This window comes from Oncorhynchus gorbuscha, linkage group LG04, assembly GCF_021184085.1.
Source record: "Oncorhynchus gorbuscha isolate QuinsamMale2020 ecotype Even-year linkage group LG04, OgorEven_v1.0, whole genome shotgun sequence".
Classification (NCBI taxonomy): domain Eukaryota; kingdom Metazoa; phylum Chordata; class Actinopteri; order Salmoniformes; family Salmonidae; genus Oncorhynchus; species Oncorhynchus gorbuscha.
Genome location: NC_060176.1, coordinates 65,792,302 through 65,863,877, shown reverse-complemented (window position 1 = coordinate 65,863,877; position 71,576 = coordinate 65,792,302). Strand labels below are relative to the sequence as shown.

The 71,576-nt window shown below is 46.0% G+C and overlaps 2 protein-coding genes across 4 annotated transcripts; both read right to left on the bottom strand.

The window, feature by feature from the left end:
* Positions 1-21,469: 21,469 nt before the first annotated feature.
* Positions 21,470-59,793, bottom strand: LOC124034520 (tetraspanin-17). 3 transcript variants are annotated; one of them, XR_006838580.1, is made up of 9 exons: positions 59,067-59,793; positions 44,779-44,829; positions 38,519-38,665; positions 36,856-37,026; positions 36,328-36,453; positions 36,141-36,188; positions 26,053-26,169; positions 23,334-23,479; positions 21,470-23,286 (listed from the first exon to the last, which is right to left on the bottom strand). XR_006838580.1 is itself a non-coding variant. In XM_046347828.1 (8 exons), exons 1-8 carry the CDS (start codon positions 59,163-59,165, stop codon positions 23,414-23,416), a joined length of 825 nt encoding a protein of 274 aa, XP_046203784.1. In that variant the 5' UTR covers positions 59,166-59,792; the 3' UTR covers positions 21,470-23,413. The 3 variants fall into 3 exon arrangements, 2 of the variants coding, with proteins under 2 accessions (XP_046203784.1, XP_046203786.1); XM_046347828.1 differs by having other exon boundaries at positions 21,470-23,479; positions 59,067-59,792; XM_046347830.1 differs by having other exon boundaries at positions 21,470-23,479; positions 59,592-59,791.
* An 8,213-nt stretch (positions 59,794-68,006) lies between these two features.
* LOC124033384 (extensin-like) lies at positions 68,007-69,791 on the bottom strand. The gene is made up of 2 exons (XM_046345411.1): positions 68,763-69,791; positions 68,007-68,721 (listed from the first exon to the last, which is right to left on the bottom strand). The coding sequence occupies exon 1, from the start codon at positions 69,761-69,763 to the stop codon at positions 68,882-68,884; it is 882 nt and encodes a 293-aa protein (XP_046201367.1). The 5' UTR covers positions 69,764-69,791; the 3' UTR covers positions 68,007-68,721; positions 68,763-68,881.
* Between the last annotated feature and the right edge of the window lie 1,785 nt (positions 69,792-71,576).

Sequence of the window (71,576 nt, the reverse complement as noted above, 5' to 3'; positions counted from 1 at the left end):
AACGCTTGGCATGCCTTATCCACCCCTGACAGTCTTCAGCTGATGTCTCTGCACCTCGGATAGAAACGCTTGGCATGCCTTATCCACCCCTGACAGTCTTCAGCTGATGTCTCTGCACCTCGGATAGAAACGCTTGGCATGCCTTATCCACCCCTGACAGTCTTCAGCTGATGTCTCTGCACCTCGGATAGAAACGCTTGGCATGCCTTATCCACCCCTGACAGTCTTCAGCTGATGTCTCTGCACCTCGGATAGAAACGCTTGGCCTGCCTTATCCACCTGTCATGTTTTGTCATTTATTATCTTGTCTTGTCCCTGTGCTTCCCATTCTATTCGTTTCCCTCTGCTGGTCTTATTAGGTTCTTTCCCTCTTTCTATCCCTCTCTCTCCCCCTCCCTCTCTCACTCTCTCGCTCTCTCTTCTCTCTATCGTTCCGTTCCTGCTCCCAGCTGTTCCTATTCCCCTAATCAATCATTTAGTCTTCCCACACCTGTTCCCGATCCTTTCCCCTGATTAGAGTCCCTATTTCTTCCTTTGTGTTCCGTTCCTGTCCTGTCGGTTCCTTGTCTAGAATTCACCGTGCTGTGTTTGTGTATCGCCCTGTCGTGTCGTGTTTTCCTCAGATGCTGCGTGGTGAGCAGGTGTCTGAGTCTGTCTGGTTCAAGTGCCTTCCCGAGGCAACCTGCTGTTCACCTGCTGTTCAAGATCGAGTCTCCAGTTTGTCCTCGTCATTTCGAGTGAAAGTTGTGTTTTTTGTTTGTATTTACTTTACTGGATTAAAGACTCTGTTTTCGCCAAGTCGCTTTTGGGTCCTCTTTCACCTGCATGACAGAAGGAACCGACCAAGGAATGGACCCAGCGACTTCAGACGCTCGTTACACTGCCGTCGAGATCCAAGGAGCCATGCTCGGCAGACACGAGCAGGAATTGTCTGCTGCTCGCCATGCCGTGGAGAACCTGGCCGCTCAGGTTTCCGACCTCTCTGGACAGTTCCAGAGTCTACGTCTCGTGCCACCTGTTACTTCCTGGCCTGCCGAGCCTCCAGAACCTAGGGTTAATAACCCACCTTGCTACTCCGGGCAGCCCACTGAGTGCCGCTCCTTTCTCACGCAGTGTGAGATTGTGTTCTCTCTCCAACCCAACACATACTCTAGAGAGAGAGCTCGGGTTGCTTACGTCATTTCACTCCTTACTGGCCGGGCTCGAGAATGGGGCACAGCTATCTGGGAGGCAAGGGCTGATTGCTCTAACAAGTTCCAGAACTTTAAAGAGGAGATGATTCGGGTTTTTGACCGTTCAGTTTTTGGTGGGGAGGCTTCTAGGGCCCTGGCTTCCTTATGCCAAGGTGAACGGTCCATAACGGATTATTCTATTGAGTTTCGCACTCTTGCTGCCTCTAGTGAGTGGAACGAGCCGGCGCTGCTCGCTCGTTTTCTGGAGGGACTCCACGCAGTGGTTAAGGATGAGATTCTCTCCCGGGAGGTTCCTTCAGATGTGGACTCTTTGATTGCTCTCGCCATCCGCATAGAACGACGGGTAGATCTTCGTCACCGGGCTCGTGGAAGAGAGCTCGCATCAACGGTGTTTCCCTGCTCCGCATCGCAACCATCTCCCTCCTCTGGCTCAGAGTCTGAGCCCATGCAGCTGGGAGGGATTCGCATCTCGACTAAGGAGAGGGAACGGAGGATCACCAACCGCCTGTGCCTCTATTGCGGAGTTGCTGGACATTTTGTTAATTCATGTCCAGTAAAAGCCAGAGCTCATCTGTAAGCGGAGGGCTACAGGTGAGCGCAACTACTCAAGTCTCTCCATCAAGATCCTGTACTACTTTGTCGGTCCATCTACGCTGGACCGGTTCGGGTGCTACATGTAGTGCCTTGATAGACTCTGGGGCTGAGGGTTGTTTCATGGACGAAGCATGGGTTCGGAAACATGACATTCCTTTCAGAGAGTTAGAGAAGCCTACGCCCATGTTCGCCTTAGATGGTAGTCATCTTCCCAGTATCAGATTTGAGACACTACCTTTAACCCTCACAGTATCTGGTAACCACAGTGAGACTATTTCTTTTTTGATTTTTCGTTCACCGTTTACACCTGTTGTTTTGGGTCATCCCTGGCTAGTATGTCATAATCCTTCTATTAATTGGTCTAGTAATTCTATCCTATCCTGGAACGTTTCTTGTCATGTGAAGTGTTTAATGTCTGCCATCCCTCCCGTTTCTTCTGTCCCTACTTCTCAGGAGGAACCTGGCGATTTGACAGGAGTGCCGGAGGAATATCATGATCTGCGCACGGTCTTCAGTCGGTCCCGAGCCAACTCCCTTCCTCCTCACCGGTCGTATGATTGTAGTATTGATCTCCTTCCGGGGACCACTCCTCCTCGGGGTAGACTATACTCTCTGTCGGCTCCCGAACGTAAGGCTCTCGAGGATTATTTGTCTGTGTCTCTTGACGCCGGTACCATAGTGCCTTCTTCCTCTCCGGCCGGGGCGGGGTTCTTTTTGTTAAGAAGAAGGACGGTACTCTGCGCCCCTGCGTGGATTATCGAGGGCTGAATGACATAACGGTTAAGAATCGTTATCCGCTTCCCCTTATGTCATCAGCCTTCGAGATTCTGCAGGGAGCCAGGTGCTTTACTAAGTTGGACCTTCGTAACGCTTACCATCTCGTGCGCATCAGAGAGGGGGACGAGTGGAAAACGGCGTTTAACACTCCGTTAGGGCATTTTGAGTACCGGGTTCTGCCGTTTGGTCTCGCCAATGCGCCAGCTGTTTTTCAGGCATTAGTTAATGATGTTCTGAGAGACATGCTGAACATCTTTGTTTTTGTCTATCTTGACGATATCCTGATTTTTTCTCCGTCACTCGAGATTCATGTTCAGCACGTTCGACGTGTTCTACAGCGCCTTTTAGAGAATTGTCTCTACGTAAAGTCTGAGAAGTGCTCTTTTCATGTCTCCTCCGTTACTTTTCTCGGTTCCGTTATTTCCGCTGAAGGCATTCAGATGGATTCCGCTAAGGTCCAAGCTGTCAGTGATTGGCCCGTTCCAAGGTCACGTGTCGAGTTGCAGCGCTTTTTAGGTTTCGCTAATTTCTATCGGCGTTTCATTCGTAATTTCGGTCAAGTTGCTGCCCCTCTCACAGCTCTTACTTCTGTCAAGACGTGTTTTAAGTGGTCCGGTTCCGCCCAGGGAGCTTTTGATCTTCTAAAAGAACGTTTTACGTCCGCTCCTATCCTCGTTACTCCTGACGTCACTAGACAATTCATTGTCGAGGTTGACGCTTCAGAGGTAGGCGTGGGAGCCATTCTATCCCAGCGCTTCCAGTCTGACGATAAGGTTCATCCTTGCGCTTATTTTTCTCATCGCCTGTCGCCATCTGAGCGCAACTATGATGTGGGTAACCGTGAACTGCTCGCCATCCGCTTAGCCCTAGGCGAATGGCGACAGTGGTTGGAGGGGGCGACCGTTCCTTTTGTCGTTTGGACAGACCATAAGAACCTTGAGTACATCCGTTCTGCCAAACGACTTAATGCCCGTCAAGCTCGTTGGGCGTTGTTTTTCGCTCGTTTCGAGTTTGTGATTTCTTACCGTCCGGGTAGCAAGAACACCAAGCCTGATGCCTTATCCCGTCTGTTTAGTTCTTCTGTGGCTTCTACTGATCCCGAGGGGATTCTTCCTTATGGGCGTGTTGTCGGGTTAACAGTCTGGGGAATTGAAAGACAGGTTAAGCAAGCACTCACGCACACTGCGTCGCCGCGCGCTTGTCCTAGTAACCTCCTTTTCGTTCCTGTTTCCACTCGTCTGGCTGTTCTTCAGTGGGCTCACTCTGCCAAGTTAGCTGGTCATCCCGGTGTTCGAGGCACTCTTGCGTCTATTCGCCAGCGCTTTTGGTGGCCGACTCAGGAGCGTGACACGCGCCGTTTCGTGGCTGCTTGTTCGGACTGCGCGCAGACTAAGTCGGGTAACTCTCCTCCTGCCGGTCGTCTCAGACCGCTCCCCATTCCTTCTCGACCATGGTCTCACATCGCCCTAGACTTCATTACCGGTCTGCCTTTGTCTGCGGGGAAGACTGTGATTCTTACGGTTGTCGATAGGTTCTCTAAGGCGGCACATTTCATTCCCCTCGCTAAACTTCCTTCCGCTAAGGAGACGGCACAAATCATTATCGAGAATGTATTCAGAATTCATGGCCTCCCGTTAGACGCCGTTTCAGACAGAGGCCCGCAATTCACGTCACAGTTTTGGAGGGAGTTCTGTCGTTTGATTGGTGCGTCCGTCAGTCTCTCTTCCGGGTTTCATCCCCAGTCTAACGGTCAAGCAGAGAGGGCCAATCAGACGATTGGTCGCATACTACGCAGCCTTTCTTTCAGAAACCCTGCGTCTTGGGCAGAACAGCTCCCCTGGGCAGAATACGCTCACAATTCGCTTCCTTCGTCTGCTACCGGGTTATCTCCGTTTCAGAGTAGTCTGGGTTACCAGCCTCCTCTGTTCTCATCCCAGCTTGCCGAGTCCAGCGTTCCCTCCGCTCAAGCGTTTGTCCAACGTTGTGAGCGCACCTGGAGGAGGGTGAGGTCTGCACTTTGCCGTTACAGGGCACAGACTGTGAGAGCCGCCAATAAACGCAGGATTAAGAGTCCAAGGTATTGTTGCGGCCAGAGAGTGTGGCTTTCCATTCGCAACCTTCCTCTTACGACAGCTTCTCGTAAGTTGACTCCGCGGTTCATTGGTCCGTTCCGTGTCTCCCAGGTCGTCAATCCTGTCGCTGTGCGACTGCTTCTTCCGCGACATCTTCGTCGCGTCCATCCTGTCTTCCATGTCTCCTGTGTTAAGCCCTTTCTTCGCACCCCCGTTCGTCTTCCCTCCCCCCTCCCGTCCTTGTCGAGAGCGCACCTATTTACAAGGTACATAAGATCATGGACATGCGTTCTCGGGACGGGGTCACCAATACTTAGTGGATTGGGAGGGTTACGGTCCTGAGGAGAGGAGTTGGGTTCCGTCTCGGGACGTGCTGGACCGTTCACTCATTGATGATTTCCTCCGTTGCCGCCAGGATTCCTCCTCGAGTGCGCCAGGAGGCGCTCGGTGAGTGGGGGGTACTGTCATGTTTTGTCATTTATTATCTTGTCTTGTCCCTGTGCTTCCCATTCTATTCGTTTCCCTCTGCTGGTCTTATTAGGTTCTTTCCCTCTTTCTATCCCTCTCTCTCCCCCTCCCTCTCTCACTCTCTCGCTCTCTCTTCTCTCTATCGTTCCGTTCCTGCTCCCAGCTGTTCCTATTCCCCTAATCAATCATTTAGTCTTCCCACACCTGTTCCCGATCCTTTCCCCTGATTAGAGTCCCTATTTCTTCCTTTGTGTTCCGTTCCTGTCCTGTCGGTTCCTTGTCTAGAATTCACCGTGCTGTGTTTGTGTATCGCCCTGTCGTGTCGTGTTTTCCTCAGATGCTGCGTGGTGAGCAGGTGTCTGAGTCTGTCTGGTTCAAGTGCCTTCCCGAGGCAACCTGCTGTTCACCTGCTGTTCAAGATCGAGTCTCCAGTTTGTCCTCGTCATTTCGAGTGAAAGTTGTGTTTTTTGTTTGTATTTACTTTACTGGATTAAAGACTCTGTTTTCGCCAAGTCGCTTTTGGGTCCTCTTTCACCTGCATGACACCACCCCTGACAGTCTTCAGCTGATGTCTCTGCACCTCGGATAGAAACGCTTGGCCTGCCTTATCCACCCCTGACAGTCTTCAGCTGATGTCTCTGCACCTCGGATAGAAACGCTTGGCCTGCCTTATCCACCCCTGACAGTCTTCAGCTGATGTCTCTGCACCTCGGATAGAAACGCTTGGCCTGCCTTATCCACCCCTGGTAGTCTTCAGCTGATGTCTCTGCACCTCGGATAGAAACGCTTGGCATGCCTTATCCACCCCTGACAGTCTTCAGCTGATGTCTCTGCACCTCGGATAGAAACGCTTGGCCTGCCTTATCCACCCCTGACAGTCTTCAGCTGATGTCTCTGCACCTCGGATAGAAACGCTTGGCCTGCCTTATCCACCCCTGGTAGTCTTCAGCTGAGATGTCTCTGCAGACATCATCCATTGCATCCAGGAGGGACATTTGGTCATGTGACCGATAATCATAAACTTTCCACCTACAGGCAGAAAATAATTCCTCAATGGGGTTGAGGAAAGGCAAGTAGGGAGGGAAGAAAAGGAGAAACCATTCTTGGACGGGCTGCAAACCAGTTTGTGATTCCATGTGATTGGTGGAATGCTACATTGTCCCAGGCAATCAGAAATGTCCTCATGTTTCGTCCCAGCTGTTCTCTTTCTGCTTCTGGCAACGGTTGTTGGTGGAGGTCATCTAAACACCAAAGAAGATGCTCAGAGTTGTAGAGACCAATCTGGCATTTCTGCAGGACCAAACCAGCACTCCAGATTGCAGCACATTGGGATATTTGCTCTTCTCTGATCCGGCACATCAATGGTGGCCCCTTTTCCCGATGACTTCAGAGTGTTTTCTATCCAATGCTACACATTATCTGCATATCCCAGCTTCTGGGCCTGAGTAACAGGCAGTTTACTTTGGGCACGTCATTTATCTGAACTTCCAAACACTGCCCCTCAAATATACAACATATATTTGCATTGGGACTGGTGGCCTACAGTTACTGTGGGACATAGCAACAGTTATGATGGAAGAGGCTGTTGTGAAATGCATTACTTAACTATTGGTTTGCTGAAAATTCCGGATAATGGAAGCCAAGGTTGACAGTCTGAGATTAGGCTAGACTCTTTCACCAGTCTCTTTCAGTGATAGACCATGGTATTAGGCTGGACTCTCTCGGTGATAGACCATGATTTTAGGGGGTACTCTTTCACCAGCCTCTCAGTGATAGACCATGGTATTAGGGGGGACTCTTTCACCAGTCTCTCTCAGTGATAGACCATGGTATTAGGCTAGACTCTTTCACCAGACTCTCTCAGTGATAGTCCATGGTATTAGGGGGGACTCTTTCACCAGCCTCTCAGTGATAGACCATAGTATTAGGCTGTGTTAATGGTGTGGTCAACAACAAATGGATGTTGTGCTAATTGTGTTTAGAGCTTTGAAAATGTGAGTACAGATTGGACAAAGGGATGTTAGAGATCGTTAAAAAAAACTGTAATCATGCGTTGATTTGGGTGTATACAGTGTCCTCTACAGTGTCCTCTACAGTGTCCTCTACAGTGCCCTCTACAGTGTCTTATACAGTGTCTTATACAGTGTCCTCTACAGTGTCCTCTACAGTGTCTTATACAGTGTCCTCTACAGTGTCCTCTACAGTGTCTTATACAGTGTCCTCTACAGTGTCCTCTACAGTGTCCTCTACAGTGTCCTATACAGTGTCCTCTACAGTGTCCTATACAGTGTCCTCTACAGTGTCCTATACAGTGTCCTCTACAGTGTCCTATACAGTGTGCTCTACAGTGTCCTATACAGTGTCCTCTACAGTGTCCTCTACAGTGTCCTCTACAGTGTCCTATACAGTGTCTTAAGTTAAAGGCATAGTGCGACATTTTGGCAATTAAGCCCTTTTTTCTACTTGACCAGAGTCAGGTCAACCCATGGATACCATTTTAATGTCTTAAATGAGTCATACTGTATTTCAAAAGTTTTCCTAATATTTATGGGAGATGCATTACTTTATTTTTGGACTACATGTCTAAACCCAGAGGAACACAGAAGCCTTTATACTTCCTGTCTAAACCCAGAAGAACACGCCGTTCCATAGAAGCCTTTATACTTCCTGTCTACACCCAGATGAACACGCCGTTCCATAGAAGCCTTTATACTTCCTGTCTAAACCCAGATGAACACGGCATTCCATAGAAGCCTTTATACTTCCTGTCTAAACCCAGAGGAACACAGCATTCCATAGAAGCCTTTATACTTCCTGTCTACACCCAGATGAACACGCCGTTCCATAGAAGCCTTTATACTTCCTGTCAACACCCAGAGGAACACGGCATTCCATAGAAGCCTTTAGAAGCCAGACACTTCCAAATGAGAATAGGGAATTCCATTTGGAACATAATTGAAGTAGATATGTGTGGATGGAAGCAGCTGAGCTGGAGACCGTCTGTATTATAGATCCACCAGCCTTCAGAGGAAGAATAAAACATTTAATGTGATGGATTAACTGGTGGGGAATCAGTATTCTTTCTCTTGAATGAAAGATGGAACACAGCACTTTCCTGTTCATGTCAGTTGTGATTTATCTTTGGAATCAGATCTGTAATACAACGCCGATCTAGAATCAAGACCAACACAGGACACTAGCTTTCTCTCCCTCCCGCACAGATGGTCAGGAATGCATTCCAAACAGGTCCATATTCCCTATTTAGGGCACCGGTTTGTGTCAAGAATTACAAAGCTGCTGGGTTTTTCCACACTTAAGTTTTTTTGTGTGTATCAATGGTCCACCACCCAAAGGACATCCAGCCAACTTGGCACAACTGTGGGAAGCATTGGAGTCAACATGGGCCATGATCCCTGTGGAACGCTTCGACACATTGTCGAGTCCATATTAGTAGAACTAAATATGAGGAAGGTGTTCTTAATGTTTTGTACACTCAGTGTATATATGACTTATAGCAGTGCGTGAATACATTTTCCTATGGGTGGCCCTAGCAGAATTTAAACCATCATAGTCGCCTTCTGATTTGATTGCGGATCTGTTCTGGACTGGTTGGCCTACAGGAAATGATCTGCTCTGGACTGGTAGCCCTACAAGAAATGATCTGCTCTGGACTGGTTGGCCTACATGAAATGATCTGCTCTGGACTGGTATCCCTACAGGAAATGATCTGCTCTGGACTGGTAGCCCTACAGGAAATGATCTGCTCTGGACTGGTTAGCCTACAGGAAATGATCTGCTCTGGACTGGTTGGCCTACATGAAATGATCTGCTCTGGACTGGTAGCCCTACAGGAAATGATCTGCTCTGGACTGGTTGGCCTACAGGAAATGATCTGCTCTGGACTGGTAGCCATACAGGAAACTATTTGCTCTGGACTGGTAGCCCTACAGGCAATGATCTGCTCTGGACTGGTAGCCCTACAGGCAATGATCTGCTCTGGACTGGTAGCCCTACAGGAAATGATCTGCTCTGGACTGGTAGCCCTACAGGAAATGATCTGCTCTGGACTGGTAGCCCTACAGGAAATTATCTGCTCTGGACTGGTAGCCCTACAGGAAATGGTCAACTCTGGACTGGTAGCCCTACAGGAAATGATCTACTCTGGATTGGTTAGCCAATAGGATATTATATGTTTTGGACTGATTGGCCAACAGGAAATTATATGTTTTGGACTGGTTGGCCAATAGGAAATGATCTGTACTGGCTGGCCTATAAGAAATGATCTGTTCTGGACTGGTTGGCCTATAGGAAATTATATGTTCTGGACTGGTTGGCCAATAGGAAATGATCTGTTCTGGCTGGCCTATAGGAAGTGTTCTGTTCTGGACTGGTTGGCCTATAGGAAATTATATGTTCTGGACTGGTTGGCCTATAGGAAATGATCTGTTCTGGCTGGCCTATAGGAAGTGTTCTGTTCTGGACTGGTTGGCCTATAGGAAATTATATGTTCTGGACTGGTTGGCCTATAGGAAATGATCTGTTCTGGACTGGTTGGCCAATAGGAAATGATCTGTTCTGGCTGGCCTATAGGAAGTGTTCTGTTCTGGACTGGTTGGCCTATAGGAAATTATATGTTCTGGATTGGTTGGCCTATAGGAAATTATATGTTCTGGACTGGTTGGCCTATAGGAAATGAATGTGTATCTCGCGAATAATATCAATCTGGTCTTTCCAATTCTGAAATTATCTCATGTTGATGCAAGATATAATTGTTGCAGTGCCTCCCGCCTGTATACTTTAGTCAAAGAATTCAGAGATTTCCATACCCAACTATAACATCTTCCGTCTACTGCAGAGATAGCCTGCAAAGTAATGTCATACTTTCCAGGTCCATACCCAAACAGTTCGAACTACTAATTCTGAAAATCACTCTCTCCAGAAATAAGTCTCTCACTGTTGCCACCTGCTACCGACCCCCCTCAGCTCCCATCTGTGCCCTGGACACCATTTGTGAATTGATTGCCCCCCATCTAGCTTCAGAGTTTGTTCTGCTAGGTGACCTAAACTGGGATATGCTTAACACCCCGGCAGTCCTACAATCTAAGCTAGATGCCCTCAATCTCACACAAATCATCAAAGAACCCACCAGGTACAACCCTAACTCTGTAAGCAAGGGCACCCTCATAGACGTCATCCTGACCAACTGGCCCTCCAAATACACCTCCGCTGTCTTCAACCAGGATCTCAGCGACCACTGCCTCATTGCCTGTATCCGCTACGGTGCCGCAGTCAAACGACCACCCCTCATCACTGTCAAACGCTCCCTAAAACACTTCTGTGAGCAGGCCTTTCTAATCGACCTGGCCCGGGTATCCTGGAAGGACATTGACCTCATCCCGTCAGTTGAGGATGCCTGGTCATTCTTTAAGAGTAACTTCCTCACCATTTTAGATAAGCATGCTCCGTTCAAAAAATGCAGAACTAAGAACAGATACAGCCCTTGGTTCACTCCAGACCTGACTGCCCTCGACCAGCACAAAAACATCCTGTGGCGGACTGCAATAGCATCGAACAGTCCCCGCAATATGCAACTGTTCAGGGAAGTCAGGAACCAATACACGCAGTCAGTCAGGAAAGCTAAGGCCAGCTTCTTCAGGCAGAAGTTTGCATCCTGTAGCTCCAACTCCAAAAAGGTCTGGGACACTGTGAAGTCCATGGAGAACAAGAGCACCTCCTCCCAGCTGCCCACTGCACTGAGGCTAGGGAACACGGTCACCACCGACAAATCCATGATTATCGAAAACTTCAACATGCATTTCTCAACGGCTGGCCATGCCTTCCGCCTGGCTTTTCCTACCTCGGCCAACCGCCCCGGCCCCCCTGCAGCTCCTCACCCAAGCCTCTCCAGGTTCACTTTTACCCAAATCCAGATAGCAGATGTTCTGAAAGAGCTGCAAAACCTGGACCCGTATAAATCAGCTGGGCTTGACAATCTGGACCCTCTATTTCTGAAACTATCCGCCGCCATTGTCGCAACCCCTATTACCAGCCTGTTCAACCTCGCTTTCATATCGTCTGAGATCCCCAAGGACTGGAAAGCTTCCGCAGTCATCCCCCTCTTCAAAGGGGGTGACACCCTGGACACAAACTGTTACAGACCTATATCCATCCTGCCCTGCCTATCTAAGGTCTTCGAAAGCCAAGTCAACAAACAGGTGACTGACCATCTCGAATCCCACCGTACCTTCTCCGCTATGCAATCCGGTTTCCGAGCCGGTCACGGGTGCACCTCAGCAACACTCAATATATATGCCATTTAGCAGACGCTTTTATCCAAAGCGACTTACAGTCATGTGTGCATACATTCTACATATGGGTGGTCCCGGGGATCGAATCCACTACCCTGGCGTTACAAGCGCCATGCTCTACCAACTGAGCTACAGAAGGACCACACACTCAAGGTACTAAACGATATCATAACCACCATCGATAAAAGACAGTACTGTGCAGCCGTCTTCATCGACCTTGCCAAGGCTTTCGACTCTGTCAATCACCATATTCTTATCGGCAGACTCAGTAGCCTCGGTTTTTCGGATGACTGCCTTGCCTGATTCACCAATTACTTTGCAGACAGAGTTCAGTGTGTCAAATCGGAGGGCATGTTGTCCGGTCCTCTGGCAGTCTCTATGGGGGTGCCACAGGGTTCAATTCTCGGGCCGACTCTTTTCTCTGTATATATCAATGATGTTGCTCTTGCTGCGGGCAATTCCCTGATCCACCTCAACGCAGACGACACCATTGTATACACTTTCGGCCCGTCATTGGACACTGTGCTATCTAACCTCCAATCGAGCTTCAATGCCATACAACACTCCTTCCGTGGCCTCCAACTGCTCTTAAACGCTAGTAAAACCAAATGCATGCTTTTCAACCGATCGCTGCCTGCACCCGCATGCCTGACTAGCATCACCACACTGGATGGCTCCGACCTTGAATATGTGGACACCTATAAGTACCTAGGTGTCTGGCTAGACTGCAAACTCTCCTTCCAGACCCATATCAAACATCTCCAATCGAAAATCAAATCAAGAATCGGCTTTCTATTCCGCAACAAAGCCTCCTTCACTCACGCTGCCAAGCTTACCCTAGTAAAACTGACTAACCTACCGATCCTCGACTTCGGCGACGTCATCTACAAAATTGCTTCCAACACTCTACTCAGCAAACTGGATGCAGTTTATCACAGTGCCATCCGTTTTGTCACTAAAGCACCTTATACTACCCACCACTGCGACTTGTATGCTCTAGTCGGCTGGCCCTCGCTACATATTCGTCGCCAGACCCACTGGCTTCAGGTCATCTACAAGGCCATGCTAGGCAAAGCTCCGCCTTATCTCAGCTCACTGGTCACGATGGCAACATCCATCCGTAGCACGCGCTCCAGCAGGTGTATCTCATTGATCATCCCTAAAGCCAACACCTCATTCGACCGCCTTTCGTTCCAGTACTCTGCTGCCTGTGACTGGAACGAATTGCAAAATTCGCTGAAGTTGGAGACTTTTATCTCCCTCACCAACTTCAAACATCAGCTAGCTGAGCAGCTAACCGATCGCTGCAGCTGTACATAATCTATTGGTAAATAGCACACCCATTTTCACCTACCTCATCCCACAGTTTTTATTTATTTACTTTTCTGCTCTTTTGCACACCAATATCTCTACCTGTACATGATCATTTATCACTCCAGTGTTAATCTGCAATATTGTAATTATTCGCCTACCTCCTCATGCCTTTTGCACACATTGTATATAGACTCCCCTTTTTTTCTCTGTGTTATTGACTTGTTAATTGTTTACTCCATGTGTAACTCTGTGTTGTCTGTTCACACTGCTATGCTTTATCTTGGCCAGGTCGCAGTTGCAAATGAGAACCTGTTCTCAACTAGCCTACCTGGTTAAATAAAGGTGAAATAAAAAATAAATTAAAAAAGGGCAGGACATCTTGTACGTAAACCGTAATAATACTGTGGATGTGTTTGTTAAAGAGAGGCATATCACATAGGGGTATCTACAGTATGTAACAGGTTAGGTTATGATACCACTTGCCTCTGCAGACAAATGTATTTCCATTGCTTTGTTTATTTACATGACATGAATTAATGCCATTGGCCACGCTTGCAGCAAGGAGATCGCGAATGATATTTCTGGTACCTGTAAGATTATTGGGGGGGAAAAAAAAGATTGTCTCACAGTTAACAATATGAATACCTATTTCTGAATTGGCAAGTGGAAGCATAACTAACCCTGTTACACCTAGGAACAAACAATAACCGTCATCTACTAAAATACATTTAAAACATTTAAAAAATATCAACTCTTGAGCCGAGCCAGAGGGAGAGAAGGGAGAAAACGATGCAGGAATGCATGGTGTAGAGGTCAGGTCAGACATGTTAGGTGGGTATCCTCCAGCATGTTCATTTTTCCTCACTTACATTTACATTTAAGTCATTTAGCAGACGCTCTTATCCAGAGCGACTTACAAATTGGAGTACAATCCTTTGAGCCTGCCACACTTACAAATGGTGTTCTTTCTGGTTCAGATCTGTAATGGCGCCGGAGAGAATGCCGTTTCATTTGGCTCTTAACTTAACCAACCGCGTCGTACTTTTGTTTGTTTTTTTCCCCCGCATTTTTTGTAACTTATTTTGTACAGAATGTTTCTGCTTACCGTTTCGTTTGACTGAAAAGAGCTTCGGGACAACAGAACAGCTATTACTCGCCTTGAATTGGACAAATCATTTTTCTTTAATGAGTCGGACGAGAGGGACTTACTCCAGACACCAGAACAGGAGTTCATCCCCGTCATTTGCAGGAGAAAGAGACGTGAAGAGATATCACGGGAGGAGATCGGGGTGACAAGTGAGGATCCACCGACGAGTGGCTAATCTGCCTTTTCCATCGGTCCTATTGGCCAACGTACAATTGCTGGATAATAAAGTTGGACGAACTAAAATCACGTATATCCTATCAACAGGAAATTAGAAACTGTAACATCTTATGTTTCACCGAGTCGTGGCTGAATGACGACATGAATAACATACAGCTGGTGGGTTACACACTGCCTCGGCAGGATAGAACAGCAGCCTCTGGTAAGACAAGGGGTGGCAGTCTATGTATATTTGTAAAACAGCTGGTGCACGATATCTAAGGAAGTCTCAAGGTTTTGCTCACCTGAGGTAGAGTATCTAATGATCAGCTCTAGACCACACTATCTAACTAGAGAGTTTTCATCTGTATTTTTCGTAGCTGTCTACATACCACCACAGACCAATGCTGGCACTAAAATCGCACTCAATGAGCTGCATACCGCCATAAGCAAACAGGAAAATGCTCATCCAGAGGTGGCGCTCCTAGTGTCCGGGGACTTTAATGCAGAGAAACTTACAGTTGAAGTTGTAAGATCACATACATTTAGGTTGGAGACATTAAAACTCATTTTTCAACCACGCCACAAATGTCTTGTTAACAAACTATAGTTTTGGCAAGTCGGTTAGGACATCTACTGTGCATCTACTTGTGCATGACACAAGTCATTTTACCAACAATTGTTTATAGACAGATTATTTCACTTATCTGTATCACAAATCCAGTGGGTCAGAAGTTTACATACACTAAGTTGACTGTGCTTTTAAACAGCTTGGAAAATTCTAGAAAATTATGTCATGGCTTTAGAAGCTTCTGATAGGCTAATTGACATAATTTGAGTCAATTGACGGTGTACCTGTTGATGTATTTCAAGACCTACCTTCAAACTCAGTGCCTCTTTGCTTGACATCATGGGAAAATCAAAAGAAATCAGCCAAGACCTCAGAAAAACAATTGTAGACCTCTAAAAGTCTGGTTCATCCTTGGGAGCAATTTCCAAACGCCTGAAGGTACCACGTGCATCTGTACAAACAATAGTATGCAAGTATAAACACCATGGGACCAAGTAGCCGTCATACTGCTCAGGAAAGAGACGCGTTCTGTCCCCTAGAGATCAAAGTGCTTTGGTGCGAAAAGTGCAAATCAATCCCAGAACAACAGCAAAGGACCTTGTGAAGATGCTGGAGGAAACAGGTACAAAATAATCTACAACCACAGTAAAATGAGTCCTATATCGACATACATCCGAAAGGCCACTCAGCAAGGAAAAAGCCACTGCTCCAAAACCGACATAAAAAAGCCAGACTACGGTTTACAACTGCATATGGGGACAAAGATCGTACTTTTTGGAGAAATGTCCTCTGGCCTGATGAAACAAAAATAGATCTGTTTGGCCATAATGACCATCGTTATGTTCTGAGGAAAAAGGGGGACCCTAGACCCACTCCAATTTGCATACCGACTCAACAGATCCACAGACGATGCAATCTCTATTGCACTCCACACTGCCCTTTCACACCACCGGGACAAAAGGAACACCTATATGAGAACGTTATTCATTGACTACAGTTCAACGTTCAACACCATAGAGCCCTCAAAGCTCATCACTAAGCTAAGGACCCTGGGACTAAACACCTCCCTCTGCAACTGGATCCTGGACTTCCTGACGGGCCGCCCCCAGGTGGTAAGGGTAGGTAACAATACATCCGCCAAGCTGATCCTCAACATGGGGGCCGCTAAGGGGTGAGTGCTCAGTCCCCTCCTGTAGTCCCTGTTCACCCATGACCACATGGCCAATCACGACTCCAACACCATCATTAAGTTTGCCGATGACCCAACAGTTGTAGGCCTGATCACCGACAAAGATGAGACAGCCTATAGGGAGGTCAGAAACCTGACCGTGGGGTGCAAGGACAACAACCTCTCCCTCAACGTGATCAAGATGATTGTGGACAACAGGAAAAGGAGGACCGAGCACACCCCAATTCTCATCGATGGGGCTGTAGTGGAGCAAGTTGAGAGCTTCAAGTTCCTTGGCGTTCACATCACCAACAAACTAACATGGTCCAAACACACCAAGACAGTCATCAAGAGAGCATGACAAAACCTATTCCCCCTCCGGAGACTGAAAAGATTTGGCATGGTTCTACAGCTGCACCATCAAGAGCATCCTGACGGGTTGCGTCACTGCCTCGTAAGGCAACTGCTCGGCCTCCGACCACAGGGCACTACAGAGTGTGGTGCGTACAGCCCAGTACATCAGTGGGGCCAAGCTTCATGCCATCCAGGAACTATTTTTTGGTATTTTTCTTAAAACTGCATTGTTGGTTTAGGGCTTTATGTAAGCATTTCACTGTAAGCTCTACACCGGTCGTATTCGGCGTATGTGACATTTACATTTTACATTTAAGTCATTTAGCAGACGCTCTTACAAATACAATTTGATTTGCTTTGAATACATGATTGAAAAGACGGGCCAGTAGGAGGCACTCTTTCCTCTGGTCTAAAAAAATATCCCAATCTTTCGGATGGGACGTTAAAACGGGTGTCCTGACTCTCTGAGGTCATTAAAGAACCCATGGCACTTATCGTAAGAGTAGGGTTGTTAACCCCGGTGTCCTGGCTAAATTCCCAATCTGGTCACCTAATAATCCCCAGTTTACAATTGGCTCATTCATCCCCCTCCTCTCCCCTGTAACTATTCCCCAGGTCGTTGCTGCAAATGAGAACGTGTTCTCAGTCAACTTACCTGGTAAAATAACGGATACATTTATTTTTTATTTTTTTTATAAATAAATCTCTGTAGTTGTTATTTTCTCTTTAACCTCAAACTCAAAGTCCTCTTTAATAAAGCATTTTCACACCTACGTGACCAAACAAAGACCGTGTCTGTCAAAAACATTGTTTATATTTCCGCCCTGGCTTCATTTAAAGATCCCTTAGAAACAAACAGTGATCGGACTCTTCTCTATAGAGGCTTTTCTGTTGGATGTGTGCAAAACACAATGAAACCTCCAAAGACAACCACCCCACAGGTTTCTATTGGGTAGACTTTGAAGGTCCTATTCGGTAGTCTTTGGAGGTCCTATTGGGTAGTCTTTGGAGGTTCTATTTGGTAGTATTTGGAGGTCCTAGTTGGTAGTATTTGGAGGTCCTAGTTGGTAGTATTTGGAGGTTCTATTTGGTAGTATTTGGAGGTTCTATTTGCAAGTATTTGGAGGTCCTAGTTGGTAGTCTTTAGAGGTTCTATTTGGTAGTCTTTAGAGGTTCTATTCGGTAGTCTTTAGAGGTTCTATTTTGTAGTCTTTGGAGGTTCTATTTGCTAGTATTTGGAGGTCCTAGTTGGTAGTCTTTAGAGGTTCTATTTGGTAGTCTTTAGAGGTTCTATTCGGTAGTCTTTGGAGGTTCTATTTGGTAGTCTTTGGAGGTCCTAGTTGGTAGTCTTTAGAGGTTCTATTTGGTAGTATTTGGAGGTCCTATTTGGTAGTCTTTAGAGGTTCTATTTGGTAGTATTTGGAGGTCCTAGTTGGTAGTCTTTGGAGGTCCTATTTGGAAACAGCTAAACACACCCTGTCACAGAATGTAATACATCAACCTGGTCATTTCACCAAGTGTCATCTTTTCACAGTTTCACCTTATAAAACCCTTTATTAACATCAGCCTCCACATCCTGATTCAGGAACACTTTCACCTGATCAGATTACATGACTGGGGAAAGGAGGACATGGTCCTAGATCAGCACTCCTACTCAAGAGACCTGACACATACAGTACAACAGATGAGTAGAGATATTCTTTACGAGTGTCACCCTCTAGTGGCACAGCTATGACATTTCATTTCAAATAAACCAACCGTCTGGTCAAGACCACCTGGCCTTTCTCTCTTCAAACCAATAAACAGAGAGACAGACAGACAAATTGTACATGCATACAGACAGACATCATTTTGTTGTCGCATCCAAACTAGCAATTGGAGGCCTGATGTTTTTCATAAGTCCTTTTTATTTAATCTGAAAAATAAGTATATTTGTAACACAATGGTACAGTGTAACAGACCACGTTCCCCATTATCGAAAGGCATCTAACTCGTTTTCAGCATCTCTGTTCAGCAATACTATCCTTTAAGACGTTAACGTAATGACAATCAAAACATTGCTAAAATAAAATGAATACATTTTAGAGGTTTGTAAGGACTAATATCATGTTTATTTTTATTTATTTACATTCCAGCTGTATTAATAACAAAATGGAATTCAAGAAATTGAGAGAAATAACATTTTTAAAATTTAAAAAAAAAAACAACAAAAAAAAAACGAATGCTACAATAAGAATGTTACATCTTCAAAATAATAATAATAATAATAAGAGAAATATAATTTGGAATCATCATTAAAAGGGGAATGGCTATGACAGGCATGGTACTGTCACTGTGGTGGTACATATAACACAACACCATTTCAGTATGAGGACAAACTTAAAATCACCATACTGTAGTGTAGCTTGTCATCAGAATAGAAACTATGCTACGTCCTCAGGAAGTAGAAATAACCCTAGAAAATCACCTGTATGTTGTAACATAAGGACCTACTGTCTTCCTGTCGTGACTCTCTTGTAGGTTTTAACAAACAGTTAAGATTCTCTACACCTCTCAGCGTCTTTCTGACGGGCCATGGAACAAATCCAACCACTAGCTTTTTAAAAAGGACACCTCTCTAAAAATGAGGTAGACTCTGGAAATGTACAAGCTATGTGGGGAACGTAAAGAAAATATCTTAAAAGGCTTTGAGATAAAATACAAATAAACTTTATTTTTTTAAACCCTCACCGAACAGGTTAGTTAATAACAGTAAGCAACCACAGACATACTTTTCATTTTATAAAACAGAGAAATACTTCAGTCATGTTCTGTGAAACACCAGACACTAAGTATGTATTAGAAATCATTGATAAATGCACATGTATGTATGTATGTGAACCTAAAACACTGAGCCAATGTTGTCTCTCTATAATAGATCAGTATTATGAATGAGAGGATTGCAGCTTACAGCAGGAACTTGGGTAGACCTATAGTACAGCCCCACCTAGGTACAGACGTGCTTTGAAATATAGCAAATCATTCATGAAGCGATGTGTCAAGGTAAAACATATATATATATATATATATATATTTAGCAGATTCCTGAGATGACAATGCGCATACACAGGAAGTAACAAAAGAAGTACACTGGAAGTAAAACAGGAACAGGAAGTAAAAGGAAGGAAACCAAAACACCTGAAAATGGAATGGACCCATTTGATTTCAAATACAAAATAATGCTAAAGTTTGTAATGATGTAACATAACAGATCTTAGGTTGATTTGTCCCACATCAGATTTGTGTTCATTGCACTGCTAAAGGGTAGTGATGACATGTTAGGGTGAAATGCATTAGATTAGGTCTAAGTAACAGATGATGACAGACAGGGTGAATCTCAATCTTCCCCTTTGGAACTCATCCTTCAATGTGTTTTGACTGGAGGAGGAGGCAAGGAGAGCGTACGGAAGGAATCAAAGAAATACAATTGAGATTCATCCATAGGTATACATTCATGATATGCAGGAGGCTCTGGAATGATGCTCTGGAATGATGCAATCTATCTTAGGGAGGGAAGGGTGTGCCCGAAATAGCACCCTATTCCCTATATAGTGCACTAGTTTTGACTGGAGGCTCCACATGGCTCCAGCCAGATGCCAAGGCCCACTAAGGTTTCTTCTCCACCAAGAGTCTGGATTTTCCTCCTCGATGACTTATTAAACGCAAACACATTCAAACCATTCTGATTGGACCAAGAAACCGATGGGTTGGACCAGAGTTGGCCTACACGAATAATAAATCACTGAATTGTTGACATCAGTACAAACGACTCGTGCAAGTTCACACTGTTGCGTGGAGCGATCGATAGAGCAGCGGAATTCAATTAAGGAGGAGTGGTCAGGCAAACTGTAATATTGAATAGTGTGATTCTGGAACACAAACCTAGGAGAAAATATGAAACATCACAAGGTATCATGTTGTAAGGCCATCACGATCAAACGGACAAAACAAAACAATTTCAACAACCTATGGCTGGTAACCCCCCCACCCACCCCCATTTTTTATTTTATTTTTAAACGAAAGCATAATTTCAAATGAAATGTAAAGCCCAGCGTAGTAAAAGAGCCTGTTTTGGTGGGTTGGCGTTTTGGCCTGCCTGGTGACCAAGAAAGAGTTTCCGAACCTCTCAGCCAATAACAGCCGGTTTTCCCCTCCACACTCAGACACAGACAGTCCTAGCAAAATTCTTGCTTGAGAAATTGCTCTTTGCTAAGAAGCATTTTTTTTTAAATAAACATATTTAAAAAATATATTATTTTTTAAACAATTTTAATGAAAAACAAATTCACAGTAAGGTATTTCATTTATACCCTGAACTTATTTGACAAGAGATAAAAACAGCTGAATTAGACCTTTAAAACAAACATCCTGTTCTAATGTCAGAATAATATATATATTTTTTTTGCATAAAAACACACGAACTGGTTTCTCTCCTATTCAGGCAAACCATTGTTCAAGGCTATTTGACGAACGACAGTAAAGCGGCCGACGCAAACACCCAGAGCCCATGCTGCTGAACTACACCATTAAAGAGCTCTGACAAGCAGGGTAGTAGAGCCCATGCTGCTGAACTACAGCACTAAAGAGCTCTGACAAGCAGGGTAGTAGAGCCCATGCTGCTGAACTACAGCACTAAAGAGCTCTGACAAGCAGGGTAGTAGAGCCCATGCTGCTGAACTACAGCACTAAAGAGCTCTGACAAGCAGGGTAGTAGAGCCCATGCTGCCGAACTACAGCACTAAAGAGCTCTGACAAGCAGGGTAAATGACTTAAATGTAAATGTAGTACATGGTAATACAGCTAAGAATCAAGCCTGTTACTACAACAGCAGCCCAACCAGGAAGTGTTCCTCCAAGAGGAGTACACTACAGCTCCTACACACAGGCCTTGTACACACCACAGGAAGAGCGAGACAGTGGTAAGGTATATCTAAGGGACCTTAAAGAGTGGAGCAATAACTGTGTACAAGAGCTGACATTTTGGAGAGCGGCCAGACAGAAGCTGCAGGGAATATAGCCCGGTTCCTCTCTAGGTTTTCATCCTAGGACCGTGCCCCAGGACTACCTGACATGATGGCTCCTTGCTGTCCCCAGTCCACCTGACTGTGCTGCTGCTCCAGTTTCAACTGTTCTGCCTTATTATTATTTGACCATGCTGGTCATTTATGAACATTTGAACATCTTGGTCATGTTCTGTTATAATCTCTACCCGGCACAGCCAGAAGAGGACTGGCCACCCCACATAGCCCGGTTCCTCTCTAGGTTTTCATCCTAGGTTTTGGCCTTTCTAGGGAGTTTTTCCTAGCCACCGTGCTTTTACACCTGCATTGTTTGCTGTTTGGGGTTTTAGGCTGGGTTTCTGTACAGCACTTTGAGATATCAGCTGATGTACGAAGGGCTATATAAATCAATTTGATTTGATTCGATTTGAATATATTCATGCCAGACATAATTTAAAATCCCCAAATCCCAATAAATACAATTCAATTCAAACCATATACTGCTACAAATCTGATAATGTGCTTAAAATGTACTGGTATGCTGAAAGTGTAAACTCTGTATTGACAAGGTAATAACACAAGTTTTTAAAAAAACATGAATATGGCACAACCACCACTTTTATCAGTTCTAATAAAGATCAGAATAATAATATGGATTTCATTTCACCAGGTACGCTTTAGACCTGGTTACAAATAACATACTAATAGATTTGAAAACATTTTGTTAACTTTTTCCCCAAATTCCCCGATTTCCAGAAATCCTGGTTGTTGGAAGAGTTCCCAGAAAACAGGAAGGAATAAACAGGAAATAAGGAATCCTACAACCAGGAAGTCTACTTACTCATATCAATCCTCCAAGATACAATGATGAAGCAGCCTTCATGTTATATTGAGAAAATCTGTTACTATTTATACATGAAGATATTAAACAAGTATTTGTTATTCTATACAAACTAGTTTTTTTTTTTAAACAGTCCAACTAAGACAGATAGACAACAAACACACCAACAAACACTAGGAGAAAAAAACTAAGAGAGGAGAAAAGTACAAATCCAGACAGACCAGACAATCAGGTAATTCAAGCTTCCAAAAGGTAGTGGTGGGAGTCCAGAAGAGAGACAGAATAAACACGTACAAACGTCGCCTCGACGTCAGTATAACGTAGATTTAACGTTAGTATAAGGTTAAAGGTCAGATTAAGTAAAAACCTACTATCCCCATGTGCTTCAGGGATGCCGGGAGAAAAAAATCCTCTCCGTATGTCTGTCTGTCTGTTTGATTAAACTCAAAACATCGACAGACAAAATAAAATAAAACATGTTTGTTAAAACATGCTGCTCAACAAACAGATGGTTAAAGACATGCATCCGTAGCAAGGCCTTGCTAACTCCAGACTTGCCATCTTGGGAATTTTCTGAATTTTACCCTAACATGAAGAGAGCTTAATGTCTTTCAGTGGTCATAGGATAAGGGAAAGAAATGCCATCCTGTCTGCCAGCCGGTAGGTCCGTCAGCAGCCCACTCTATACTGTACAGGAGACAGAAAGGCTGTACAAGTGGGATAGGAGGTGTCCAACAAGCAGCCCTGGAAGGACTTTCTGAAGGGCTGTTTTGAAATCCTAGTGGAAGTAGGGTTGAAAGTGACACCAGGTGAAATAGACGGACGAGCAGGTCCAGAGGTAAACATCTCTTTGTGTTTTCACCTCTCAGCCTGGCAGGTCCAGAGGTAAACATCTCTTTGTGTTTTCACCTCTCAGCCTGGCAGGTCCAGAGGTAAACATCTCTTTGTGTTTTCACCTCTCAGCCTGGCAGGTCCAGAGGTAAACATCTCTTTGTGTTTTCACCTCTCAGCCTGGCAGGTCCAGAGGTAAACATCTCTTTGTGTTTTCACCTCTCAGCCTGGCAGGTCCAGAGGTAAACATCTCTTTGTGTTTTCACCTCTCAGCCTGGCAGGTCCAGAGGTAAACATCTCTTTGTGTTTTCACTTCTCAGCCTGGCAGGTCCAGAGGTAAACATCTCTTTGTGTTTTCACCTCTCAGCCTGGCAGGTCCAGAGGTAAACATCTCTTTGTGTTTTCACCTCTCAGCCTGGCAGGTCCAGAGGTAAACATCTCTTTGTGTTTTCACCTCTCAGCCTGGCAGGTCCAGAGGTAAACATCTCTTTGTGTTTTCACCTCTCAGCGGTCAGTGGGAGGTGAGCTGGATGTTGGGGGGTCAAAGGTCAGAGTACTCCCTCCCCCTCAGGGTCCTGGCATCACCAGTTGGCCTTCACGGCCTTGACGTCACTCACCAGGTTCTGAGCCAGGCAGATCCCAAATATCTAAACAGGAAATGACATCACAGGTTAGCTCTGACATAAAGCTAACTGACATCTGAAGCATAGGTTCTCTGATTTGGAATGACACTCAAGGAGAAGGATGTAATCATGATTCTCCCCAGCAGATGGCAGTCTAAACAGTCTAAACAAGAAAGGTCTCCGTTAGGAAAATGTGGTGCAGGACAACATGACCGGGAAGAATTTAATTTAACGGCCATTTGAGAAATTTACCAGACCCACATGCATTGGGAGCATAACCCATTAGGACGTCCAACCACAGTGCCAGAAAAATCACATTTAGATTATGGTAATGGCTCTTAAGAGAATATGCAAATTATGCAGTGAAGCAGCCCAATAAAACGTCATTTTCAAACATTTGCCAAAATGATATTCAAGGGAAAACAGCACACCTGATAAAGGTTCCATATGTGACAGAGATAGAAAACAGCAACTAGGACGGGTTGTTACCAGGCAACAACTAGGACGGGTTGTTACCAGGCAACAACTAGGACGGGTTGTTACCAGGCAACAACTAGGACGGGTTGCTACCAGGCAACAACTAGGACAGGTTGCTACCAGGCAACAACTAGGACGGGTTGCTACCAGGCAACAACTAGGACGGGTTGCTACCAGGCAACAACTAGGACGGGTTGCTACCAGGCAACAACTAGGACGGGTTGCTACCAGGCAACAACTAGGACGGGTTGCTACCAGGCAACAACTAGGACGGGTTGCTACCAGGCAACAACTAGGACGGGTTGCTACCAGGCAACAACTAGGACGGGTTGCTGCCAGGCAACAACTAGGACGGGTTGCTGCCAGGCAACAACTAGGACGAGTTGCTGCCAGGCAACAACTAGGACGGGTTGCTGCCAGGCAACAACTAGGACGGGTTGTTAATATGACCAGGATTGTGCCTTTGGCTCCTGGACGACGAAAGAAAGTTGGTATGAAAACCAATAGAACAGGAGAAAATGGCAGAGTGGTGGATCCAATAGGGAAGTAAATGGAAATACATTGGCCAAAATTATATCATTACTACTGTCTATACAGAAAGAAACAAAATCATTCACAACACTTCCGGCACCAAAAATAAATAGAGGATCATCATTGTTTAAAAAAAATAGCTGTGGATTGTTTCAAATCACAAGCTCATAGACGTCTCCCTATTGGTCAGCACAAGTGTGCATCACTGTCATCAAGGCAAAGGGTGGCTACTATGAAGAATCTCAAATATAAAATATATTTTGATTTGTTTAACACTTTTTTTGGTTACTTCATGATTCCATATGTGTTTATTTCAGTTTTGATGTCTTCATTATTATTTTACAATGTAGAAAATAGTACAAATAAATAAAAACCCTGGAATGAGTAAGTGTGACTGGTACTGTACTTGTGCATTCGGAAAGTATCTAGACCCCTTCACTTTTTACACATTTTGTTGGCTTTACAGCCTTATTCTAAAAATGATTCAACTGTTTTTTCCCCCTCATCAATCTATGACATCACAATACTCCATAATGACATCACAATAATCCATAATGATATCACAATACTCCATAATGAGAAAGCGAAAAGAGGCTAGAGGTTTTTGCAAATTGATTAAAAATACCTTATTTACATTACATTTTACATTTAAGTCATTTAGCAGACGCTCTTATCCAGAGCGACTTACAAATTGGTACATTCACCTTATGACATCCAGTGGAACAGCCACTTTACAATAGTGCATCTAAATATTTTAAGGGGGGATTGAGAAGGATTTTTATCCTATCCTAAGTATTCCTTAAAGAGGTGGGGTTTCAGGTGTCTCCGGAAGGTGGTGATTGACTCCGCTGTCCTGGCGTCGTATTTACATAAGTATTCAGACCCTTCGCTATGAGACCCTTCGCTAAATTGATCATCCTTGCGATGTTTCTACAACTTGTAGTAAATTCAATTGATTGGACATGATTTGGAAAGGCACACACCTGTCTATATAAGGTCCCACAGTTCACAGTGCATGTGAGAGCACAAAAACTTGTTTTCGCTTTGTCATTACGAGGTATTATTTTGTAGATCGATAAGGACAATGTTTCATTTAATCCATTTTAGAATAAGGCTGTAACATAACAAAATGTGGAAAAAGTCAAAGGTCTGAATACTTTCTGAATGCACTGTATCGGCCTATAGGGAGAATCAGCAAACTCACCCCGTAAAAAAGGCAAGCCAACAAATAAGATACAAGATAACTAACAAAAATATACACAGGCCAATTTAATTCCAATAAATGATGCATATTAACCTATAGACTAATAAGCATGATGGTCAAATATATTTCTATCGACTGGCATTTCCATCAAATTATAAAAAGCATTATTTGGGGATTTATTTTGTTGGGTCATTTTGGCCGGCAGCAGTTTTATTTATCTGCTTTTCATATCATTTTTTGGGGACAAAAGTCGGTAATTGCCGGCTAACGGAAACCCTGACTTCCAGCCATGACTGTGACTGCAAATGCAGACATGATCTGATTCACACAAAAGCTGACTCTTTAAATATACATAATATATAATGTGTCTGGGGGTCCTCCTTACCTGTAAAAGTGCAATGCCCACAAAGATCCCAGCTACAATGATCAGGTTGTCCTGAAGCCACCTCTCAAACTGGCCCACACAACCCTTGGTGTGGATGTACTTCTGCTGGTCCAACTCCTGAGAGGAGAAATTGGATACATGTTTTAAAATACAGTGTTTCTCCAACCAACAGTTTGGATAATTATTATTTTTTTAACATTGAGTTAGCCATACCAGACCAAACCAAGCCAAACCAGACCAAACCAAACCACCTAGTGGTTAGAGTGTAGAGGTGGCAGGGTAGTCTAGTGGTTAGAGTGTAGAGGCGGCAGGTAGCCTAGTGGTTAGAGTGTAGAGCTGGCAGGTAGCTTAGTGGTTAGAGTGTAGGGGCGGCAGGTAGCCTAGTGGTTAGAGTGTAGGGGCGGCAGGTAGCCTAGTGGTTAGAGTGTAGGGGCGGCAGGTAGCCTAGTGGTTAGAGTGTAGGGGCGGCAGGTAGCCTAGTGGTTAGAGTGTAGGGGCGGCAGGTAGCCTAGTGGTTAGAGTGTAGGGGCGGCAGGTAGCCTAGTGGTTAGAGTGTAGGGGCGGCAGGTAGCCTAGTGGTTAGAGTGTAGGGGCGGCAGGTAGCCTAGTGGTTAGAGTGTAGGGGCGGCAGGTAGCCTAGTGGTTAGAGTGTAGGGGCGGCAGGTAGCCTAGTGGTTAGAGTGTAGAGGTGGCAGGTAGCCTAGTGGTTAGAGTGTAGAGGTGGCAGGTAGCCTAGTGGTTAGAGTGTAGAGGTGGCAGGTAGTCTAGTGGGTAGAGTGTAGAGGTGGCAGGTAGCCTAGTGGGTAGAGTGTAGAGGTGTCAGGTAGCCTAGTGGTTAGAGTGTAGAGGTGGCAGGGTAGCCTAGTGGTTAGAGTGTAGAGGTGGCAGGTAGCCTAGTGGTTAGAGCGTAGAGGGGGCAGGTAGCCTAGTGGTTAGAGTGTAGAGGTGTCAGGTAGCCTAGTGGTTAGAGTGTAGGGGCGGCAGGTAGCCTAGTGGTTAGAGTGTAGAGGTGGCAGGTAGCCTAGTGGTTAGAGTGTAGAGGTGGCAGGTTGCCTAGTGGGTAGAGTGTAGAGGTGGCAGGTAGCCTAGTGGTTAGAGCATTGTGCCAGTAACCAAAGGGTTACTAGATCAGATCCCCGAGCTGACAAGGTAAAATTCTGTCGTTCTGCCGTTGAACAAGGCAGTTAACCCACTGTTCCTAGACCAGTTAACCCACTGTTCCTAGACCAGTTAACCCACTGTTCCTAGACCAGTTAACCCACTGTTCCTAGACCAGTTAACCCACTGTTCCTAGACCAGTTAACCCACTGTTCCTAGACCAGTTAACCCACTGTTCCTAGACCAGTTAACCCACTGTTCCTAGGACGTCATTGTAAATAAGAATTTGTTCTTAACTGACTTGCCTGGTTAAATAAAAGGTAAAAAAAGAAATAAAATAAAAAAGCATCCATTTTGTTTAAATGTATGTTACTGTTGTCCCCGGGAGGCGGTGTGGTCTAAGGCACTGCAAGCTGTGCCATTAGAGATTCTGGGTTCGAGCCCAGGCTCTGCCGCAACCGGGACGCTCATATCAGCGCATCACAGAGTAAAGATATATGCTTAATTTGTCCTTAGGCTTTTACGCCGTAACTAGAGAAGTAACGTAGCCTAAAGATAATGAAAACGGGCCTTTTAACCAGATGAAATCATGACATGAGCATATGATTCTAATTAGAGAGAGTCCAGACAGACTACTTTAGGAAACCTTGTGAATGGACAAAGAGGCCTATATAAGAGAACCAGCAAACTCACACACACACCACACAGGTCCAGTCCATAATGTCAGACACAAGAGCAAAATATGTATCTTTTCTTAAAAACGTATAAAAAAAACAACAACCTAGGCCTACCTTTCCGAAATTAGGCTCTAAGATAATGAATTGACGAGGAAAGTATGAAGAGGAGCGAGACAGCTATGCCATAGTATGAAATTGACAATCATTAAAGTATAAACAAAAATGTCCATAGCCTATTCCGTATCTTATTATACCATACCAGGTTGGAGAGGATTGGCGCATTGTTCATTTGACAAGCTGTTTAGCTGCTGGAATGTCTAGCTGTTTAGCTGCTGGAACATCTAGGGGTTTAGCCGCTGGAACATCTAGGGGTTTAGCCGCTGGAACATCTAGCGGTTTAGCCGCTGGAACATCTAGCGGTTTAGCCGCTGGAACATCTAGCGATTTAGCTGCTGGAACATCTAGCTGCTGGAACATCTAGCTGTTTATCTGCTGGAACATCTAGGTGCTGGAACATCTAGCTGTTTAGCTGCTGGAACATCTAGCGGTTTAGCTGCTGGAACATCTAGCTGCTGGAACATCTAGCGGTTTAGCCGCTGGAACATCTAGCGGTTTAGCCGCTGGAACATCTAGCGGTTTAGCTGCTGGAACATCTAGCGGTTTAGCTGCTGGAACATCTAGCGGTTTAGCTGCTGGAACATCTAGCTGCTGGAACATCTAGCTGCTGGAACATCTAGCTGTTTATCTGTTGGAACATCTAGCTGCTGGAACATCTAGCTGCTGGAACAGCTAGCTGTTTAGCTGCTGGAACATATAGCTGTTTAGCTGCTGGAACATATAGCTGTTTAGCTGCTGGAACATCTAGCGGTTTAGCTGCTGGAACATCTAGCAGTTTAGCTGCTGGAACATCTAGCTGCTGGAACATCTAGCGGTTTAGCTGCTGGATAATCTAGCGGTTTAGCTGCTGGATAATCTAGCGGTTTAGCTGCTGGATAATCTAGCGGTTTAGCTGCTGGAACATCTAGCTGCTGGAACATCTAGCGGTTTATCTGCTGGAACATCTAGCTGCTGGAACATCTAGCTGCTGGAACATCTAGCTATTTAGCTGCTGGAACATCTAGCTGCTGGAACATCTAGCTGTTTAGCTGCTGGAACATCTAGCGGTTTAGCCACTGGAACATCTAGCGGTTTAGCTGCTGGACCATCTAGCGGTTTAGCTGCTGGAACATCTAGCGGTTTAGCTGCTGGAACATCTAGCGGTTTAGCTGCTGGAACATCTAGCTGCTGGAACATCTAGCTGTTTATCTGCTGGAACATCTAGCTGCTGGAACATCTAGCTGCTGGAACATCTAGCTGATTAGCTGCTGGAACATCTAGCGGTTTAGCTGCTGGAACATCTAGCTGCTGGAACATCTAGCGGTTTAGCTGCTGGAACATCTAGCTGCTGGAACATCTAGCCGCTGGAACATCTAGCTGTTTACCTGCTGGAACATCTAGCTGTTTAGCTGCTGGAACATCTAGCTGCTGGAACATCTAGCGGTTTAGCTGCTGGATAATCTAGCGGTTTAGCTGCTGGAACATCTAGCTGCTGGAACATCTAGCTGCTGGAACATCTAGCTGTTTAGCTGCTGGAACATCTAGCTGCTGGAACATCTAGCTGTTTAGCTGCTGGAACATCTAGCTGTTTATCTGCTGGAACATCTAGCGGTTTAGCTGCTGGAGCATCTAGCTGTTTATCTGCTGGAACATCTAGCTGCTGGAACATCTAGCTGCTGGAACATCTAGCTGCTGGAACATCTAGCGGTTTAGCTGCTGGAACATCTAGCGGTTTAGCTGCTGGAACATCTAGCTGCTGGAACATCTAGCTGTTTAGCTGCTGAAACATCTAGCTGCTGGAACATCTAGCTGCTGGAACATCTAACTGTTTAGCTGCTGGAACATCTAGCGGTTTAGCTGCTGGAACATCTAGCGGTTTAGCTGCTGGAACATCTAGCGGTTTAGCTGCTGGAACATCTAGCGGTTTAGCTGCTGGAACATCTAGCGGTTTAGCTGCTGGAACATCTAGCGGTTTAGCTGCTGGAACATCTAGCTGTTTAGGTGCTGGAACATCTAGCTGTTTAGCTGCTGGAACATCTAGCGGTTTATCTGCTGGAACATCTAGCTGTTTATCTGCTGGAACATCTAGCTGTTTATCTGCTGGAACATCTAGCTGCTGGAACATCTAGCTGTTTATCTGCTGGAACATCTAGTGGTTTAGCTGCTGGAACATCTAGCGGTTTAGCTGCTGGAACATCTAGCTGCTGGAACAGCTAGCTGCTGGAACATCTAGCTGCTGGAACATCTAGCTGATTAGCTGCTGGAACATCTAGCGGTTTAGCTGCTGGAACATCTAGCTGCTGGAACATCTAGCGGTTTAGCTGCTGGAACATCTAGCTGCTGGAACATCTAGCTGCTGGAACATCTAGCCGTTTAGCTGCTGGAACATCTAGCTGTTTAGCTGCTGGAACATCTAGCTGCTGGAACATCTAGAGGTTTAGCTGCTGGATAATCTAGCGGTTTAGCTGCTGGAACATCTAGCTGCTGGAACATCTAGCTGTTTATCTGCTGGAACATCTAGCTGCTGGAACATCTAGCTGTTTAGCTGCTGGAACATCTAGCTGCTGGAACATCTAGCTGTTTAGCTGCTGGAACATCTAGCTGCTGGAACATCTAGCTGTTTAGCTGCTGGAACATCTAGCTGCTGGAACATCTAGCTGTTTAGCTGCTGGAACATCTAGCTGCTGGAACATCTAGCTGTTTAGCTGCTGGAACATCTAGCTGTATATCTGCTGGAACATCTAGTGGTTTAGCTGCTGGAGCATCTAGCTGTTTATCTGCTGGAACATCTAGCTGCTGTAACATCTAGCTGCTGGAACATCTAGCTGTTTAGCTGCTGGAACATCTAGCGGTTTAGCTGCTGGAACATCTAGCGGTTTAGCTGCTGGAACATCTAGCGGTTTAGCTGCTGGAACATCTAGCTGCTGGAATATCTAGCTGTTTAGCTGCTGAAACATCTAGCTGCTGGAACATCTAGCTGCTGGAACATTAACTGTTTAGCTGCTGGAACATCTAGCGGTTTAGCTGCTGGAACATCTAGCGGTTTAGCTGCTGGAACATCTAGCGGTTTAGCTGCTGGAACATCTAGCTGTTTAGCTGCTGGAACATCTAGCTGTTTAGCTGCTGGAACATCTAGCTGTTTAGCTGCTGGAACATCTAGCTGTTTAGCTGCTGGAACATCTAGCGGTTTATCTGCTGGAACATTAGCTGTTTATCTGCTGGAACATCTAGCTGTTTATCTGCTGGAACATTAGCTGTTTATCTGCTGGAACATCTAGCTGTTTATCTGCTGGAACATCTAGCTGCTGGAACATCTAGCTGTTTATCTGCTGGAACATCTAGCGGTTTATCTGCTGGAACATCTAGCTGCTGGAACATCTAGCTGCTGGAACATCTAGCTGCTGGAACATCTAGCGGTTTAGCTGCTGGAACATCAAACGACAGTTGGAAACAGGAGGAAATGTTGACAGTTTAAAATCGAGAGACTAACTTAGATCATTTAGCTATTTGAATTAGAATCTAAGGAACTATTTTAAGTAGAAACAAAATATTATGGTTAGACACAAAACTACCTTCATACTTCCATACCGCTAGTCACCGTCACTCGCTTTTTGTAACAAAGCGCAGCAAGTCTAAGCCCGGCCCGGCACAAATCAATTGAGGTCAGACTCCCTCGAGTCATATGTGTGTGTCTTATTTTTTTCATCAAACATTTCGCTTAAAGCATCAGACGGCTGTGTCTATATATGGAAAAAGAACATACAACTCTCGGTCGACCATGATTTTGGTTGGTCGGGGACAGCCCTAGTGTGTGTACACTGTGGATGAAGCTGTGTGTGTTTACACTGTGGATGAAGCTGTGTGTGTGTGTGTGTACATTTTGGATGAAGCTGTGTGTGTGTGTGTGTGTGTGTGTGTGTGTGTGTGTGTGTGTGTGTGTGTGTGTGTGTGTGTGTGTGTGTGTGTGTGTGTGTGTGTGTGTGTGTGTGTGTGTGTGTGTGTGTGTGTGTGTGTGTGTGTGTGTGTGTGTGTGTGTACACTGTGGATGAAGCTGTGTGTGTGTACACTGTGGATGAAGCTGTGTGTGTGTGTGTGTGTGTGTGTGTGTGTGTGTGTGTGTGTGTGTGTGTGTGTGTGTGTGTGTGTGTGTGTGTGTGTGTGTGTGTGTGTGTGTGTGTGTGTGTGTGTGTGTGTGTGTGTGTGTGTGTGTGTACACTGTGGATGAAGCTGTGTGTGTGTGTACGTGTGTGTGTGTGTGTGTGTGTGTGTGTGTGTGTGTGTGTGTGTGTGTGTGTGTGTGTGTGTGTGTGTGTGTGTGTGTGTGTGTGTACACTGTGGATGTGTGCTGTGTGTGTGTACACTGTGGATGAAGCTGTGTGTGTACACTGTGGATGAAGCTGTGTGTGTGTACACTGTGGATGAAGCTGTGTGTGTGTGTGTGGTGTGAAGCTGTGTGTGTGTGTGTGTGTGGATGTGTGTGTGTGTGTGTGTACACTGTGGATGAAGCTGTGTGTGTGTACACTGTGGATGAAGCTGTGTGTGTAACCTGTGGATGAAGCTGTGTGTGTGTGTACACTGTGGATGAAGCTGCTGTGTGTGTGTGTGTGTGTGTGTGTGTGTGTGTGTGTGTGTGTGTGTGTGTGTGTGTGTGTGTGTGTGTGTGTGTGTGTGTGTGTGTGTGTGTGTGTGTGTGTGTGTGTGTGTGTGTGTGTGTGTGTACACTGTGGATGAATCTGTGTGTGTACACTGCGGATGAAGCTGTGTGTGTGTACACTGCGGATGAAGCTGTGTGTGTGTGTACACTGTGGATGAAGCTGTGTGTGTGTGTACACTGCGGATGAAGCTGTGTGTGTGTGTACACTGCGGATGAAGCTGTGTGTGTGTACACTGCGGATGAAGCTGTGTGTGTGTACACTGCGGATGAAGCTGTGTGTGTGTGTGTACACTGTGGATGAAGCTGTGTGTGTGTGTGTGTACACTGTGGATGAAGCTGTGTGTGTGTGTGTGTGTACACTGTGGATGAAGCTGTGTGTGTGTGTGTGTGTGTGTGTGTGTGTGTGTGTGTGTGTGTGTGTGTGTGTGTGTGTGTGTGTGTGTGTGTGTGTGTGTGTGTGTGTGTGTGTGTGTGTGTGTGTGTGTGTGTGTGTGTGCACTGTGGATGAAGCTGTGTGTGTACACTGTGGATGAAGCTGTGTGTGTGTGTGTGTGTGTGTGTGTGTGTGTGTGTGTACACTGTGGATGTGTGTGTGTGTGTGTGTGTGTGTGTGTGTGTGTGTGTGGATGTGTGTGTGTGTGTGTGTACACTGTGGATGAAGCTGTGTGTGTGTACACTGTGGATGAAGCTGTGTGTGTGTGTACACTGTGGATGAAGCTGTGTGTGTAACCTGTGGATGAAGCTGTGTGTGTGTACACTGTGGATGAAGCTGTGTGTGTGTACACTGTGGATGAAGCTGCTGTGTGTGTGTGTGTGTGTGTGTGTGTGTGTGTGTGTGTGTGTGTGTGTGTGTGTGTGTGTGTGTGTGTGTGTGTGTGTGTGTGTGTGTGTGTGTGTGTGTGTGTGTGTACACTGTGGATGAATCTGTGTGTGTACACTGTGGATGAAGCTGTGTGTGTGTACACTGTGGATGAAGCTGTGTGTGTGTACACTGTGGATGAAGCTGTGTGTGTGTGTACACTGTGGATGAAGCTGTGTGTGTGTACACTGCGGATGAAGCTGTGTGTGTGTGTGTGTGTGTGTACACTGCGGATGAAGCTGTGTGTGTGTGTGTGTGTACACTGCGGATGAAACTGTGTGTGTGTGTGTGTACAATGCGGATGAAGCTGTGTGTGTGTGTGTGTGTACACTGTGGATGAAGCTGTGTGTGTGTGTGTGTGTGTGTACACTGTGGATGAAGCTGTGTGTGTGTGTACACTGTGGATGAAGCTGTGTGTGTGTGTGTGTGTGTGTACACTGTGGATGAAGCTGTGTGTGTGTGTACACTGTGGATGAAGCTGTGTGTGTGTGTGTGTGTGTGTGTGTGTGTGTGTGTGTGTGTGTGTGTGTGTGTGTGTGTGTGTGTGTGTGTGTGTGTGTGTGTGTGTGTGTGTGTGTGTGTGTGTGTACACTGTGGATGAATCTGTGTGTGTACACTGTGGATGAAGCTGTGTGTGTAACCTGTGGATGAAGCTGTGTGTGTGTGTGTGTACACTGTGGATGAATCTGTGTGTGTACACTGTGGATGAAGCTGTGTGTGTGTACACTGTGGATGAAGCTGTGTGTGTACACTGTGGATTAAGCTGTGTGTGTACACTGTGGATTAAGCTGTGTGTGTGTGTGTGTACACTGTGGATGAAGCTGTGTGTGTACACTGTGGATTAAGCTGTGTGTGTACACTGTGGATTAAGCTGTGTGTGTACACTGTGGATTAAGCTGTGTGTGTACACTGTGGATTAAGCTGTGTGTGTACACTGTGGATGAAGCTGTGTGTGTACACTGTGGATTAAGCTGTGTGTGTACACTGTGGATGAAGCTGTGTGTGTACACTGTGGATGAAGCTGTGTGTGTACACTGTGGATGAAGCTGTGTGTGTAACCTGTGGATGAAGCTGTGTATTTTGTTCCGTTTCCATATAAAAGTCTACTGAAGGTCCTGTTCAGCTCCAACGACAAAGAGGGTCTGACCCACAAAGCTTAAGAGACGTTCCACTCCACCAAGGATTCCCTTGTTCCAAAGCTAAAACCTGGAAACCAACTCTCCACCAATGGGAGGTAACGGAATACCTGGCCGTCCAATGAAATGTTTCCGATGGTGACAGTGAACTTCCCCTAGAGCAATTTCCATTTCAGTTTGTGTTGTTTTTCTTGATCTCTGCTATTCTCTTCCTCTCTCTCTCCCCCCTCCCACCCCCGAAACACTACACAAACAAAGTACAGCTCACAGCTTGTTTCAATAGATTTTCATAGCAAAGCCTACAAGCCTTGGAAAACTGTCAAATAGGGGGGAAGGGGGGCTACGCTACATAACAGTACGCATAGCAACAGTACGCAGAGCAACAGTACACAGGGCAACAGTACGCAGGGCAACAGTACGCAGGGCAACAGTACGCAGGGCAACAGTACGCAGGGCAACAGTACGCAGGGCAACAGTACGCAGGGCAACAGTACGCAGGGCAACAGTACGCAGGGCAACAGTACGCAGGGCAACAGTACGCAGGGCAACAGTACGCAGAGCAACAGTACGCAGAGCAACAGTAGGCAGAGCAACAGTAGGCAGGGCAACAGTAAGCAGGGCAACAGTACGCAGGGCAACAGTACGCAGAGCAACAGTACGCAGGGCAACAGTACGCAGGGCAACAGTACGCAGGGCAACAGTACGCAGGGCAACAGTACTCAGGGCAACAGTACTCAGGGCAACAGTACGCAGGGCAGCAGTACGCAGAGCAACAGTACGCAGAGCAACAGTACGCAGGGCAGCAGTACGCAGAGCAACAGTACGCAGAGCAACAGTAGGCAGGGCAACAGTACGCAGAGCAACAGTACGCAGGGCAACAGTGCTCTGGTGGAGAGCTGTATGAGTGCACACACCCACACACAGGAGGGAGGCATAACCCACTGAATCCCCAATTATAGAGTGTAGTGCTGTGATGCTTCCCAGGGCTATAACTGGAGACTAATCAGCACTGTTAGAGAAACACCCTGTTATTAAGGAAGAGAGGACAGAGGAGAGGAGCCTGAAAGTTAGCTAGCTAGGAAGAGATGAGGACAGAGGACAGGAGCCTGAACGCTAGCTAGCTAGGAAGAGATGAGGACAGGAGAGAGGAGCCTGAACGCTAGCTAGCTAGGAAGAGAGGAGGACAGGGGAGAGGAGCCTGAACACTAGCTAGCTAGGAAGAGAGGAGCGCTAGCTAGCTAGGAAGAGAGATGAGGACAGAGGAGAGGAGCCTGAACACTAGCTAGCTAGGAAGAGATGAGGACAGAGGAGAGGAGCCTGAACGCTAGCTAGCTAGGAAGAGATGAGGACAGAGGAGAGGAGCCTGAGCGCTAGCTAGCTAGGAAGAGATGAGGACAGAGGAGAGGAGCCTGAACGCTCGCTAGCTACTTAACCCCTAACTACCATGCCTGGCTAGATGTTCAGAGGAAAGGTTGAAATGTCCGCCGCCTCTCTCCCTCTGGATAACGACCAGCATGGTTTGAAAGACTGATTGGGTCTGATTGGAAAAACACAAAAGAAAAACCAACCCCTTGAAGTCTCACGTCGTAGCCACACTGTGTGTTAAGGACGTCTTCCTGAAACGAATGAAAGCAAAACTATCATGAGAACAGAAGAACGTGGGTGTTCCATTACGATCTGTAGAATATGTTTAATGTGTTAAACTGAATTAAGTCTGAGGTTTATAATGTTCTGTAGCCCAATAAGGCATCTCACGGCAGGGTCTTTGACGCAGCAGGAGAAGGGGACTCCACAGCGCTCTCTACTGGGGTTAAACTCAGTGCAGTTGAAGTAGATATTCAGGTTCCAGTCATTAGGACCGTGGGCTCCACAGCACGACCACTAAAACACACACACACACAGACAGGTATAAGGCTTTATCACATGTTATAAGCATCGTTGAGCCCTTATACAGTCTTACTACAACCAAGTCTGCTATGATAAAGAGGCTGGCTCTGGTTGGCTTCAGTATATGTACAGTTATCCAATCAAGGTTAAGGCACTAGCTGCCAGTACAGTTAAAGGTACGAGACATAACATCTAGTACTACTGATATATCCCTGTTAACTCTATAACATCTAGTACTACTGATATATCCCTGTTAACTCTATAACATCTAGTACTACTGATATATCCCTGTTAACTCTATACCATCTAGTACTACTGATATATCCCTGTTAACTCTATACCATCTAGTACTACTGATATATCCCTGTTAACTCTATAACATCTAGTACTACTCACATATTCCTGTGTGAAGTCTATGAGGTTCTGCAGGTCGATGTCGTCGCGGTAAGCCTTGACGTTGTTATTGATGAAGAAGTTGAGCTGGTCTTTGATCCAGTCTTTGAACACAAAGGCCAGGATGCCTGCTGTCAGCTCTAAGAAGAAGATCAGGCCCAGGAACACCGAAAACTAGAACACAGAGAGAGAACATCAGAACAGGATGCCTGGCTGGCCAGCCAGGAGCCATCCCTTCTCTTTCCCCTCTTCTGTAGGCTGGCCAACCAGTAGCCATCACTTCCCTTTCTCCTCTTCTGTAGGCTGGCCAACCAGGAGCCATCACTTCCCTTTCTCCTCTTCTGTAGGCTGGCCAACCAGGAGCCATCCCTTCTCTTTCTCCTCTTCTGTAGGCTGGCCAACCAGGAGCCATCCCTTCCCTTTCCCCTCTTCTTTAGGCTGGCCAACCAGGAGCCATCCCTTCTCTTTCTCCTCTTCTGTAGGCTGGCCAACCAGGAGCCATCCCCTTCTCCTTCCCCTCTTCTGTAGGCTGGCCAACCAGGAGCCATCACTTCCCTTTCTCCTCTTCTGTAGGCTGGCCAACCAGTAGCCATCCCTTCCCTTTCTCCTCTTCTGTAGGCTGGCCAACCAGGAGCCATCCCTTCTCTTTCCCCTCTTCTATAGGCTGGCCAACCAGGAGCCATCCCTTCCCTTTCCCCTCTTCTTTAGGCTGGCCAACCAGGAGCCATCCCTTCTCTTTCCCCTCTTCTGTAGGCTGGCCAACCAGGAGCCATCCCTTCCCTTTCTCCTCTTCTTTAGGCTGGCCAACCAGGAGACATCCCTTCTCTTTCTCCTCTTCTGTAGGCTGGCCAACCAGGAGCCATCCCTTCTCTTTCCCCTCTTCTATAGGCTGGCCAACCAGGAGCCATCCCTTCCCTTTCCCCTCTTCTTTAGGCTGGCCAACCAGGAGCCATCCCTTCTCTTTCTCCTCTTCTGTAGGCTGGCCAACCAGGAGCCATCCCTTCTCTTTCTCCTCTTCTGTAGGCTGGCCAGCCAGGAGTTAATGGACAGAGTAGTGGAGGTAATAGCCACTGAGAGTGACAGCTGGCTATGAGGCCCAGTTTTGTCTCTGTCACTCAGACTCCATTGTTGAACCTGACATAACTTCTCTGAATGATGTCATTGCCCCCCCCCCCCCCACCCCCCCAGATATTTAGATAACATGCTTTGGTTTGTGTACTCAATAATGGATGTGTCAGGCTTTTAGAAACAAGTGGTTTATTATTTCCCATCGAGATCAATACAAATCCTAGTTGTTCATTTACAGTAAGTAGCCAACTGCTATGAATGACCTCGACTTTCAGATCAAACGAAGCCAGAGTTATTTTTGTGAATCAAACTAGGATGTACCTCCCTACCTCCCTCCCTCTCCTCTTCACTCCTCTAAATAATACCTAAATGAAGACCTAAAAAGGTGTGAACCAAGGTGTAAATTACTGAACTGCACACCCAAAAGGTGTGGATAGCAGAGCAGAAAGTAGAAATGAACCATACGAGGTTCAATGTGGTATCGTCCAAGGCACACAGTCTTACCACCCCACAGAGAGATTAAACTAAGTAAGCCTATGTGAGGAAGAAAGCGTTGAACTCTCTAAGGAGAAATAAAACATATTTAATTCAAACTCACAAATTTGAGCAGCAAGGTGTTTTCCCGTAGCGCTCCGATGCAACCAGCGAATCCCAGGATGAACATGACTCCTCCCACTACGATGAACAGCCACACGGGGTCGAAGCCTCCCAGGTCTGTTATGGAGGCCATGTTGGACAGCACCCCCTGCAGGACAGGAGGACCAAGGTGTTATTACAGATCTACAGCACCCTAACCTCCCAGGTCTGTTATGGAGGCCATGTTGAACTGCACCCCCTAGAGGACAGGAGGACCAAGGTGTTATTACAGATCTACAGCACCCTAACCTCCCAGGTCTGTTATGGAGGCCATGTTGAACTGCACCCCCTAGAGGACAGGAGGACCAAGGTGTTATTACAGATCTACAGCACCCTAACCTCCCAGGTCTGTTATGGAGGCCATGTTGAACTGCACCCCCTAGAGGACAGGAGGACCAAGGTGTTATTACAGATGTATAGACAGACAGCACCCTAACCTCCCAGGTCTGTTAGCGACACCATGTTGAACTGCACCCCCTAGAGGACAATAGGACCAAGGTGTTGTTACAGATGTATAGACAAACAGCACCCTAACCTCCCAGGTCTGTTAGCGACACCATGTTGAACTGCACCCCCTAGAGGACAGGAGGACCATGAGGTTAATTCAGATGTGTTTTTTTACCACTGAAAGCGTAAGACCCCAAAAGTAAAAAAGTAAGAAATGGCGGTGATAGATCTGTAAGAAAGCAGTGAGAAATGGTGGTGATAGATCTGTAAGAAAGCAGTGAGAAATGGTGGTGATAGATCTGTAAGAAAGCAGTGAGAAATGGTGGTGTTAGATCTGTAAGAAAGCAGTGAGAAATGGCAGTGATAGATCTGTAAGAAAGCAGTGTTGTGCAACGTCTTCTTTGGCATGATATAACACAATACAACACCACACCTTGCTGTCAGAGAGACACGAGGCATTCCACTGCCTTTCCTTTCCAGGACAATAAACACAGACAGACAGCTCTCCCCCTGCCACCCCCTAACACCCTGCCACCCCCTAACACTCTGCCACCCCCTAACACTCTGCCACCCCTAACACTCTGCCACCCCCTAACACTCTGCCACCCCCTAACACTCTGCCACCCCCTAACACTCTGCCACCCCCTAACACTCTGCCTAACCCCTAACACTCTGCTTCCCCTAACACCCTGCTTCCCCCTAACACCCTGCTTCCCCCTAACACCCTGCTTCCCCCTCTAAACCCCTGTGGCTGGGTACTGGTCAACTTCAGGTGACTTCCTCTCTCACTCTAGCAGCCCAATTCACATTCTGCCCTGAAGACATCCTTTCTCTTTCCCCAGAATTTATGCTGCAGTAGTTTGTGTCAGGGGTCAAGGGTCAGTCGGTTATTTCTGGAGAATTTCTCCTGTCTTACCCGGTGTCCTGTGTGAATTTAAGTATGCTCCCTCTCTTTCTCGCTCGCTCTTTTTTGGGGGACCTGAGCTCTAGGACCATGCCTCAGGACTACCTGGCATGATGACTCCTTGCTGTCCCCAGTCCACCTGGCCGTGCTGCTGCTCCAGTTTCAACTGTTCTGCCTGCGGCTATGGAGTCCTGACCTGTTCACAGGACGTGCTCCCTGTCCCAGACCTGCTGTTTTCAACTCTCTGGAGACAGCAGGAGTGGTAGAGATACTCTTAATGATCGGCTATGAAAAACCAACTGACATTTACTCCTGAGGTGCTGACCTGTTGCACCCTCGACAACTACTGTGATTATTATATTTTGACCCTGCTGGTCATTTATGAACATTTGAATATCTTGGCCATGTTCTGTTATAATCTCCACCCGGCACAGTCAGAAGAGGACTGGCCACCCCTCAGAGCCTGGTTCCTCTCTAGGTTTCTTCCTAAGTTCCTGTCTTTCTAGGGAGTTTTTCCTAGCCACCGTGCTTCTACACCTGCATTGCTTGCTGTTTGGGGTTTTAGGCTGGGTTTCTGTACAGCACTTTGAGATATCAGCTGATGTAAGAAGGGCTTTATAAATACATTTGATTGATTGATTGACATTGGAATTTGGCTCCTGGTGGAATTCTGAGCTCTAGTTTCTCCATTCTGTAGCCTTCTCAGGTGTTGTGTGATCCACAGAAGAAACTGGGCCATGATCCTTGACCTCAACCTGAGGCTACGGCACCACAGAATCATCTATGGCACAGATCCCTCTCTTGTGGTTCATATGATCCTTTCATGTTGTGGTTACACAGGAAACTGGAGACCTTCTACAAAAGGCTCTTTGTTGTCAAGCTAACCTTGACCTACAAAATACTGTAGTATGACTTAGATCTTATGCATGACTTAATGTGTCAAGAAAAAGCAACCTGTTGGAACATGAATTCGGTATGAATCCTAACATCATCCTAACATCATCCTAACATCATTACAAAACAGCAGACCGTTTCCACATTGGCAATTAACATCTTGACTGGTCCATTTCCAGCTAATTAATGACCTAATTGACCATTTATTTTATAATAATAATAATAATAAATGCCATTTAGCAGACGCTTTTATCCAAAGCGACTTACAGTCATGTGTGCATACATTCTACGTATGGGTGGTCCCGGGGATCGAACCCACTACCCTGGCGTTACAAGCGCCATGCTCTACCAACTGAGCTAAATTTTATTTGTTAACCTGTAATGAGGTTCTGAATGTATCCCACTTTCAACACATCACAGAACAACATCTTCTACCTGACCTTCAGTTTATTGGGATGGACAGAAAGAGAGAGATGGGGGGGTGTAGAGTGAGGGAGAAGAGAGATGGGGGGGGTGTAGCGAGAGGGAGGAGAGAGAGGGGGTGTGGAGAGAGGTAGAAGAGAGAGGGGGGTGTAGAGAGAGGGAGAAGAGAGAGAGAGGGGGTGTAGAGAGGGAGAAGAGAGAGAGGGAGAAGAGAGAGGGGGTGTAGAGAGGGGAGAAGAGAGAGGGGGGAGAGAGGGAGGAGAGAGAGGGGGTGTGGAGAGAGGTAGAAGAGAGAGAGAGGGGGTGTAGAGAGAGGGAGAAGAGAGAGAGGGAGAAGAGAGAGGGGGTGTAGCGAGAGGGAGGGGAGAGAGAGGGAGGGGTGTAGAGAGAGAAGAGAGAGAGGGAGGGGTGTAGAGAGAGAGAAGAGAGAGAGGGAGGGGTGTAGAGAGAGAGAAGAGAGAGAGGGAGGGGTGTAGAGAGAGAGAAGAGAGAGAGGGAGGGGTGTAGAGAGAAAGAGAGGTGTAGAGAGAGATAAGAGAGAGGGAGGGGTGTAGAGAGAGAGAGAGAAGAGAGAGGGAGGGGTGTAGAGAGAGAAGAGAGAGGGAGGGGTGTAGAGAGAGATAAGAGAGAGGGGGTGTAGAGAGAGAGAAGAGAGAGGTGGGGGGTGTAGAGAGGGAGAAGAGAGAGGGAGGGGTGTAGAGAGAGAGAAGAGAGAGAGGGAGGGGTGTAGAGAGAGAGAGAGAAGAGAGAGAGGGAGGGGTGTAGAGAGAGAGAGAGAAGAGAGAGAGGGAGGGGTGTAGAGAGAGAAGAGAGAGAGGGAGGGGTGTAGAGAGAGAGAGAGAGAGGGGGGGTGTAGAGAGAGATAAGAGAGGGGGTGTAGAGAGAGATAAGAGAGAGGGGGTGTAGAGAGAGCGAGAAGAGAGAGAAGAGAGAGATAAGAGAGAGGGGGTGTAGAGAGAGAGAAGAGAGAGAGGGAGGGGTGTAGAGAGAGGGAGAAGAGAAAGAGGGGGAAGAGAGAGGGGGGTGTAGAGAGGAGAAGAGAGAGAGGGAGGGGTGTAGAGAGAGGGAGAAGAGAAAGAGGGGGAAGAGAGAGGGGGTGTAGAGAGGGAGAAGAGAGAGGGAGGGGTGTAGAGAGAGAGAAGAGAGAGAGAGAAGAGAGAGAGGGAGGGGTGTAGAGAGAGGGTGAAGAGAGAGGGGGGGTGTAGAGAGAGGGTGTAAGAGAGGGAGGGGTGAGAGAGAGGGAGAAGAGAGAGGGGAGAAGAGAGAGAGGGAGAAGAGAGAGATGGGGGGAGCGAGAGGGAAAAGAGAGAGGGAGGGGAGAGGGGGGTTGTAGAGAGAGGGAGAAGAGAGAGGGCAGGTGTACAGAGAGGGTGGGGAGATGGCAAGAGAGAGGGGGGTGTAGAGAGAAGGAGGAGATTGAGAGAGCGAGAGATGAAGGTAGAGGTAGACAGAGAGAGAGCAGAGGACAGAAAGAGAGACTGAGGTTAGAGACAGAGAGGGACAAAAAAGCAAGAATCCACAATGTTATTACCCAGACTGACATTAAAATATGTCATCTAATCTGTAGTTATCTGCTGTCAGACGTACCGCACCCTAGATACAAAGACATAACTAATATGTCTGATGGTGATCGCTGTCTCTCAAATGTAGGTTTCTCATTGTGGTAGTGGGTGGTGGTATTGGTTGTTGTGTGAGGGTCCGGTAAACACAATGACAATTCCCCATATTTTAAAAGTAATGTCATTGTAATCTAAATGTAAAATTAGACTTTTCTATTTAGCCAGCCGTAGCTGTTAACTAACAAGGTTCTTTATTATTGGGGGAAATCAGGGTAAAAATCACAGTGCTGGGCTGAAGGGAGGTCAGGGTAAAGTCACAGTGCTGGGCTGAAGGGAGTTCAGGGTAAAGTCACAGTGCTGGGGTGAAGGGAGGTCAGGGTAAAGTCACAGTGCTGGGCTGAAGGGAGGTCAGGGTAAAGTCACAGTGCTGGGCTGAAGAGAGTTCAGGGTAAAGTCACAGTGCTGGGCTGAAGGGAGTTCAGGGTAAAGTCACAGTGCTGGGCTGAAGGGAGTTCAGGGTAAAGTCACAGTGCTGGGCTGAAGAGAGATCAGGGTAAAGTCACAGTGCTGGGCTGAAGGGAGTTCAGGGTAAAGTCACAGTGCTGGGCTGAAGGGAGGTCAGGGTAAAGTCACAGTGCTGGGCTGAAGGGAGGTCAGGGTAAAGTCACAGTGCTGGGCTGAAGGGAGGTCAGGGTAAAGTCACAGTGCTGGGCTGAAGGGAGGTCAGGGTAAAGTCACAGTGCTGGGCTGAAGGGAGGTCAGGGTAAAGTCACAGTGCTGGGCTGAAGGGAGGTCAGGGTAAAGTCACAGTGCTGGGCTGAAGGGAGGTCAGAGTAAAGTCACAGTGCTTGGCTGAAGGGAGATTAGGGTAAAGTCACAGTGCTGAAGGGAGGTCAGGGTAAAGTCACAGTGCTGAAGGGAGGTCAGGGTAAAGTCACAGTGCTGGGCTGAAGGGAGGTCAGAGTAAAGTCACAGTGCTTGGCTGAAGGGAGGTCAGGGTAAAGTCACAGTGCTGAAGGGAGGTCAGGGTAAAGTCACAGTGCTGGGTTGAAGGGAGTTCAGGCTAAAGTCACAGTGCTGAAGGGAGATCAGGGTAAAGTCTGTATTTAACCCCCCAGGCTACCCTGACATCAGTATGTATTTAACCCTCCAGGCTACCCTGACATCAGTATGTATTTAACCCCCCAGGCTACCCTGACATCAGCCTGTATTTAACCCCCCAGGCTACCCTGACATCAGTATGTATTTAACCCTCCAGGCTACCCTGACATCAGTATGTATTTAACCCTCCAGGCTACCCTGACATCAGTATGTATTTAACCCCCCAGGCTACCCTGACATCAGTATGTATTTAACCCTCCAGGCTACCCTGACATCAGTATGTATTTAACCCTCCAGGCTACCCTGACATCAGTATGTATTTAACCCTCCAGGCTACCCTGACATCAGTATGTATTTAACCCTCCAGGCTACCCTGACATCAGTATGTATTTAACCCCCCAGGCTACCCTGACATCAGTATGTATTTAACCCTCCAGGCTACCCTGACATCAGTATGTATTTAACCCTCCAGGCTACCCTGACATCAGTATGTATTTAACCCCCCAGGCTACCCTGACATCAGTATGTATTTAACCCTCCAGGCTACCCTGACATCAGTATGTATTTAACCCTCCAGGCTACCCTGACATCAGTATGTATCTAACCCCCCAGGCTACCCTGACATCAGCATGCTATTCCCCCAATTCAAATAGCATCTACAGGTGCTCAGATAAGAGAGTTTCAACAATACCTGACACAGATCAATGCAAAATATTCACCAGAAAAGTCCGTTCGATCACGGTGAAAAATCAGACCTCTGTTAGCCAAACAACCAGAGAAAAGCAGCATGTTTGATATTTATTTATTTTTTAAAGATATTTTGTTTAGAATTTGGACTATCCGGATACCCTGAAAAAATGTCATGAAAATATTTGACGAATAAATGTTTCTTACCTTCTCGGCCCATGCCCACAGTCCTATGCCCAGGAAGGCTGCTCCCAGTAACTGTTGAAGAAAACACAGAAACAGAAGGTTACCGGACATACAAAACACTACACATATTCCATCACAGTAAACTGACTGTACACATATACACTACATTAGCAAAAGTATGTGGACCCCCTGCTCGTCAAACATTTCATTCTAAAATCATGGGCATTAATAAGGAGTTATTAATGCTCCCCCCTTTACTGCTTTAACAGTCTTCACTCTTCTGGGAAGGCTTTCCACTAGATGTTGGAACATTGCTGCTATAACAGCCTCCACTCTTCTGGGAAGGCTTTCCACTAGATGTTGGAACCTTGCTGCTATAACAGCCTCCACTCTTCTGGGAAGGCTTTCCACTAGATGTTGGAACATTACTGCTATAACAGCCTCCACTCTTCTGGGAAGGCTTTCCACTAGATGTTAGAACATTACTGCTATAACAGCCTCCACTCTTCTGGGAAGGCTTTCCACTAGATGTTGGAACATTGCTGCTATAACAGCCTCCACTCCTCTGGGAAGGCTTTCCACTAGATGTTGGAACATTACTGCTATAACAGCCTCCACTCTTCTGGGAAGGCTTTCCACTAGATGTTGGAACATTACTGCTATAACAGCCTCCACTCTTCTGGGAAGGCTTTCCACTAGATGTTGGAACATTACTGCTATAACAGTCTTCTCTCTTCTGGGAAGGCTTTCCTCTAGATGTTGGAACATTGCTGCTATAACAGCCTCCACTCTTCTGGGAAGGCTTTCCACTAGATGTTGGAACATTGCTGCTATAACAGCCTCCACTCCTCTGGGAAGGCTTTCCACTAGATGTTGGAACATTACTGCTATAACAGCCTCCACTCTTCTGGGAAGGCTTTCCACTAGATGTTGGAACATTACTGCTATAACAGTCTTCTCTCTTCTGGGAAGGCTTTCCTCTAGATGTTGGAACATTGCTGCTATAACAGCCTCCACTCTTCTGGGAAGGCTTTCCACTAGATGTTGGAACATTACTGCTATAACAGCCTCCACTCTTCTGGGAAGGCTTTCCACTAGATGTTGGAACATTGCTGTGGGGACTTGCTTCCATTCAGCCACGAACATTAGTGAGGTCGGGCACTGATGTTGGGTGATGAAGCCTGGCTCGCAGTTGGCTTTCCAATTCCTTCCAAAGGTGTTTGATGCGGTTGAGGTCAGGGCTCTGTGCAGGCCAGTCGAGTTCTTCCACAAAACCATTTCTGTACTGACCTCGCTTTGTGCACGGAGGCATTGTTATGCTGAAACAGGAAAGGGCCTTGCACAAACAGTTTCCACAAAGTCGTCTAGGATGTCATTGTATGTTGGGCGCAGGTAGCAAATCTCCTGGCATCTGCCAAACTCAGATTCGTCCATTGGATTGTCAGATGGTGAAGCATGATTCATCACTCCATAATCCAATGGCGGCGAGTTTTACACCAGTCTAGCCGACGCTTGGCATTGAGCACGGTGATCTTATGCTTGTGTGTGGCTGCTCAGCCATGGAAACCCATTTCATGAAGCTTGAGACGAACAGTTCTCGAGCTGACGTCGCTTCCAGAGGCAGTTTGGACCTCAGTAGTGAGGGTTACAACCGAATATAGAAGATTTTTACGCTCTTCAGCACTCGGCGGTCCTGTTATGTGAGGTTCTGTGGCCTACCACTTCTCAGCTGAGCCGTTGTTGCTCCTACATGTTTGCACTTCATATTAACAGCACTTACAGTTGACCGGGGCAGGTCTAACAGGGAAGACATTTTGCAAGCTGACTTGTTGGAAAGGTGGCATCCTATGATGGTGCAACGTTGAAAGTCACTGAGCTCTTCAGTAAGGCCATTCCACTGTCAATGTTTGTCTATGGAGATTGCATGGCAGTGTGCTCAATTTATACACTTGTCAGCAACGGGTGTGGCTGAAATAGACAAATACACTCATTTGAAGAGGTGTCCACATACTTTTGTATATATAGTTGTTAGCAGTTGATGTTACACTTCAGTAACACAGACCCCAAAGAAAACCAGAGGGAGAAAAATAGGTTTATTCAAAGAGAACAGTATAGTCAAGTAGAGTATAATTCAGTACCGTAGAGTTCAACACAGTACAATAGAGTACCGTAGAGTTCAATACAGCCCATTAGAGTATAGTATAGTAACGTAGAGTTCAAAACAGTACAATAGAGTATAGCATAGTACCGTAGAGTTCAAAACAGTACAATAGAGTATAGTTCAGTACCGCAGAGTCCAATACAAGTACAGTAGAGTATAGTTCAGTAAAGTAGAGCTTAATACAGTAGAGTATAGTTCAGTACCCTAGAGTCCGATACAGTACAGTAGAGTATAGTTCAGTACCCTAGAGTCCGATACAGTACAGTAGAGTATAGTTCAGTACCCTAGAGTCCGATACAGTACAGTAGAGTATAGTTCAGTACCCTAGAGTCCGATACAGTACAGTAGAGTATAGTTCAGTACCCTAGAGTCCGATACAGTACAGTAGAGTATAGTTCAGTACCCTAGAGTCCGATACAGTACAGTAGAGTATACTCAGTACAAAAGGACATTAATGCTTGTCTGGTTGCCTGAGTAGCAGTTCACACAGATGTTCAGTTGATGAAACCAATGCTGCATATATCGGTTGTAAAACAATCTCTGAGGCGCTCACAATTGGCCAGGATTCTCCTCTATTCAGTATTGGCCATGTAATTCTGACAAAGTAAAAAAATATTCTAAGAATAGCCTAATTGATAAGAAACTCCAATGCTGTCAAGATCTCCCCTGAACACTGAATATTTATAAATAGATAAACATCTCAGTTGGCTACCTCACCCACCTGGTTCACTGAATGAGGAATTATTTTAAAAGACATATCAAGCATTTGGTTGTAATGTCGCAGGGTAGCCAACCATCCTCCAGGAGAGATACTGGGTGAGCAGGGTAGCCAACCATCCTCCAGGAGAGATACTGGGTGAGCAGGGTGGCCAAACATCCTCCAGGAGAGATACTGGGTGAGCAGGATGGCCAACCATCCTCCAGGAGAGATACTGGGTGAGCAGGGTGGCCAACCATCCTCCAGGAGAGATACTGGGTGAGCAGGGTGGCCAACCATCCTCCAGGAGAGATACTGGGTGAGCAGGGTGGCCAACCATCCTCCAGGAGAGATACTGGGTGAGCAGGGTGGCCAACCATCCTCCAGGAGAGATACTGGGTGAGCAGGGTGGAAATGTGGCACTTTATCTAGAGTCAAATGAACTCGTGGATACCATTTATATTGACAAACAAAACAAATCAAAACAAAGGCAAAGTCTTCTCATGCTTTGTTGATTTCAAAAAAGCCTTCGACTCAATTTGGCATGAGGGTTGTTGGATGGTAAGTAGCGTAGGGGGTAAAACATACGACATTATAAATTCCATGTACACAAACAACAAGTGTGCAGTTAAAATGGGCAAAAAACACACACATTTCTTCACACAGGGTCGTGGGGTGAGACAGGGATGCAGCTTAAGCCCCACCCTCTTCAACATATACAGTGCCTTGCGAAAGTATTCGGCCCCCTTGAACTTTGCGACCTTTTGCCACATTTCAGGCTTCAAACAAAGATATAAAACTGTATTTTTTTGTGAAGAATCAACAACAAGTGGGACACAATCATGAAGTGGAACGACATTTATTGGATATTTCAAACTTTTTTAACAAATCAAAAACTGAAAAATTGGGCGTGCAAAATTATTCAGCCACCTTAAGTTAATACTTTGTAGCGCCACCTTTTGCTGCGATGACAGCTGTAAGTCGCTTGGGGTATGTCCCTATCAGTTTTGCACATCAAGAGACTGAATTTTTTTCCCATTCCTCCTTGCAAAACAGCTCGAGCTCAGTGAGTTTGGATGGAGAGCATTTGTGAACAGCAGTTTTAAGTTCTTTCCACAGATTCTTGATTGGATTCAGGTCTGGACTTTGACTTGGCCATTCTAACACCTGGATATGTTTATTTTTGAACCATTCCATTGTAGATTTTGCTTTATGTTTTGGATCATTGTCTTGTTGGAAGACAAATCTCCGCCCCAGTCTCAGGTCTTTTGCAGACTCCATCAGGTTTTCTTCCAGAATGGTCCTATTTGGCTCCATCCATCTTCCCATCAATTTTAACCATCTTCCCTGTCCCTGCTGAAGAAAAGCAGGCCCAAACCATGATGCTGCCACCACCATGTTTGACAGTGGGGATGGTGTGTTCAGGGTGATGAGCTGTGTTGCATTTTACGCCAAACATTTGCATTGTTGCCAAAAAGTTCAATTTTGGTTTCATCTGACCAGAGCACCTTCTTCCACATGTTTGGTGTGTCTCCCAGGTGGCTTGTGGCAAACTTTAAACGACACTTTTTATGGATATCTTTAAGAAATGGCTTTCTTCTTGCCACTCTTCCATAAAGGCCAGATTTGTGCAATATACGACTGATTGTTGTCCTATGGACAGAGTGTCCCACCTCAGCTGTAGATCTCTGCAGTTCATCCAGAGTGATCATGGGCCTCTTGGCTGCATCTCTGATCAGTCTTCTCCTTGTATGAGCTGAAAGTTTAGAGGGAAGGCCAGGTCTTGGTAGGTTTTTCAGTGGTCTGATACTCCTTCCATTTCAATATTATCGCTTGCACAGTGCTCCTTGGGATGTTTAAAGCTTGGGAAATCTTTTTGTATCCAAATCCGGCTTTAAACTTCTTCACAACAGTATCTCGGACCTGCCTGGTGTGTTCCTTGTACTTCATGATGCTCTCTGCGCTTTTAACGGACCTCTGAGACTATCACAGTGCAGGTGCATTTATACGGAGACTTGATTACACACAGGTGGATTGTATTTATCATCATTAGTCATTTAGGTCAACATTGGATCATTCGGAGATCCTCACTGAACTTCTGGAGAGAGTTTGCTGCACTGAAAGTAAAGGGGCTGAATAATTTTGCACGCCCAATTTTTCAGTTTTTGATTTGTTAAAAAAGTTTGAAATATCCAATAAATGTTGTTCCACTTCATGATTGTGTCCCACTTGTTGTTGATTCTTCACAAAAAAAATACAGTTTTATATCTTTATGTTTGAAGCCTGAAATGTGGCAAAAGGTCGCAAAGTTCAAGGGGGCCCGAATACTTTCGCAAGGCACTGTATATCAACAAATTGGCACCTGACAAGGCTAAATGGATTTTTATTGATGTATTATATTAAGTTAAAATAAGTGTTAATTCAGTATTGTTATCATTATTACAAATAATACAAATAAATGTTAAAAAAATAAAAAAAAACGGCAGATTAATCGGTATCGGCTTTTTTGGTCCTCCAATAATCGGTATCGGTGTTGAAAAATCATAATCGGTCGACCTCTACTCGGGAGTACACCAGAGTGAGTCCAGGTGAGGTATTAGCTGGAGATCAGACGTTAGTGTAGTCCCATCAAACTAATCCAGTGGGATTAGCGAGATAGAGCAGTTGAGTGAGCGTTTCTCTCTCTCTACCTCTCTTTCTACATCGCTCTCTCCCTCCATCTCTCTCGCTCTCCCTCCATCTCTCGCTCACTCTCTCACTCTCCCTCCATCTCCTGCTCACTCTCTCGCTCTCCCTCCATCTCCTCTCTCTCTCCCTCCCTCCATCTCCTCTCTCTCTCCCTCCCTCCCTCCATCCATCTCTCTCTCGCTCTCCCTCCATCTCCTCTCTCTCTCCCTCCCTCCATCTCCTCTCTCTCTCTCCCTCCCTCCATCCATCCATCTCTCGCTCTCCCTCCAGCTCTCTCTCGCTCTCCATCCATCTCTCTCTCGCTCTCCCTCCATCTCCTCTCTCTCTCCCTCCCTCCATCTCCTCTCTCTCTCCCTCCCTCCATCCATCCATCTCTCGCTCTCCCTCCATCCATCCATCTCTCGCGCTCCCTCCTCTCTCTCGCGCTCCCTCCAGCTCCCCCATCTCCACCTCTCTCTCCCCCATCTCCACCTCTCATCCCCCCCCATCTCCATCTCTCTCCCCCATCTCCACCTCTCTCTCCCCCATCTCCACCTCTCTCTCCCCCATCTCCACCTCTCTCTCCCCCATCTCCACCTCCTCTCCCCCCATCTCCACCCTCTCCCCCCATCTCCACCTCTCTCTCCCCCATCTCCACCTCTCTCTCCCCCCATCTCCACCTCTCTCTCCCCATCTCCACATCTCCACCTCTCTCTCCCCCATCTCCACCTCTCTCTCTCCCCATCTCCACCTCTCTCTCTCCCCATCTCCACCTCTCTCTCCCCATCTCCACCTCTCTCTCCCCATCTCCACCTCTCTCTCCCCATCTCCACCTCTCTCTCCCCATCTCCACCTCTCTCTCCCCATCTCCACCTCTCTCCCCATCTCCACCTCTCTCTCCCCATCTCCACCTCTCTCTCCCCATCTCCACCTCTCTCTCCCCATCTCCACCTCTCTCTCCCCATCTCCACCTCTCTCTCCCCATCTCCACCTCTCTCTCCACCTCTCCATCTCTCTCCACCTCTCCATCTCTCATGTTTGGGTGTATGTATCATAATCACACTGCGGCTAGGGATTCCATCCTATCTCCATGTGGACAGTAGGATTATAGACAGTTGGGGGTAGAAGCTCTCCTTAATCCATATGATCCTGTTAACCTACGCCTCAAGAGTGTGAGTGTGTGTTAACCTCAGTTTACCCAACCTTAACCCTAGGCTACACAACCAGTCCCATGCTCATCTCAGTGCTTTAAATAAACTAGGGAAGGGCCTACATACTAGACACTTTCATCAACAGATGAATGAATGACCTTTCAAAGCCAACCACTTCCATTGGTTATATACTCTGCTGATGATACGACACACACACACAAAAAGATTCACACATTCCCAATTCACCACATCTCATACTGTGCAATCAACATATCAAACGAGTGGATGTGTTATCTGGGTTGCAACAAACCACACAACTGCCTTTCCCAGGGACTAGACTACATTAAGATATTTACAGAGTTGTATAATGTTATAGTAGAGACCTGATATTTACAGAGTTCTGTAATGTTACAGTAGAGACCATAAGGTTCATGCAGATAACATCCAGGCTGCTCAGAAACTCTGGGCCTACATCTTCTTAACCATCTGGTAATTACAACCCTGTAAGGTTCGCAGAACATCTGAGAAGTAGAGTGAAAAACGTGATTAATTACGACGTGGATAAGAGACAGTCAGCTAATTCTGTTTACAAGCTAGATTAGTGGTTCTTAACTGGTTTATCCTCGGCACCCAAAATACAATCTGGAGAAAACGCTTTATATTTACGCTACATTGATAGTAAATGTAGCAATTACATAACAACAAGGGAACAACATTCTCACCTCTTTCATTGTCAATAATAAAATATTGCCCATATTCTTGCCGAAGTGGTTAGAGCGTTGGATTAGTAACCGGAAGGTTGCGAGTTCAAACCCCCGAGCTGACAAGGTACAAATCTGTCGTTCAGCCCCTGAACAGGCAGTTAACCCACTGTTCCCAGGCCGTCATTGAAAATAAGAATATGTTCTTAACTGACTTGCCTGGTTAAATAAAGGTAAAATTTAAAAAAAATTAAAAACTCACTTGAGACCAAAAATAAATCAAATCTACCAAAATGCCCTAGCCTTTTCTTCTGTTTGAAGAAAATTTGTTCAGAGATGAAATGATTTACAATCGTAAATTAACAATTATACACACTAACGTCATCATTCAAACAAATGTTATGTTTTTACTAAAAAAAAATGCGACCCACCAGCTAAGAATCGCTGAGCTAGACAGGTAGGTGTTATTTCTGGAAGTCAACAACTAGCCAAAATGACCATTAGAAAGAAATCTGGAGGCCGAGTAGGTCTCAAGTTAGCTAGCCTACTTCCTTATAGGTCTAACAGTTAGCCTAGCAGCATATTGGATGACTGTCGTTCATATTCCATTCACCCAGTTCAATGTAACATGGATAAGTTTAGGATACTAAATGATACTTTAATGTTCCCTATACCCATAAGGTTGCTACAACCCTAGACTACAAAAGGAGTTTCTATTGGACAAATTCAAAGATGTCCCGTCTCCTTCTGTTTAAGAAACAGTTGCAATAAAAATCGGAGGAATGAATGCACCCCTGAAGCACCGCACACACAGTTCAAATCAAATTGTATTGGTCACATGTGCCGAATGCAACAGGTGTAGCCTCTACAGTGAAATGCTAACTTACGTCCAAACAAAGCAGAGTTGAAAAAAATATACATTCTTTGAGTTAAAAGGAAATAGTATAAAAATTACATGGCTATATACAGGAAGTACCAGGTAATTACATGGCTATATACAGGAAGTACCAGGTAATAACATGGCTATATACAGGGAGTACCAGGTAATAACATGGCTATATACAGGGAGGTAATAACATGGCTATATACAGGGAGTACCAGGTAATAACATGGCTATATACAGGGAGTACCAGGTAATAACATGGCTATATACAGGGAGTACCAGGTAGTAACATGGCTATATGCAGGGAGTACCAGGTAATAACATGGCTATATACAGGGAGTACCAGGTAATAACATGGCTATATACAGGAAGTATCAGGTAGTAACATGGCTATATACAAGGAGTACCAGGTAATAACATGGCTATATACAGGGAGTATCAGGTAGTAACATGGCTATATACAAGGAGTACCAGGTAATAACATGGCTATATACAGGGAGTACCTGGTAATAACATGGCTATATACAAGGAGTACCCGTACCTAGTCAATGTTCAGGGGTACGAGGTAGTTGAGGTACATGTGGGAAGGGGTAAGTGACTAGGCAATCAGGATAGATAATAAACAGAGTAGCAGCAGCGTATGAAAGACTGTCTATGTCTGAGTGTGTGTGTCGTCGAAATGTGTGTTTGCATGTATGTGTGTGTTGGAATGTCAGTCTCGTGAGGGTGTGGGTAGTCTAATGAGTGTGTGGGTAGTCTAGTGAGTGTGTGGGTAGACATTGTAACATTGAAAAAATCAGAAACTATCTGTCCAAAACAATTTATCCATGCTTTTGTGAATTCTAGGTTAGACTACTGCAATGCTCTACTTTCCGGCTACCCGGATAAAGCACTAAATAAACTTCAGTTAGTGCTAAATATGGCTGCTAGAATCCTAACTAGAACCAAAAAATTTGATCACATTATTCCAGTACTAGCCTCCCTACACTGGCTTCCTGTTAAGGCAAGGGCTGAGTTCACGGTTTTGCTGCTAACCTACAAAGCATTACATGGGCTTGCTCCTACCTATCTCTCTGATTTGGTCCTGCCGTACATACCTACAGCCGTACATACCTACACGTATGCTACGGTCACAAGACACAGGCCTCCTAATTGTCCCTAGAATTTCTAAGCAAACAGCTGGAGGCAGGGCTTTCTCCAATAGAGCTCCATTTTTATGGAATGGTCTGCCTACCCATGTGAGAGACGCAAACTCGGTCTCAAGCTTTAAGTCTTTACTGAAGACTCAGCTCTTCAGTGGGTCATATGATTGAGTGTAGTCTGGCCCAGGAGTGTGAAGGTGAACGGAAAGGCTCTGGAGCCACGAACCACCCTTGCTGTCTCTGCCTGGCCGGATCCCCTCTTTCCACTGGGATTCTCTGCCTCTAACCCTATTACAGGGGCTGAGTCACTGGCTTACTGGTGCTCTTTCATGTCGTCCCTAGGAGGGGTGCGTCACTTGAGTGGGTTGAGTCACTGACGTGATCTTCCTGCATGGGCTGGCGCCCCCCCCTGGGTTGTGCGTTGGCGGAGATCTTTGTGGGCTATACTCGGCCTTGTCTCAGGATGGTAAGTTGGTCGTTGAAGATATGTGTGTGCTTTGGCAAAGTGGGTGGGGTTATATCCTTCCTGATTGGCACTGTCCGGGGGTATCATCAGATGGGGCCACAGTGTCTCCTGACCCCTCCTGTCACAGCCTCCAGTATTTATGCAGTAGTAGTTTGTGGAGGGGACTAGGGTCAGTTTGTTATATCTGGAGTACTTCTCCGGTCTTATCCGGTGTCCTGTGTGAATTTAAGTATGCTCTCTCTAATTTTCTCTTTCTTTCAGAGGACCTGAGCCCTAGGACCATGCCTCAGGACTACCTGGCATGATGACTCCTTGCTGTCCCCAGTCCACCTGGCCGTGCTGCTGCTCCATTTACAACTGTTCTGCCTGCGGCTATGGAACCCTGACCTGTTCACCGGACGTGCTACCTGTCCCAGACCTGCTGTTTTCAACTCTCTAGAGACAGCAGGAGTGGTAGAGATACTCTCAATGATCGGCTATGAACAGCCAACTGACATTTACTCCTGAGGTGCTGACCTGTTGCACCCTCTACAACCACTGTGATTATTATTATTTGACCCTGTTGGTCATTTATGAACATTTGAACATCTTGGCCGTGTTCTGTTATAATCTCCACCCGGCACAGCCAGAAGAGGACTGGCCAACCCTCAAAGCCTGGTTCCTCTCTAGGTTTCTTCCTAAGTTCCTGTCTTCCTGTTTCTACACCTGCATTGCTTGCTGTTAGGGGTTTTAGGCAGGGTTTCTGTACAACAATATCAGCTGATGTAAGAAGGGCTATATACATAAATTGGATTTCGTCTAGTGAGCGTGTGCGTAGAGTCTAGTGAGCGTGTGCGTAGCATCTAGTGAGCGTGTGGGTAGAGTCTAGTGAGCGTGTGGGTGGAGTCTAGTGAGCGTGTGGGTAGAGTCTAGTGAGCGTGTGGGTAGAGTCTAGTGAGCGTGTGGGTAGAGTCTAGTGAGCGTGTGGGTAGAGTCTAGTGAGCGTGTGGGTAGAGTCTAGTGAGCGTGTGGGTAGAGTCTAGTGAGCGTGTGGGTAGAGTCTAGTGAGCGTGTGGGTAGAGTCTAGTGAGCGTGTGGGTAGAGTCTAGTGAGCGTGTGGGTAGTCTAGTGAGCGTGTGGGTAGAGTCTAGTGAGCGTGTGCGTAGAGTCTAGTGAGCGTGTGGGTAGAGTCTAGTGAGCGTGTGGGTAGAGTCTAGTGAGCGTGTGGGTAGTCTAGTGAGCGTGTGGGTAGAGTCTAGTGAGCGTGTAAGTAGAGTCTAGTGAGTGTGTGGGTGGAGTCTAGTGAGTGTGTGCGTAAAGTCCGTGCAAAACAATGATTGCGGTTGGATGCCAAGCAGTGACCTTACCAAGCGGTGATGCAGCCAATCAAGATGCTCTCAATGGTGCAGCTAGCAGAACCTTTTGACGATCTAAGGACCCATACCAAATCTTTTTAGCTGAATTCGTTTTTTCAACATTTATTCTATTACAGACTTAATGCATACTTTTAAAATATAGTATGCGAGCTAAACATAAAAAATGTACAAATATAAACATTTTCCTTAAAGTATAGTTTTTAGAGATGACTAATGTTGCCGTCCACACTGAAATTAAAAAAATACTTAAATACATGTCATTTTGTCCTTGAAATGTTGTTGATCCATTTATGTAAATGTCATTTCAGTTTGTTTATTTTTAATGAATAAGCAAACATTTCTAAAAACCTTTTTTTTAATATAATATATACACACACACAAATACGGTTGAAGTCGAAAGTTTACATACACTTAGCAAAAATAGAGCTGTTTGGCCATAATGACCATCCTTATGTTTGAAGGAAAAACGGGGAGGCTTGCAAGCCGAAGAACACTATCACAACTGTGAAGCACAGGGGTGGCAACACATGCTGTGGGGGTGCTTTGCTACAGGAGGGATTGAATTAGATGGCATCATGAGGTAGGAAAATTTGGTAGATATATTGAAGCAACATCTCAAGACATCAGTCAGCAAGTTAAAGCTTGGTCGCAAATGCGTCATCCACATGGACAATGACCCCAAGGATATTTCCAAAGTTGTGGCAAAATGGCTTCAGGACAACAAAATCAAGGTATTGGAGTGGCCATCACAAAGCCCTGACCTTAATCCTATTGAAAATGTGTGGGCAGAACTGAAAGTGTGTGTGAGCAAGGAGGCCTACCAACCTGACTCAGTTACACCAGCTCTGTCAGGAGGAATGGGCCAAAATTCACCCAATTTATTGTGGGAAGCTTGTGGAATGCTACCCAAAATGTTAGACCCAAGTTAAACAATTTAAAGGCAATGCTACCAAATACTAATTAAGAATATGTAAACTTCTGACCCACTGGGAATGTGACTCGGGTACTTTGTTGAAGCACCTATGGCAGCGATTACAGCCTCAAGTCTTCTTGGGTAGGACGCTACAAGCTTGGCAAACCTTTTCTTTGGGAGTTTCTTCCATTCATCTCTACATATCCTCTCAAGCTACGTCAGGTTGGATGGGGAGCGTTGCTGCACAGCTATTTTCAGATCTCTCTCAAGAGATGTTTGATCGGGTTCAAGTCCGGGTTCTGGCAGGGCCACTGAAGGACATACAGAGACTTGTCCTGAAGTTACTCCTGCGTTGTCTTGGCTGTGTGCTTAGGGTCGTTGTCCTGTTGGAAGATGAACTTTCGCCCCAATCTGAGGTCCTGAGCACTCTGGAGCAGGTTTTTAATCAAGGATCTCTCTGTATTTTGCTCTGTTAATCTTTACCTCGATCCTGGCTAGTCTCCCAGTCCCCGCCGCTGAAAAACATCCCCACAGCATGATGCTGCCACCACCATGCTTCACCGTAGGGATGGTGGCAGGTTCCTCCAGGCGTGACGCTTGGCATTCAGGCCAAAGAGATCAATCTTGGTTTCATCAGACCAGAGAATCTTTATTATATTGAGTACATTTGTTTTATTTCATCTTTCCACCATACAAAATAGTCTGGGGAAAAGCCAGTCGTTAGTTCTAAGATTCTGAAGTTGCTAGCCAAATCGGCAGTTCGCTCCTTCTGGCAATTCTATTTGCAATTGGTGATATGCTAAACAAATCCTTGGCATGCAGCAATGCAGGCTAACTACTGCTCATTTGCTAGCTAGCCAACTAAAGCTAACACACAATCACATCAAGCAGCTCAAATGACAGCAAACTATGTACACTTTTGTTTGTTTACCTTTGTTTCTATTGTCATTTATTTGGATATCTATTGTAATGATCCTGATAAACGAATTTGCCTGGATCAGAGAAGCTGTCCGCCTCTTCACGTTCATATTTGCATGGCACGGTGGAGATCACACAAAAAAACGGAACATTTTCCACAGGTCAGAGAGGCAGACTGCAAAGTTTAGACAACCCCCAAATGTTGCAAACCAAATGCTAGTCTAATAGCATGGGGAAATATTATCTAGACACTTTTTACTATGGGAGATTAAGTTTATAAATTGACTGGCTGGAATGTGGGACAGTGGAAGAGAATTATTAAATCTAATAGAACTGTTCACAGGTATTACCTGAAGAATTCAGGGATTGTGGCACTATAACTCCCTGCTATCACCCAAACAACCAGTTTTATAATTACTACTTAGGCTTGCAACATGAAATAATGTCCCTGGCTAGTAGCCTATCAGCTCTTTGTGTGTGACCATGACAGTGTTGCTGACAATGGACTCAGTGGCTACTGTGTACTGTACACTAGCTCACTGTCTAAGCCATGCTTTAAGAGGTGTGTATGGGCGGAGTAGGTTAGCTCAGAGTGAGAGTGGCTATTGTATGAGGTTAACAGGCACGGATAGGACAGGCATTAAGGCAGTAAGAGTACAGAGACAGTTAGCTAGCTGTCTGACTCCAATAACCCAACACACATAGGCCTATACACACCCAAACCTACCCTACAAACAGCTATTCATCAGAACTATGGGGAGCACCCACCCACAGTGTAAGTTACTACCTACTATTGTTGGCATTCTGCTGTCCTACATTACTATCACATTAGGGCTGCTGGGAACCACACAATAGACTTCACACAAATAGGCACAATAATGCCCAATGAGTCAAATATTAGCAGATGGATGATTGATCATAAAACAGTTATATATATATATATATGAGAGAAAGAGAGAGAATTGGAACACATTCACCTGGTAGATGATCACTGTCAAGAAAGGTAGCTAGCGTCACCAAATCAATAACAGGAAATGATCTAAAGTGATCACTATCTAATGGGACTAACTTACTGAACAGTATTTTAGGAATTTATTCAATAAAGACCATCGGGATATAGTTTTAGGGCTAGGCGATCGAGCATAGTTTTAACTTGTTTAGTTAATTTTTGTCTCTTTTCGGGCAAGCACTAGAAAAACTCTTTGTTTAGAATAATTACATGCAGGTGTGAAATACCAAAATGTCAGCTACTTACCCAAAATATGATGTTAAAGCCAAACAAGAAATATTTGACAGTGCAGCTCACTTCGGCTCCTTTAAAATGCTGGCGTTTTTGACTGCTAACGTTACTCATCCTGTAAACGTCGAGGCTAACTAGCTAGCCAGCTAACAATGTAGTCGCCACTGGTTAGTTAGCTAACCTACAAATCACGACAAAAAAATGACAAAACTAACTACTATTTGTGTAACACACAAGCTAACTATCTCCACGAAACAACTTTGAGAAGAAAGAAAATTCAGCTAGCTAGCCAGCCAGCCAAATCACAAATACATCGCCGGCTAGCTAGTTAGCCTACGAGCTAACAACAGATCCAAAAAACACTTCTGGATGTGTAAACAAAATATACATTCATCTGCGGTACAACGTTACTCTCCATAACTAAACATATAGTTCAAAGCTATAAAAAAAAAATCCAAAGAATTACTTTGTTTTGTTGATTTTTTATATATATATAATCGATTTCTCCCGTTCATAGCATTTGGTTGTTTTACATTTCACCTTTTCTTGTTGACAACAACCGTCGTTGTCATATGAACAGAGCTGAAGAAACCCATCTGGACAAGTTGTATATCTAAGAGCGAGACCTGCACTGGGGGTTTATTCAGGGAACAGCACTGCTGCTTCCCCCCCACTGGTGCAGTACACAGACCAAACAGAACAATGGTGAATAATGAACATAGCCCTCTGAAAACAATTTAGCTATTTGTACTATTGTAAAGTGGCTGTTCCACTGGATGTCTTAAGGTGAATGCACCAATTTGTAAGTCGCTCTGGATAAGAGCGTCTGCTAAATGACTTAAATGTAATGTTAAATGTACAACATAAATAACGTACCAATAATAATTATGTACCAAGTAAGAGGCACTGGTAATTCTTGCATTTGTTATTTGACAGTGTAAAATGTTACTTTAAAAAAATAAAAATCATTACATGTAAACCTTGTACAACTACTAAACTAAAACAACAAAAATTAAGCAATACAGAATAAGAGATAAATATATGGGGGGGGTTGTGCTGTGGCTGTGAGCCTATCAGTGATAGTCTGGCTCACACTTAACTCCTCAAATCCTCCTGATGTCGGGGTCTAGAAGGAATGGCTCTTTGACCTTGTTGGCACAATGCATATATAATGAAGGGGGATGTGACTTTACTGCTTGGCTCCCTGTGTTTATTCTCACTCAAACACCCACAAAGCACAGCCACACACAGTACCCCGCTTCCATAACAACGGTTGGATTTGTCCCCCCCCCAAAAAAATGTATTTGATTTGAAACAACAAGTCTCAACCCCTTGAGGCAAAGGAAACATTTGAGAAAACCAATCAAACCCGTTGATCAATTTCTGAGTGTTGATTGCATTTAACAAATGGCCTCCATTCCAGAGTGTCACAGCTTTCCCAGTGCTGTGAGTCACTGTGGGTTGTGTCAGCCAGTCAGTGTCACAGCTTTCCCAGTGCTGAGTCAGTGTCACAGCTTTCCCAGTGCTGAGTCACTGTGGGTTGTGTCAGACAGTCAGTGGCACAGCTTTCCCAGTGCTGTGAGTCACTGTGGGTTGTGTCAGCCAGTCAGTGTCACAGCTTTCCCAGTGCTGAGTCAGTGTGGGTTGTGTCAGCCAGTCAGTGTCACAGCTTTCCCAGTGCTGAGTCAGTGTGGGTTGTGTCAGCCAGTCAGTGTCACAGCTTTCCCAGTGCTGAGTCAGTGTGGGTTGTGTCAGCCAGTCAGTGTCACAGCTTTCCCAGTGCTGAGTCAGTGTCACAGCTTTCCCAGTGCTGAGTCAGTGTGGGTTGTGTCAGCCAGTCAGTGTCACAGCTTTCCCAGTGCTGAGTCAGTGTGGGTTGTGTCAGCCAGTCAGTGTCACAGCTTTCCCAGTGCTGAGTCAGTGTGGGTTGTGTCAGCCAGTCAGTGTCACAGCTTTCCCAGTGCTGAGTCACTGTGGGTTGTGTCAGCCAGTCAGTGTCACAGCTCTCCCAGTGCTGAGTCACTGTGGGTTGTGTCAGCCAGTCAGTGTCACAGCTTTCCCAGTGCTGAGTCACTGTGGGTTGTGTCAGCCAGTCAGTGTCACAGCTTTCCCAGTGCTGAGTCACTGTGGGTTGTGTCAGCCAGTCAGTGTCACAGCTTTCCCAGTGCTGAGTCAGTGTGGGTTGTGTCAGCCAGTCAGTGTCACAGCTTTCCCAGTGCTGAGTCACTGTGGGTTGTGTCAGCCAGTCAGTGTCACAGCTTTCCCAGTGCTGAGTCACTGTGGGTTGTGTCAGCCAGTCAGTGTCACAGCTCTCCCAGTGCTGAGTCACTGTGGGTTGTGTCAGCCAGTCAGTGTCACAGCTCTCCCAGTGCTGAGTCACTGTGGGTTGTGTCAGCCAGTCAGTGTCACAGCTTTCCCAGTGCTGAGTCAGTGTGGGTTGTGTCAGCCAGTCAGTGTCACAGCTTTCCCAGTGCTGAGTCACTGTGGGTTGTGTCAGCCAGTCTATATCAGTGATTCCTGACCTGTCCATATCTGACCTGTGTTGTACTGCAACCTGGTGTTATGTTAGATTACTGCAGATGGAGATACTGGACATTAAAACTCCCCTCTTTAGTCCTACAGATGGCAGTCTATGCATGTCTTTAAATCATCAATAATTATACCTCCTTCATTTGCATGTGTATAGCTGCCCAATATGAACATCAAATCAGATTTCCATATGTCAGTATCCCCAGCTACTGTCTGGCTGTGTTCTCATGACAAAATGAGTTATTAAAATAGACACAGCAATACTCTAGGATTTCCTGAGGCTAACTTTGGGCTCCCGAGTGGCACAGTGGTCTAAGGCACTGCATCTCAGTGCTAGAGGCATCACTACGGACATCCTGGTTGGAATCCAGTCTTAATCACAACCGGCTGTGATTGGTAGTATAGGGCGGCGAGTCCCATAGGGCGGAGTGTCCCATAGGGTGGAGAGTCCCATAGGGCGGAGAGTCCCATAGGGAGGAGAGTCCCATAGGGCGGCGAGTCCCATAGGGTGGAGAGTCCCATAGGGAGGAGAGTCCCATAGGGAGGAGAGTCCCATAGGGTGGAGAGTCCCACGGGGAGGAGAGTCCCACGGGGTGGAGAGTCCCATACGGAGGAGAGTCCCACAGGGAGGAGAGTCCCACGGGGTGGAGAGTCCCATAGGGAGGAGAGTCCCATAGGGTGGAGATTCCCATAGGGTGGAGAGTCCCATAGGGTGGAGAGTCCCATAGGGTGGAGAGTCCCATAGGGAGGAGAGGGAGGAGAGTCCCATAGGGAGGAGAGTCCCATAGAGTGGAGAGTCCCATAGGGTGGAGAGTCCCATAGGGTGGAGAGTCCCATAGGGTGGAGAGTCCCATAGGGTGGAGAGTCCCATAGGGTGGAGAGTCCCATAGGGAGGAGAGTCCCATAGGGTGGAGAGTCCCATAGGGTGGAGAGTCCCATAGGGTGGAGAGTCCCATAGGGAGGAGTCCCATAGGGTGGAGAGTCCCATAGGGTGGAGAGTCCCATAGGGAGGAGAGTCCCATAGGGAGGAGAGTCCCATAGGGAGGAGAGTCCCATAGGGTGGAGAGTCCCACGGGGAGGAGAGTCCCACGGGGTGGAGAGTCCCATAGGGAGGAGAGTCCCATATGGTGGAGAGTCCCATAGGGTGGAGAGTCCCATAGGGTGGAGAGTCCCATAGGGTGGAGAGTCCCATAGGGTGGAGAGTCCCATAGGGTGGAGAGTCCCATAGGGAGGAGAGTCCCATAGGGAGGAGAGTCCCATAGGGTGGAGAGTCCCATAGGGTGGAGAGTCCCATAGGGTGGAGAGTCCCATAGGGAGGAGAGTCCCATAGGGTGGAGAGTCCCACAGGGTGGAGAGTCCCATAGGGAGGAGAGTCCCATGGGGAGGAGAGTCCCACGGGGTGGAGAGTCCCACAGGGAGGAGAGTCCCACAGGGAGGAGAGTCCCATAGGGAGGAGAGTCCCATAGGGAGGAGAGTCCCACGGGGCGGAGAGTCCCACGGGGCGGCGAGTCCCACAGGGTGGCGCACAATTGTCTGGGTAGGCCGTCATTGTAAATAAGAATTTGTTCTTAAAAACCTAGTGTGTAGTTCTTGAAATGTGAATAAAGTCAGTGGATGTTTAACTCTAGAATCAATATAGTTTTTTGTCACTAGCTGGCTGTGCAAATGACAGATTTCCCTCATGAATACATTCACCTGCGTCCCAAATAACACTATCTATTCCCTATATGGTGCACTGCTTTAGACCAGAAACCTACGGGTCATGGTCAAAAGTAGTGCACTATTTAGGAAATAGGGTTCTATTTAAGATGCAGAAAAAGATGATCTCTTATAGACACCAGTGAGATAGCTGAAGGGGCGCAGAAAGCCCAGGGGTCTGCCTGACAGACTTGCGTTTGCTTGTTAACTGCTATCTGTATTGATTTTCTCTTGGTGGCTGCTGGTGTGCTGAATTAAATGATTCTGAGTTAGTATGTCGTCATAGTCCTTTTCCCCTGTCATATACTATAAAAGACTATGAGCGTGGATTAGAAACGTGGTAACTGTGTAGCATTATGTATCGTTACAGAACACCACGAATTTAGGTATTCCCAGATTAGCCTGTTCAAAATCTACATAGTCTTCTTCCTGTTGTAACATCCCAGATTAGCCTCTACCACATCTACATAGGCCCTTCCTACTGTTGTAATGGAACTGAAGTGTTTAGTGAGCTGAAGTGGAAAGAGACAGAGATACAGAGACCACATACACAACATTGATATAATTAGTGTCAGCACTTTTATTTTGTTTTGTGGTCTGTTATTTAAATAACACAGAATTAAGGAGGGGTCCATGAGACCTATTTTAAGATACAGACACACACAACATCATTGATTGTTAGTCATATTACTAAACCTGTGTCCCAAACTCAAGAAACCCCCCCCCCATTCTGTGTTGATTGGCAGGGGGGGGGCTCTCATGGGAGGGGGGTTTACTCAAGGCTGAAACAAACCCACAGTGGCTCCTGTGTTGATTGGCAGGGGGAGACTCTCAGGGGAGGGGGTTTACTCAAGGCTGAAACAAACCTACAGTGGCTCCTGTGTTGATTGGCAGGAGAGAGACTCTCAGGAGGGGGGTACTCAAGGCTGAAACAAACCCACAGTGGCTTCTGTGTTGATTGGCAGGAGGGAGACTCTCAGGGGGGGGGGGGGGGGTTACTCAAGGCTGAAACAAACCCACAGTGGCTCCTGTGTTGATTGGCAGGAGAGGCATGTCAGTGAGAAGGTTATTCCTGCTTACCCAAGGTGCCAAGTCTCCATAATACCAGCTGTCTCTGTCAGTCAGAGATTCAACACACTAGGGTCATATTCATTAGAGCACACTGTAGCAAAATGCTGTGCAATGGGAAACAAATCCTTATTGGACAAGCTCAGGTAGTCTCTTCCTGTTTCAGTCCCTTTTTTTCTTCTGTTTGGGTGTCTAATGAATGCAGCCCACATGTGATGAGTCAGTAATCTGCTGATGCAGCGGGTCACATAGAGTCCTATGTGTTTAGGGGACAAGGATACAAGTCCAACACTCTAACCACTAGGCTACCCTGTGTTTAGGGGACAAGGATACAAGTCCAACACTAACCACTAGTCTACCCTGTGTTTAGGGGACAAGGATAGTCCAACACACTAACCACTAGTCTACCCTGTGTTTAGGGGACAAGGATAGTCCAACACTCTAACCACTAGGCTACCCTGTGTTTAGGGGACAAGGATAGTCCAACACTCTAACCACTAGTCTACCCTGTGTTTAGGGGACAAGGATAGTCCAACACTCTAACCACTAGGCTACCCTGTGTTTAGGGGACAAGGATAGTCCAACACTCTAACCACTAGTCTACCCTGTGTTTAGGGGACAAGGATAGTCTAACACTAACCACTAGGCTACCCTGTGTTTAGGGGACAAGGATAGTCCAACACTCTAACCACTAGTCTACCCTGTGTTTAGGGGACAAGGATAGTCCAACACTCTAACCACTAGTCTACCCTGTGTTTAGGGGACAAGGATAGTCCAACACACCCATACGTAGAATGTATGCACACATGACTGTAAGTCGCTTTGGATAAAAGCGTCTGCAAATGGCATATATTATTATTATTATTACTCTAACCACTAGGCTACCCTGTGTTTAGGGGACAAGGATAGTCCAACACTCTAACCACTAGTCTACCCTGTGTTTAGGGGACAAGGATAGTCCAACACTCTAACCACTAGGCTACCCTGTGTTTAGGGGACAAGGATAGTCCAACACTAACCACTAGTCTACCCTGTGTTTAGGGGACAAGGATAGTCCAACACTAACCACTAGGCTACCCTGTGTTTAGGGGACAAGGATAGTCCAACACTCTAACCACTAGTCTACCCTGTGTTTAGGGGACAAGGATAGAACCACTCCTGTATTTCCTGTGGTCCTGTTCTGTTTGTGATCCGCTACGGGGCCGGAGGGAGAGATGTGGAATGACGTCGGTGGCCTTGGTGACCCCCCCCCCCACCTATCCCCCCACCCACCCACCCACCCACCCACCCACCCCGCCTGCCTTGAAATACAATGCCTCCAGAGGGTTGAAGTGGAATACTGATAATTGTTTTGTTTTTAAACTGTATAACATAAACAGGCTATTATAATGTGTTGTGTTTAGCGTGTGGCGGCGATCTCTGACTGTTACTATGACATTTATGGAGAACAGTGTGATGTCGTGTGTGAATGACGCCTGTTTCAGCCAATCAAAGTCAGTCCAATACTGTGTGTGCCAATATGAATATGGAATGAATCAAAGAAGTGCAAAATCAAGTGAAACTTGATCAAATACAAAAAATGTAAAGCAAACTGAAATGTGCATGTGCATTTAGAGTATTGTATACAGGAATACAGGGCCTTGCCTTCAGCAAGAGTTTGGTCATGTAAACAAACCTAGTCTTATCGTCCGATCTCAACCTAACAGCAACATTCTCTCAACCATCTCTTGTGGAATGCCTTCTTTTTTTTTAAATGAATCTTTCCTATTGGCTACCGTGAACAGATGTTACAACATTAGTGACAACAAAACCTTGGTTTCCTATAGATCTCTCAGAAGGTAGTATTTATACATACTGTATTTGTTGTCATTTTCATGTCCCCAGCCATTGTTAGTTTTGTTTTCGGTGCCCGGACAGTAGACATATCAGTATTAGAAACGATAACATTGTGTCCCATTGGTTAACTCATACTGTAAACCTACACAAACTTCCTCTTTTGTCTGTCTCTGTCTCTCTCTCTTCTACCTTTCTACCTGCCAATCTGTACATTCATTTGAAACAAAGCTGTACACAAAACAACGTACAGTAACTGTATATACAGTATATAGAAGGGATAGATGCGTTATTGCACTGCGATAGATAAAGACTGCATAAGAAGTTTTGTTGTTTTCCTGTTCACTAAAAAGGATGTACTCTAGTGTACGTTTGTTGTTTCCCTGTTCACTAAAAAGGATGTACTCTAGTGTACGTTTGTTGTTTCCCTGTTCACTAAAAAGGATGTACTCTAGTGTACGTTTGTTGTTTCCCTGATCACTAAAAAGGATGTACTCTAGTGTACGTTTGTTGTTTCCCTGTTCACTAAAAAGGATGTACTCTAGTGTACGTTTGTTGTTTCCCTGTTCACTAAAAAGGATGTACTTGTAGTGTATGTTTTTTTGGGCCATTTATGATGCTATCAATACCACAATTAACACCAATGTTCCTTGACTCTTTGCATAGTAATGTTATGGAACGGTAGAGAAACTACAATGTACCCAGAACCATTGACCATCTATCTATAAAATGTCAATGTAAATATATGTCTCTTGACTGTACCCATTCTGTCTCTACGTACTCATTCAGAGGGAAGAGTATGGTGCATCTTTGTTGTCAAAAATCTCCTAACTATCAAGCCAACATTAAAAGGGATTTGTTTTATGAAAGCATAGGCCAGTAAAATGTAATATTAAATCACAAAACTCCTATAGACACTACTACTACGGTACTGACCCGTCAATACTCTCTGTCTATATCCCAAATGACACTCTATTCCCTATACAGTGCACTGCTTTTGACCAGGTTCCATAATGCTCGGGTCAAAATTAGTGCACTATATACTGTAGAGAATAGGGTTCCATTTTGAATTACAGTCTCTCTCTGGGTCTCTCTCTCCCTCTCCTCTCTCTCTCCTTCTCTCTCTCTCTCTCTCCCTCTCTCTCTCTCTCTCTCTCCCTCTCTCCCTCTCTCCCTCTCTCCCCCTCTCCCTCTCTCTCTCTCCGTCTCCCTCTCTCTCTCTCCTCTCTCTCTCTCTCTCTCTCTCTCTCTCTCTCTCTCTCTCTCTCTCTCTCTCTCTCCTCTCTCTCTCTCTCTCTCTCTCTCTCTCTCTCTCTCTCTCTCTCCTCTCTCTCCCTCTCTCTCTCTCTCTCTCTCTCTCTCTCTCTCTCTCTCCCTCTCTCTCTCTCTCTCTCTCTCTCTCTCTCTCTCTCTCTCTCTCTCTCTCTCTCTCTCTCTCTCTCTCTCTCTCTCTCTCTCTCTCTCTCTCTCTCCCTCTCTGTCTCTCTCTCTCTCTCTCTCTCTCTCTCTCTCTCTCCTCTCTCTCTCTCTCTCTCTCTCTCTCTCTCTCTCTCTCTCTCTCTCTCTCTCTCTCTCTCTCTCTCTCTCTCTCTCTCTCTCTCTCTCTCTCTCTCTCTCTCTCTCTCTCTCTCTCTCCCCAGTTTGACCTGTGTCAGATCTGCAAACATCATGTGGTTTAACTGCAGTCCTTTCTACTCCAATGTATACCCAGCAATATTAAAACACACATATATATATATATATATATATATATATATGGATATATATATATATATATATATATATATATATATATATATATATATATATATATATATATATATATATATACGGAATAACTGCAAAGGGCCTATCTACGTCATCACATTATTAATGTCTTATGTGGGGGATGAAAAGTGTAACACTGTTTTGAAAACATTGCATCATTCCAGATATTATCTATGGTATTTTTCTTCTAGCCCTTTGATTTTTTTATGGGGGGTACAAATTAGAATAAACTATTATTTAGAGTAAACATATGTAAGCTACTGTAATAATTGTATTTTTCATGGAACTTTTGTCGTAGTCAAATGTAAGTAAGCTGGTTTTACATTTCAGCAATTCCTGAATAAAATACATTTCGTTTTTTCAAAGACAAGGTCCAAATATTAAATTGTAGACAGGTCACTTTGGATTTTAGAATTACTTAAATATACTTTTTTTGTGTGAAATAAATGTATAAAGTATTTTTATAAAACGTAAGAATGAGAGGCAGAGGCAACAGTGAATTGTCCCTTCAATCTCCTCTCAGTAATCCCACTGTTGAGCTCTGAGCTTGATGGTCCTGGACTCTTCTATAAGCCAGCCAGCTAAATCAGTGGGTTATAGTTGACTTTAGAATCACCAAACAGGTTGCTTCTATGTCCCAGCTGTGTTGTAAGGGCATCAGGTTCTTTACTGTGTGGTCACCATTATTTTTCCCTTACTCCTGGATGCTCCAAAGCAACAAACACACAAGATCAGTTCCTTTCAAAGTCCTTTCCATATCTCACCTGTGAGGCAATCTCTGAGCCCTCCATCTTAGATGCTCCTATACATCAATGAAATTAAAAATTACCCAAAACCCACCAGTCCCCCGTATCAATGTCCTCTCTGGGTTTTCTTCTTCTCTTATTGGGTAAGCTCAATGGTCCGTTCTCTTGACCCTCTCTCCCCGGCTCCCCCTATAGGTCGGTGCCAACACTACCCCTCTTCACCCTCAGGCTGCCGCCCCAGCCCCGGGGACAGGTGTTGTGGGTACGCTGCAGTCCTGGAGACCTCAACCCAGAGTCCTCCGACTCCACCGAAGCATCCGAGTCAGTGAGGGACCTGGTGTTGTAGAGCCTTACTGGGGACCGGATCACCCCTGTAGGGGTGGGAGGAGGGCTGGCGAAGGGGGGAGACTGGCACCCCATGGCCCTGGGCTGGTAGGGGCTGAAGGGGGGTTTGGAGCTGCTGTAGTGGTGCTGGTGGTCGTAGCCCTGTTGGTGCTGGTGGGTGGTGTTGTCACCTAGTGGGGAGATTGGGAGGTTGCGGCCGCTCAGAGCACCTGGGGACGGGCTGTTTTTACGTTTGGCCGCGTTGATGATGTTCTTGGCTAACAGGCGATGGTTTGCCTTGGAGTTGTTGGGGCTGACGATGGGAGACTGGCATCTGGAACCCCAGGGAGGGGATAGGGGTGAGGGGGAGAGAGGAGAGGTGATGTTGCCTTGGTGAGAGGGTCTGGAAGAGGAAGAGTTGGGGATGGTGGTGGAGAAAGGCTTGGTTGTCTGGTTCATGTTAGGGGATTGACAACGGGACCCCCAGGGAGATACAGACGATATAGGTGAGGTGGTAGTGGATTGTTTAGGCCTGGATAAAGAGGCTGTGGAGAAGGGTTTGGTGGTTTGGTTGACCACCGTGGGTGACTTGCACCTCGTCTCCCAGGGTGGGGAGGCAGGGGAGGTGGCTGTCGCCTGGTGGAGGGGCCTGGAAGTGGGGGGTCCCTCTGGGCTGCTGAATCGACGGGTGAACTGCGGTGTCCTGGTGGGGGTGGTGGTGGGGGTCGGAGGGGACTCCTTCCTCATCTGTGGAGAGATTAAATGTACAGAAACATGAATGGGAGACACCATGATAATGTTAATCTAGATTAAAGAGACATGAATGTGAGACACCATGATAATGTTAATCTAGATTAAAGAGACATGAATGTGAGACACCATGATAATGTTAATCTAGATTAAAGAGACATGAATGGGAGACACCATGATAATGTTAATCTAGATTAAAGAGACATTAATGTGAGACACCATGATAATGTTAATCTAGATTAAAGAGACATGAATGGGAGACACCATTATAATGTTAATCTAGATTAAAGAGACATTAATGTGAGACACCATGATAATGTTAATCTAGATTAAAGATACATGAATGTGAGACACCATGATAATGTTAATCTAGATTAAAGAGACATGAATGTAAGGCACCATGATAATGTTAATCTAGGGTATAGAGGCATTAATGTAAGACACTATGATAATGTTAAATGAGGGAAGAGGTGTTTTTTGATTGACAGGGCTGTATAAGAAGTGAAATCTACAACAGACCAAACAAAACAGCACCGGTAACACTTAGTGTGTAGGCTACAGAATGACCTCAGAACAGTGTTGTATTTTGTGTTGTATTTATTAAGGATCCCCAGGGGAGCCCCAGGGGGTTAAGGATCCCCAAGGGAGCACCGGGGGGTTAAGGATCCCCAAGGGAGTGCCGGGGGGTTAAGGATCCCCAGGGGAGCACCGGGGGGTTAAGGATCCCCAGGGAAGCACAGGGGGGTTAAGGATCCCCAGGGGAGAGCCCCAGGAGGTTAAGGAGCACCGGGGGGTTAAGGATCCCCAGGGGAGACCCGGGTGGTTAAGGAGCACCGGGGGGTTAAGGATCCCCAGGGGAGCCCCAGGAGGTTAAGGAGCACCGGGGGGTTAAGGATCCCCAGGGGAGACCCGGGTGGTTAAGGAGCACCGGGGGGTTAAGGATCCCCAGGGGATCCAGAAACAGTAATAGAGTTAAATGCATGGTGTTGTGCAGCTTTCACGAGAGAAGCCTTTCACAAGAGCTCCTTGCACATACTGCAACATATGGTATACACGCGTGGTGTATACAGTGGTATAAAGTACTTAAGTAAAAATACTTTAAAGTACTACTTAAGTCGTTTTTTGGGGTATCTGTACTTTACTTTATATTCTTGACAACTTTTACTTTTACTTCAGTACATTCCTAAAGAAAATAATGTACTTTTTACTCCGTTCATTTTCCCTGACACCCAACAGTACTCTTTACATGTTGAAAGGAAAATAGTCCAATTCACACACTTATCAAGAGAACATCCCTGGTCATCTCTACTGTCTCTGATCTGGAGGACTCACTAAACAGAGAACATCCCTGGTCATCCCTACTGCCTCTGATCTGGAGGACTCACTAAACAGAGAACATCCCTGGTCGTCCCTACTGCCTCTGATCTGGAGGACTCACTAAACAGAGAACATCCCTGGTCATCCCTACTGTCTCTGATCTGGAGGACTCACTAAACAGAGAACATCCTGGTCATCCCTACTGCCTCTGATCTGGAGGACTCACTAAACAGAGAACATCCCTGGTCATCCCTACTGCCTCTGATCTGGAGGACTCACTAAACAGAGAACATCCCTGGTCATCTCTACTGCCTCTGATCTGGAGGACTCACTAAACAGAGAACATCCCTGGTCATCTCTACTGCCTCTGATCTGGAGGACTCACTAAACAGAGAACATCCCTGGTCATCCCTACTGCCTCTGATCTGGAGGACTCACTAAACAGAGAACATCCCTGGTCATCCCTACTGCCTCTGATCTGGAGGACTCACTA

Excerpts from the sequence above, each read along its gene's own strand:
- LOC124034520 (XM_046347828.1), bottom strand. The coding sequence starts at position 59,165 with ATGAGTAACGTTAGCAGTCAAAAACGCCAGCATTTTAAAGGAGCCGAA. Across the intron at positions 44,830-59,066 it reads GCTTTAACATCATATTTTGG|TTACTGGGAGCAGCCTTCCT; the intron begins GTAAGTAGCTGA and ends TTTCTTCAACAG. Across the intron at positions 26,170-36,140 it reads ACGACGTGAGACTTCAAGGG|GAGTTGGACCAGCAGAAGTA; the intron begins GTTGGTTTTTCT and ends TTCTCCTCTCAG.
- LOC124033384 (XM_046345411.1), bottom strand. The coding sequence starts at position 69,763 with ATGAGGAAGGAGTCCCCTCCGACCCCCACCACCACCCCCACCAGGACA.